At 38.8% G+C, this 70,971-nt stretch overlaps 5 protein-coding genes across 5 annotated transcripts; 2 read left to right on the forward strand and 3 right to left on the reverse strand.

The window, feature by feature from the left end:
* Positions 1-4,359: 4,359 nt before the first annotated feature.
* SLC17A4 (solute carrier family 17 member 4) lies at positions 4,360-26,858 on the reverse strand. The gene is made up of 11 exons (XM_007128635.2): positions 26,768-26,858; positions 20,003-20,208; positions 16,930-17,163; positions 16,760-16,847; positions 16,232-16,318; positions 14,172-14,290; positions 13,899-14,060; positions 7,025-7,157; positions 6,790-6,937; positions 5,863-5,953; positions 4,360-4,512 (listed from the first exon to the last, which is right to left on the reverse strand). The coding sequence occupies exons 1-11, from the start codon at positions 26,856-26,858 to the stop codon at positions 4,360-4,362; spliced, it is 1,512 nt and encodes a 503-aa protein (XP_007128697.2).
* A 29,065-nt stretch (positions 26,859-55,923) lies between these two features.
* On the reverse strand, positions 55,924-56,652 carry LOC102988799 (histone H2A type 1-A-like). Its single transcript, XM_028479532.1, has 2 exons — positions 56,595-56,652; positions 55,924-56,363 (listed from the first exon to the last, which is right to left on the reverse strand). The coding sequence occupies exons 1-2, from the start codon at positions 56,650-56,652 to the stop codon at positions 55,924-55,926; spliced, it is 498 nt and encodes a 165-aa protein (XP_028335333.1).
* Positions 56,651-57,034, forward strand: LOC102984294 (histone H2B type 1-A-like). Its single transcript, XM_007128627.2, has one exon. It carries the CDS (start codon positions 56,651-56,653, stop codon positions 57,032-57,034), a length of 384 nt encoding a protein of 127 aa, XP_007128689.2.
* An 8,847-nt stretch (positions 57,035-65,881) lies between these two features.
* On the reverse strand, positions 65,882-66,265 carry LOC102989093 (histone H2B type 1-A). The gene has a single exon (XM_024122119.1). It carries the CDS (start codon positions 66,263-66,265, stop codon positions 65,882-65,884), a length of 384 nt encoding a protein of 127 aa, XP_023977887.1.
* Positions 66,266-66,579: 314 nt separating this feature from the next.
* Positions 66,580-66,972, forward strand: LOC102984570 (histone H2A type 1-A). The gene has a single exon (XM_007128628.1). It carries the CDS (start codon positions 66,580-66,582, stop codon positions 66,970-66,972), a length of 393 nt encoding a protein of 130 aa, XP_007128690.1.
* The last annotated feature ends 3,999 nt before the right edge of the window (positions 66,973-70,971 follow it).

Genomic DNA, 70,971 nt, shown 5'->3' on the forward strand with positions numbered 1-70,971 from the left:
CATGTCTTGTAGACAGCATATATATGGGTCTTGTTTTTGTTTCCATTCAGCCAGTCTATGTCTTTTGTTTGGAGCATTTAATCCATTTGCATTTAAGGTAATTATTGATATGTATGTTCCTATGACCATTTTCTTAATTGTTTTGGGTTTATTATTATAGGTCTTTTTCTTCTCTTGTGTTTCCTGCCTAGAGAAGTTCCTTTAGCAGAGTCCCTTTTCTCTTCTTCTTCCGGGACCCCTATAATTCGAATGTTTGTGTGTTTAATGTTGTCCCAGAGGTCTTGGTCTGGTGGGTTTTTACTTTGCTCCTTCATTCATATTTTGCTGTGCATTTCTCTGTCTTCTCATTTTGTTTAACTTATTGTCTTTGGGGTCTCCTTTTCATAGGCTGCAGGTTCGTACTTTCCATTGTTTTTGGTGTCTGCCCCCAGTGGGTAAGGTTGGTTCAGTGGGTTGTGTAGGTTTCCTGGTGGAGCAGACTGGTGCCTGTGTTCTGGTGGATGAGGCTGTATCTTGTCTTTCTGGTGGGCAGGACCACAACCGGTTGTGTGTTTTGGGGTGTCTGTGAACTTATTATGATTTTAGGCAGCCTCTCTGCTAATGGGTTGGGTTTTATTCCTGTCTTGCTAGTTGTTTGGCATGGGGTGTCCAGCACTGGAAGTTGCTGGTCGTTGAGTGGAGCTGGGTCTTAGCATTGAGATGGAGATCTCTGGGAGAGCTCTCGCTGATTGATATTACATGGGGTCAGGAGGTCTCTGGTGGTCCAGTGTTCTGAACTCGGCTCTCCCACTTCAGAGGCTCAGACCTGATACCCAGCCGGAGCACCAAGACCCTGTCAGACACACAGCATACCTCCTCACTGAGCCCAGGAATGGCGGTGGTCCAGTGTTCTGAACGCGGCTCTCCCACTTCAGAGGCTCAGACCTGATACCCAGCCGGAGCACCAAGACCCTGTCAGACACACAGCATACCTCCTCACTGAGCCCAGGAATGGCTGATCTCTGCTAGGTGACCTGATGTGAGTTGTCCTGATGCCTCTCTTACCCAAACTCAGAGGCAGAGCACCACTTGGATGAGCATGGGAAGGAAAGTCATGCAGACCAAGCCCTGACCTTTGCTGCAGCCTTCATAACAAGGCCTGGGGCCTGGGCACTGCTGGTTCAGAAGTGGCTCAAAGTTACAGCTGGTTTCTAGAAAGGGAACAAAAACACCGCCTCCCTAATGATTAATGATGGTGAGCATCTTTTCATTGCATATTGGTCGTTTTTATATCTTCTTCAAAAAAATGTTTATTCAAGTTTTGCCCATTTTTTAATTGGGTTGTTTGTCTTTTTGTTGTTGAGTTTATATATTCTATATATAAGACCCTTATCAGATATGTGACTTGCACACAGTTTCTCCCATTCGGAGGTTGTCTTTTCACTTTCTTGATAGTGTTCTTTGCCACACAAAAGTTTTTAATATTTATGAAGTCTGCTTTATCAATTTTTTCTTTTGTTGCTTATGCTTTTGGTGTTATATCTAAGAAACCATTGCCAAGTCTGAGGTTGTGAAGAATTTACCCCTATGTTCTCTTCAAAGAATTTTATTGTTTTAGCTCTTACATTTAGATCTTTGATCTATTTTTATCTATTTTAATTTTTGTAAATGGTGTGAACTAAAGGTCCAGATTCATTCTTTAGAATGTAGTTATCCAGTTATCCCAGGACAATTTGTTAAAAACACTATTCTTTCCGCATTGAATGGTCTTGGCATGTTTGTCAAAAATCAGTTGACCATAGACACTTCGGTTTATTTCTGGACTCTTAATTCAATTCCACTGGTCTATATATTTATCCTTATGCTAGTACAACTCTGTCTTGATTACTGTTGCTTTGTAGAGAGCTTTGAAGTGTGAGTCCTCCAACTTGGCTCTTCTTTTTCAAGAATGTCTTGGCAATTCTGGGTCCCTTGCAATTCTGTATTAATTTTGGAATCAGCTTGTCAATTTCCACAGAGATATTGCTGGGATTCTGATAGAAATTGCATTAAACCTACGGCTCAATTTCAGGAGTTTTGCCGTTTTAACAGTATTGAAGTCTTCCACTCCATGAACATCGATTCTTTTCATTCATTTAAATCCTCTCTCATTTCTTTCAACAATGTTTTATACTTTTCAGAGTATAAGTCTTACATTTCTATTGTTAATTTTATTCCTAAATTTATTCTTTTTTATGCTACTTTAAATGAAATTAATTTTTGGATTGTCCATTGCAAGTGTATAGAAATATGACTGATTTATGTATATCAATCTTTTATCCTGAAACCTTGCTGAACTCATTTATTAGTTCAAATAGTTTTTTAGTGGTTCTTTACAATTTCTATATAGAAGATTATGCCATCTGTGAATATAGTTTTATTTCTTCTCTTCCAGCCTACGTGCCTTTTATTTCTTTTTCTTGCCTAGATGTACTGCCTAGAACCTCTACTAGGATGTTGAATAGAAATGGCAAGAGTGGACATCCTTGTCTTGTTCTTGATCTTATAGGAAAAACACACATTTAAAATTTTTTTCAAAGCCTTTCTCTAACTCCACTCTCCTGAGGCTTTTACTTTTATGTAATCCTAAATTGTTTTAGAACCATATGACTTTTTAAAAATCACATCCTGAGCAATATCTGTGAGGTACCTTAACACCTCATGTTGGAATTTCATGTCTGTTATATATGGCCACCTACAGCAAGTCTTCAATGTAACATCATCTTACACCCTGTTACAGAATTAGTCACTGCAAATTTGGCCAAATACAGGCCATCCTAGAAAAGAGGAAACAGAGAAATCTTTATTTCTTCCCATGGACTATGTGCACTTAAAGCAGTGACATTTTGGTGAGAGATGTCAACTTTTTTCTCAGTCTTGGGTGAAATACCTGTGTTGCATAGCATTTTCCCTCCTGTGGATAAAACGCATCATGGTTGCTTACGTTAAAGGAATGTTTATATTCAGCTAACACGTAGAAACACATGTGGGGGTACTTACTGGTAGTTATTAGGCAACGTAAGTAACTGTTTCTACAGGGAAACCAGAAAACGTCTGTTTGTATGAATGGCATGTTTTAGTGTGCCTTCCTCATTATTGCCCCAGATCGGCTCCTGTACTGATACCCAAATTAAGCACCTTGGCCACTTCCCCTTTTTGGGTTTTGGAGAACATTACGTTAGATGAGTTGATCTGGACACCTGCTAACCAGGTGAAGCTGGGTTTCAGTCCAGTTTTCCAGATAGCACTGTCCCAATTGCCACAGGTTTTGGTAGCTTTTTCTTTGAAAGGACTGAGAATGCTTCTGAGCAGAACCAGAGTGTGTGGTTGGTGGAGGATCACAAAAAGAAGTTTCATTTTCATTTTCTTAGTAACAAATATTTAAAAAGAATGGGAATTTGGTCAAGTACAAAAAGTGTGCCTTGTGAATGCTGTGGATAAAATGTATTCCAATTAGGGAGAACAACAATATCAAACTACCTGAGTCCCAAACCCCAGGAGTGTGCATTGTTTTTATTTTCAGGATACAGCATAGGTATAGAGCAAATGGTGGATGGTTTCATACCACGTGCTTGGACCTAGCGAGATATTGGAATTGTTCAGACCTTTTACTCAGAGACTTTTGAGAGTAAGAAGAAGTAAGGAGGATTAAATTGCACCATTTTTATGTCAAGAGATGAAAAGTGTAACAAATGCCTAGGATAAACGAATTGGGACAGAGAAAACAACTTGAAAAAATATACTAAGCCAGACTTTTCCTTCGAACTGTTGTAAAGCTTTCTTATATGCACTGGGTATCAGGACTCAGTGACATTTATGTGTGCTTTTTTCTTTCTCTACAAAACTTAGTGTAAAACAGAGCACTAGGAGAGCCTGGGACTGAACTCTTTATTGAGGGGGAGAGGGACCAGCACACAAGCTGGGACTGAGGGGCAGTCACCAGCCCAAGGAAGAAGATGGCATGGAGATTCCTAGGAGGCCAGTCCAGGCCCCCACCCCCTGCCACCATGCACACCCTGTGGGCATCTCTTTTGTCCATGTATTGTGTAACAAGTAACACATCTGAATTTTAAATTTGGGTTTATTTGTCTTCTGCTCTGCATTAGTTGCCTTATAAATGGTTGTTAAATAAACTGAAAACAAGCACAAGAAGATAAAATTTTATTCTAAGACTTTATGAAAGAGCCTTTCCATAATTTGCAACTCTCCTCCATGTCCTAGGTGTATGGGCCAGTGGAAAATCTGAGATTTCTGTACTTTAAGGACAGCCCATTTTGGGGTAGAACTGTAAGTCGAGGGAATGTCCATGAGGGCAAACAGTGAACAACTAAGCACCAGCATCTAATTCGTCACGGTTTGCTCAGAAGCGGGTGCACATCTACCTTTAGCCCAGTCCTGCACCTCTGCTTGGCCGAAGATGAGGTAGAAAAACAGGCCTGCTATGTTCACAGCAGCTGAAAGCAAGAAGACATTCCTCCAACCGAACTCTGAGTCCTGGAGGCAGAAACTACAAGTTATTAACAGTCTCCTAGTTCTTGTCCCTCCTAGCTCAGAAAGGCATTGGCACCATGTTCTACTGCCCTCATCCCCAACTCTGCCCCGCATTATATGTTCCTGGTTGTTCTTAGAATATGCAGGTACATTTCCGGTGTCCTGGCCTTTCCCTCTGCTGGAATATTCCTCCCCTCAAGTAGTCATTTGTCTCGCCCATGTACTTGCTTCCCATAAATGTTACTTTTTCAATGAGACTTCCTCGGCCACCCTACTTAAAACTGAAATCCCACCCCCTCTTATGTGCCCTATTTTCCTCTCCTGCCCTACTCTTTTCTTAGCGCTTACCACCAATCACTATACCATGTTTTCGTTTAGTTTGTTAGTTTTCTATCGGTTTCTTTCCTACCGACTTCACAAGGGCAGGGACTTCTGTTTTGTTTTATTCACTTAAACAGTGCATGGCACATGCTAATGTTCATTGCATATATGTTGAATGAATGAAGAGATAAATGAGTGAGTGAGTGAGTAATAAGGGAAACAAGAGCAGTTTGATAATTTCTGTTTTAAACAGTGTGTTAGTCAGTGGCTGGAAGAGAACTGAAGCTTCAAAAAAAAAGGACTTGGTGTCAAAAAGAATACCCTTTCTTTGTTATTCTCCATTCATTTTCCTGGCTTACTGATGGAAACCACAGGAAACTTAAAGAATGATAGTCGTGTGAATGTCATATGTATGTTTCTTCATATAAAGTCTGTATCAGTCCGATTCTTATGAAATTATCATCAGATGAATTTGTTTATTCTGACAACTTTAAATGCATCTCCCAGGATGGAAAGGCTGTATGAATGTAAGAACACTATGTAAGCAATACTGGGCAGAGGAATTTCTATACTAACCACTGATGAGCATACATATAATGTACAGGTTGCTCCTTTGCTCTGTCATTCACTCATCCACTCAGCATCTCGTTCATTTGTTCTATCAATATTTTGGGGATTCCTACATATGGTGACCAACTCTTTCCAGATTGCCTGGAACTTTCAAGGTTTTAGTGTTGAAAGTCCCACATCCCAGGAAACCCCTCAGCCTCAGCCAATCAGAATGGTTGACCATTCTATACTTCACAAGAAAGGTCATGATTATTGCTAGAAAATGTGATGATTAGCATGAGAAACTCATTCTAAGAACTCATATAGCATAAACTTATACAATGGAGCATTCTCCTTCACTCCATACCCTGAACATGTGGTAATTATTCTGAATGAGCTGAGCCTAGGGTCAGAATGAGAGGCTGGATGATCGTTTGAGGAGACTCTTGTGAATATCATAATCATCAGAACATTTGACCTTACCTGACTGATGAAAAATCCGGCAACTGTGGGAGAGATGGCTCCCGCTATGTAAGAAAAGATTTGTGATAGTCCCCTGAGTAAGGCACTGTACCTGTGAGAGAGAAGGTGTGAGAAAACAATATTCCTCTGTAAGCAAAGGGTTAATCTCAGCTGATCTGTTGCAACTCCATGATTATCTCTGGGGATTGCTGGAGTTGTGCTGACCCTTAGTCAAACCTGAATGAAATGTACTGACTAGTGATGAGTATAATCCAGTGCTAGGATCTGGGATTTCCAAGGGGTAACCTGCACTAACTTGTCAACATTCATTATACAAAATGTACAGATTGATGGTTGGCAGCTGGTTTATATGTCTCTTGTCTTCTGCTATGGAGCCTGATCTCTCAGCCTTGCTTTTAGGTATAAAAGACCTCCCATTGGATGAGACATTGGCTTCCCTGAGACCAAGGTATCTCACATGTAATTTGGTGGTTCATTACCTGAAGATGAAGTGTGTCCTATTGACTATGAACAGTCCATGGATGGTCCCTGGGAGCTATATTTGGAAGTCTCAGTCATCTGATATTTACCTATATCAGAGGTGAATGTTTCTCCTGCTATCCTGTATCCTCTACGTTTATTAAAGCCTTATATGAGCATGTCCTCTGAAGTTTACGAGTCCTTTCAGTGATCCAGCCCTGTGTAACTGCTGCATTCCCCAACAGAAAGAAATTGGTGTGAGTCTCCCACAGTTGAACTGTGAGTGTGGCCACTGACTTCTCCTGTTCTCATCTGGAAAAACTAAGTTCACAGAGGTTGGCTAGCTTTGGGTCCCTTCCAGGAATTATTTGGATGTACGACTGGTGCTGAAATTTCCTGTGACCCATTGCATGTGTCACATTTTACCCATGTGTCAGAGCAGGTTTAGGGATGATCACAGGTCCCTACCGAGGAGCAATATCCATGAAGTTGACAAGGGCTCCTGATTGGCTGAGGCTTTTGGTGGCAAAAGACAGTATCAAGAAGGCCACGGTGGCGCTGAAGCTGGATCTGACCCAGAAAAGGGACACAAAGAACGCAGATGGGAGGAGAACCCCTGGGGCAGGAGAACAAACACAGAGTGAATAGGAAGCTGCCCTGAACATCCCACATCCACCCCCTCCATGTCTACCTTGGTTCTTACCTATGGCAGTGAAGAGTTTCCTGATGGTATTGAGTCTGAGGATTTTTCTGGAGAGAAGAAAATCTGCCAGTAGACCTCCAGGGACAATGCAGATACAGGCAGAAACAAATGGCAGGGCTGACAGCATCCCACTCTGAGAACCAGAGATGAGGTGAGGTGCATGCCTCACTACACCCACCATGACACAGATTGATCCCTGGGTGGATTGTCTACATCTATAGCTTTTCTTTTATATACACATCACATTTAATATGAATTTCTGGAAGAGCCAATATAATTGTAGTGCCTGAGGAAAAATATGCATACAGTTCAATTTGAAAAAAAAATGGACCAATGCTGTCTTCATATATAAGGATCATGTAGAAATAGATATTAAAAAGAACAAAAGCCAGTAGAAAAATAGTCAAAGGATATGAATGGACCATTTACAGAAAAAGAAAAATAAGTGATTTCTAAGCATATTAAAAGGTATCCACCCTCATAATAGTAAAACTACTGTGAGATACCATTTTATCAAACTGGCAAAAGTGCAACAGTTTTTTGACATGATCTATGGTGATGCCAGGGGGAATCAGGCACTTCCAAATATTATCAATGCCCAATGGAGGGCAATTTGACAATAAATATAAAAGTTTGTAGAAGAGATAGATGAAGATAGTGGAGTAAGAGGACGTGGACCTCACCTCCCCCCATGAAACATCAAAAATACATCTACATGTGAAGCAATTCTCACTGAAAACAAACTGGAGACTGGCAGAAAGACTCTTATACAACGAAGTCTGTAAGAAAGTTTCGCATGTAATTGGGTAGGAAGGGAGAGAAGTGATCAGATCGGGACTTACACCACTGGGAGGGTACACAGAAGAGGAGGGGGAATTACATAGGCTCAGAGATCCTCCCTGGGGAGTGAGTGGTGAGAATCACTGAGTACTACACCCTAGGGTCTGGCACCAGGAGGACAAGTCCCCTTAGCTGATTCGAAAAACTGTGGGATTGACAGCAGGACTATAAAAAACCAAGACTCCACTCATGAAGAGCATGCACACACTGGCTTACTCCCCCAAAAAAGGCAGAGGAAGCAGATTGAAACTGATAGGGACTCTGGCTGGTTTCGAACCACTGCCTAACACACACCCCAGCCTGAGCAGAGCACCTGCTCCAGCCCCTCTTGCTCCCAGTGCAGCTCCACACTGGAGAGAGGGATGCCATGACTGAAAGGAGTATGCAGTTGTGAGGGAAAGAGGCAGCTCAGACTTAGCACAGCATCTGGACATTGCTGGTGCCTATGAAGGCAGAAGATCAGGAGCTGTCCAGGACTCCGACTAGTGCCGGCACTACCACAGTCTGCACTCCAACCCATACCAAGCACCCACTCCAGCTCCTCTTTCTCCAGCACTGTTCCCCTCTGGGTGAGTGTGCCTGTGCTGGGAGGGGGGAGAACACACACTTAGAGGGAATGGAGCCAGATCAGACCAACCCTCAGGTCTTCTGACCCAGCAACGTGGAACCCACCCCCACCCTGATAGTGTGGTGTTGGCCACCAAACCGAGGAGAAGCCCTGGCTCACAACTGGCTCTTGCTCCAGCCCTTCTACCTCCAGCCCTACCTCCTACCCTGGTGATAGCTGCCAGCACACCATGGGGGACGAGTGACTTATGCTCAACGTCAAATATAGCTGTGCCACCAAAGACACTGGGCACATACAGACTGCACAGGGATGCTTCCACACAAGGACACCCCTTCAAGTCCAGGATAGCTAAATGTTTCACCTAATTTCATAGAGACAGAGAAAGTTAAGCAAAATGAAAAGATAGAGAAATTTAATTCAAAGGAAAGAACAAGAGAAAACCCCTGAAAAAACAAGTAATGAAACAGAAATAAGGTACAAGATAAGAGTTCAAAGTATTAGTAATAAGAATGCTAACTAAATTAAAGAGTAGATGAACACAGTGATAATTTTAATAAGGAAATAGAAAACATAAAAATGAGCCAGCCAGAACCAAAGAATACAATAACTGAAATGAAAAACACAGTAAAAGGAATTAACAGCTGACTAGGTGATACAAAAGAATGCATATGTGATCTGGAAGATAGAATAATGGAAATCGCCCGATCAGAGCTGCTAAAAGAGAAACAGAAGAGTTTAAGAGATCTCTAGGATAACATTAAGCAAACCATGATTTGCACTATAGGAGTCCCAGAAGGAGAAGAGAGAGAGAGAAAGAGAGAGACAGGTCAAAAATGTATTTGATAAAATTATGGCTGAAAACTTCCCAAACCTGCAGAAAGAAACAGATATCCAGATACAGGAAGCACAGAGGGTCCCAAACAAGATGAACCTAAACAGACCTACACCAAGACATATAATAAAAATGGCAAAAGTTAAAGAGAGGATTCTAAAGGCAGCAAGAGAAAAACAAAGAGTTAATTACAAGGGAACCCCCATAAGGCCATCACCTGATTTCTCTACAGAAACACTACTGGTCAGAAGGTAGTGGCAAAATATATTCAAATCTTGAAAGGAAAAATCTGCAACCTAGAATACTCTACCCAGAAAGATTATCATTTAGAATAGAAGGAGAAAGAATTTCTTAGACAAGTAAAAACTAAAAGAATACTAAACCTATCCTAAAATAAATATTGAAAGTTCTTCTCTAAATAGAAAAGAAGCAAGAAGATACAGGAAAGAGGATATCACAATTGGAAAGTAAATCACTTAAGTGAGTATACAGATCAAAAAGAAACAAATTTATTTGTGAAAGCGATAATAAACACAAGGAACAGCAAAAGGATAAACATGAAGATGTAAAACAGGACATCAAAATCATGAAATGTTGGGAAGCAAACAAGATGAACCTAAACAGACCTACACCAAGACATATCATAATTAAAATGGAAAAATTAAAGATAAAAAGAGAATTCTAAAGGCAGCAAGAGAAAAACAGTCATATACAAGGGAACCCCCATAAGACTATCAGCTGATTTTTCTGCAGAAACTTTGCAGGCCAGAGGTAGTGGCATGATATATTTAAAGTGCCAAAAAGGAAAAACCTGCAACTAGGATACTCTACCCAGCAAGATGATCATTTAGAATTGAAGGAGAGATAAAGAACTTCTCAGAGAAGCAAAAACTAAAAGAGTTAATCAATACCAAAACTACCCAAAAAGTAATGTTAAAGGGTCATCTCTAAGTGGAAAAGAAAAGGCTACAACAAGAAGTAAGAATCTACAGGAAAGCAAAAATCCCACTAGTAAAAGAAAATAGACAGTAAAGACTGTGGCTCAACCACTTAAATAGGCTAGCATGAAGATTAAAAGACAAAAAATTGTAAAATCTACTATAAATACAATTAACAGTGAAGGGATAAACATAAAGATGTAAAATATGACATCAAAACACAAAACATGGAGGAGGGGAGTAAAAAATGTAGATCTTTTAGAATGTGTTTGAACTTAAATGACTACCAGTTTAAAACAAGTAGATATAGGTAAATATACATGAACCTCATAGTCACCACAAATTAGAAACCTACAATAGATACAAAAAAACAAGAGAAAGGAACACAAGGATACCACTTTAAAAATCATCAAACCACAAGGGAATAAACTATAAGAAAAATAAAGGAACAGAAAAGAACTATAAAAACAATCAGAAAACAAGAAACAAAATGGCAATAAGTACATACTTACCAATAATCACTTAAAATGTCAATGGACTAAATGCTCTAATCAAAAGACATAAGGTGGCTAATTGGATTAAAAAACAAGACCCATCTGTATGCTGCCCACAAAGACTCACTTCAGACCTAAAAACACATAAAGATTGAAAGTGAGGGATGGAAAAAGATATTTCATGCAAATGGAAATGACAAAAAATGGGGGTAGCAATACTCATATCAGACAAAATAGACTTTAAAACAAAGTTTATAACAAAAGACAAAGAAAGGCATTATATAATGATAAAGGAATCAATACAAGAAGATATAACACTTTCTAACATATATGGACCTAATATAGGAGCACCTAAATATATAAAGCAAATATTAACAGACATAAAGGGAGAAATTGACAATGATACAATAATAGTAGGAGACTTTAATACCTCACTTACATCAATGGACAGATAGACAGAAAATCAATAAGGAAACAGTGGTCTTAAATGACACAACAGACCAGTTGGACTTATAGGACATTCCATCCAAAACCAGCAGAATACACATTCTTTTCAAGTGCACATGGAATGTTCTCCAGAATGGATCACATGCCAGGTTACAAAAGAAGTTTCAACAAACTTAAGAGGATAGCAATTATATCTGGCATTTGTTCCAACCACAATGGTATGAAACTAGAAATCAATTACAGGAAGAAAAATGGGAAAAACACAAACATGTGGAAACTAAAGAACATGCTACTTAAAAAAAAAAAAAAGAGTCAATGAAGACATCAAAGAGGACATAAGAAATACCTTGAGACAAATGAAAATGGAAACACAGTACTCCAAAATCTATGGGATATAGCAAAAGCAGTTAGTTTATGGCAGTGTAGACCTTCCTCAAGAAACAAGAAAAATCTCAAAATCTAGTATTTGAAAGAGAACAAAAAAAGCCCAAAGTCAGCAGAAGGAAGGAAATAATAAAAATCAGAGAGGAAATAAATAAAACATAGACCAAAAATAAATAAATAGCTATAGAAAAGATCAGTGAAACCAAGACTTGGTTTTCTGAAACAGTAAACAAACTTGATAAACCTTTAGCCAAGATCATCAAGAAGAAAAGAGAGAGGACTCAAATAAACAAAATAAGAAATAAAAGAGGAAAAATACCACCCAATACCACAGAGATACAAAAAAAATCATAAGAGAATACTATGAACAGTTATATCCCAACAATTTGGACAACCTAGAAGAAATAGATAATTTCTAGAAACATACATGACTGAACCAAAAATAGACAATCTGAACAGACCAATCACTGGTAGTGAAATTGAATTCATAATTTTAAAAATAACTCCCAGTAACAAAAGTCCAGGACCAAATGGCTTCACAGGGGAGTTCTACCAAACATTAAAGAAGAGCTCATACCTATCTTTCTCAAACTATTCCAAAAAATGGGAGAGGGGGGAATACTCCCAAATTCATTCTATGAGACCAGTACCCTATACCAAAATCAGACAAAGACACTACAAAAAAGAAAATTATAGGCGAATATCTCTGACGAATATAGAAACAAATATCTTCAACAAAATATTAGCAAACCAAATTCAACAATATATAAAAAGGATCATACACCCATGATAAAGTGATTTATTCCAGGAAGGCAAGGATGGTTCAATGTTCACAAATCAATCAATGTGAGACATCATATTAACAAAAGGAAGGATGAAAATCACATAATCATCTCAATAGATGCAGAAAAAAGCATGTGACAAAACTTAATATCCATTCATGATAAAAACTTCCATCAAAATTGGAACATAAAATAATAAAGGCTGAGAAAACAGAGGAGATTGGGGACAGGAATGAAAGTAAGATTTTTCACTCTTTTACCTTTTTATATATTTTTTAAAATGTTGATCCCTGTTTTTATCAATTCAACTCCTAAATTAAATTGCCATTAAAGAAAATGCAAGGAAAGGAGGCCATTCTTTGTTGTATGTAACCCAAACAGTGAAAAGAATCTTACTGTCAACTGGTCTGAGATGTTTATTTTACAGATGAGTAAACCAAGGCCATCAAGGTAATGTGAGTTACTGAGAAAAATACCCTGAGAGCAATGGGAGTCCAGCTCTCTTGGCTTCTCAAGCTGGGGAAACTCTACTGTCTTTTCTAAACTTGTCCTAATCATTCCCTCATCCTCCTCTTCCTCAGCCTTGGCCTTTGAGGATAAAGAGCCTACCCCGCTTCACGCCAGGGACCAATCACTTCCAACAGCCAGCCTCAGGATGTCTAGATCTCAGCACTGGCATCCTGCTTGTCTGGCCCTCCTGTCCCTGATTCCCTGGCCTGGGATTCTGCTTTGATTGCCCGCTGCTGCCCACCCCACTCCTTTGGGAAGACCCATAGCTACTCTATCCTTGGGCTTTCTGATATCAGTACTTCCAGCCTGCTTGCATGCATGCTCCCTAGACTCTGACCTCTGCTAAGAAGGTCAGTTCTCTGTTGACCACTCAGCGTGTTTTCACCAGATGAGCCCAGTCAACATGAGAGAACTGCTTTTTGAATACAAAGGACAAGAATAAAACACTAATTCAATGACCTAGTGAACTGTCACTAATAAGCTAGGAGAGGATATACTCTTCACCAATTTTGAGACATTCATCTGGCAGGAATTGACAGGCTCCTCTCAGCCAATCAGAGCATCTGTTCATTTTTTGAAAAGTCAGAGAGATGTACACATATGTGCACTTTTCTTTATATATGTTATACTTGAAAAAAATGTTTTTCTAAAAAGACATTGTCCACAAGTTTTTGGTATAAGTCCTATTTAGGACTTTATGTCCTATTAATGTCTTATTTTCAGCATATGTTGTTTATGCTTCTCTGTCACAACTTTCTCGAAGGCAGACTTTGTTTCATCAATACTTTATTATTTATGCTGCCAGCAGATGTCTTGTTTGCAAATGTTGATTGGACTGAACATAAAATTTCTGCATAAGTTCCTGAAAAAATGTGATATTCTATGAATGACAAGTTGACCTAGAGCCATACCACTCTGCCCCCAATAAGCAGTAGGACACATTGAGTTGAATCAGAATTCAAGTGAATCAGGTTGTGTTTCCTACATAAAGATCCTTGGACTAAGCCCATGACCATAGGAGAAAGAAAGGATTATATATGAAGCAACAGAAGAGCAGAATGAGTTTTCTCCGTACTTACATCTCTGATGTTAGCTTGAAGTACAGAGCTGATGTATGTTGGTAGGTATGACCTGATGACAAAATAATGCCAGTAGTCACTGAAATAAAAGACGAGAATGCTCCAAAGCGGTAGGGATTTGATCATAGCCTTAATGGGAAGAGACCAGCCTGGTGGAGAATCCTGGAAGAAAGTACATATAAATATCCCCTCCATCTAAAGACCAGAACTTTGCTCTACTGAACTCTTCACCACTGAGACATAGGGAAATGGCAGAAGAATTCCCCTGTACACCTCTTGAGCCAGTGAACAGATGATGTATTCCTTCTCACTAGTGCTGATAAACGGATGATTCACGGGGTCATCATAAATGAGAGCAAACCAGAGAAAAGAACAGATGCAGCCAATACCACCTAAAAAAAAAAACGAGGATCTGCTTAGCACAGGATTGGAGTTCTATCAGTGTGATTCTGCCCTGAGATGATTCCTGTGGTTAACAGAATGGCCCCCATACTCCACTCCTTCCTGCATCTATCCCTTGCATAGTCCTATCATAGGTGGAGGGTATTTCCTCACCACTTGACTTTGGTCTTGGCCGTGTAACTTGCTTTTACCAATGACATGGGGCAGTTCAGAGCCTAGGCTTTAAGAAGCACTGCATTTTTTCACTTGTCCTCTTGAGTCTTATCAATTGGTATAGGAACAACATGCTCCAGCTCACCCATTGTCCAAGACAGATGAGAGACACAGAGAGCAGAGCTGCCTAGCTGTCCCACAAAACTAAGAGACTAAACATTTGTTGTTTAAAATCACTGAGTTTGGGGAGGTTTTGAAATGCACCAATAATAAGGCTGTACGTTGTTGTTAAAAGTTATTAGTGTGTTTGCCCCAGTGCTCGAAAATGCCCTCACTGTTGAAGTACCAGTCAGCATCCCTCCTGCTAGTCATGCTTCTGCAAAGTTTATGTCTTCATTAAAACTTTTCTTATCTATCTCTAACATTTAAGAGTTAGCAGCAGTACATATGTGCAGCTGATTGCCCAGATAATTTCTGGATATGGAATGAAATTCATCCTCAGCAAAGAAATTTCTCTGATATACACATTATTACAGTGTTGGACAACTCAACATTATTAGTATTGAGTGGAAATATGATTCATCTTAAAATTCCCTTTTTAGAATCTTAAAGTCTTGAGTTCTCTTCACTTGTTAGCTTGTTGTTTATACGGTCTTTCACGAATATAGAACAGCCACCATACACCAGGCATTTTGCTAGATTTTGAGAATATAAGAATACAAAGACATAATTTTGTCATCAAGGAGCTTAAAAGCAAGTGGGGAGTGAGAGGTATGAAAATTAGCACTGTTGCACGTTGAGGATGGAGGATATTAACACTGATTGAACAAATATTTAGTGAGTTCTTATTTTATACACATTGCTTACATTTTCTCAAAACCAGGAGCACAGTAAGCCTCTCTCATTCCTTGAAAATTTTTTAACCTGCCCTTTTGAAGTTTCCATGACAGATCCTTTGAAGGGTGATATGCTATAGTAATCAATCTTCATACACATTTTTTTTTCTGGTAGGTGTATTGGTCTGATGCTATAAGAATCCTGGATCTTAATAGTATTATCCTCTAATGAAAACACCAGTGGGATTTACTGGTCCCACTGGAATCAGGCGGTTTGCAGATGGGATTCCAGAGAATGTTTCAAAAATCAAACAAACACAAACATTAGCTGAAAGCATCTGGGAAGATCCCACCCAGGGCTGGGTAAAGGCAAAATTGCGAAGCAGTAGAATATTGTCTCTGAAACACTCTGATCTTTGGAAACTTCCACAGCATCTCTCTGTCTATTATGTCCAATCCTAAACCTCACATGATCTGCTCTGTCCTGCAGCCTTTACTGGTTGATTCTCTACTCCAATCAGTATTTTACCTATGATTAGGTCACGTTCCCACAATTTTCTGGTTGTAGTAATAATAGGAGAATTTAAAAGAATGTATTAAATAAATAGCATAACTAAAAATATAATCCTACCAAGATTACATTTTCAGCATCTTATGAAAGGAATCCCTCTGAGATCCTTTGTGGGTTCAATTTAGAAGCAGGACGGAATGTTACAATGCCGTTAAAGTCATCAGGTTATTCTAGCTATACACTCAGGATATTGAAACTTAAATATCATTTTCAAGATTCACAACATGATTAGCTCTGAACATTATCAACTTTAGTTATATATTTATATCTACTAGGATTTGGTTAACCGTAAATGACTTGCATCATGGAAATCATGCCCAGCAATCTCTGTCATAAAACAAGATTCTGAGATTTGAAAAGCACAAACTCACCAAAGATATAGAAGACGTAAGGCCATCCTATGGTCTGGCAGAGGTAACCACCAACCAGGAGGATGATGAAGGAGCCCAGCACTGACCCTAAGCAGAAGATGTGAGGATATTCTGGGTGAGAAGGTCAGGCTTGGGACTCTCTGTGCTTCCTGCAGATTGACTTGATCACAAAGCTAAGTTGCAACCCAGGCTACCTAGGTTCAGATTCTGCTCCTACACTCAGTAGCTGTGTGATTTTGGACAAGTTATTAGTCTATTTGTGTCTCAAATTCCCTTATGTGTGAAATGGAAGTAATTATATATAACTGAGTTGGAAGATTGTTCTGTGACTAAAAGGAAATTAAAAGCATTTGCAAGAATGTTTGGTGTCCAGTAAACCTTTGGTTATGATCAAGAAAGATAGTATAGGGTAGTGCTTTAGAGCAAGGAGACAGAGTAGTTAGGATGTAAGGTTTGGCTTCTGTTGATAGGCCATGGCAGAGTATTCTTGGACAGTGCACATAAGGTGACAATTAAGTTATCAGTTACCTGATACAGCAATGGTGATGAGCTGACTCCTTTCCGTTGGTGGAGCCCATCTGGCCCAGATTGAATACTGACTTGTTAATAACATAACCTGAAAAAAAAAGTTGATTCTTGGCTATCTGAGGTCATTTAGGAACCTATATTCTACTCGTACTTAGAAAACATCTTGGTACCTGGACAATGCCTTGGATGATCTGTAGGACAATGAGCAAAGTCACACCAGTATCAGCTGCTAGTGGAGTGAAGAGGGTCAGGACTGAGGTAATAAACATGCCAGCACCAGCCAAGTACTTGGTTCCAAATATTTCAGCCAGATAGCCACTGGGGATTGGAGCCAAGAATGAGCCATAGTTGAGTGAGCTAAGGATGATTCCCTGGATTTCAGGACTCCAGTCATACATAGCAGCCTAGATGACAAAGAGAAACTCACTGTTTATCTTTGGCTAGGGAGTTGACAATTTTTATCATGAGGACTTGAGATACAAGAAAATAATTGGCAGTTCTCTTTCCTTTTACTTCTCTCCAGTTCCTCCAATCTATCAATTTTATCAAGAAAACCTAAATATATGCCCAATATACTCTTTCCCCTTTCACAGTTTCCCCAGCTACACAATTAACTGACCAATTAAAATAGAGCCTGTAAAGAAAGAAAACCTATAAAGAAGAAAACATCATAGGCAAGGTAATAAAAAAATGTGAAGGAAGGAAGAGAAAGTAGACATAAACCTGTGAAACTTATTTTGTGGTGATTTTCATCATTGTAGGGGAAGAATTTACCTGCACTAAATGGTAAAAATCTGCTTCCTTCATTCTAATTTTAGTCCCCAGTCACACTTATAGACACTAAGTCAGGATAAAATCTCCGATACATGTTATGTTCTTGTGTAATATAGTTCCTTGAACATAGTAGATGCTCAATACACTAAGTCCCCTACATACGTACCTTCAAGTTGCAAACTTTCAAAGATGCGAAGGTGCATTTGCATGTCCAGTCACGTAAGTTAGTTCACGTGTCTGGTGTACATTGTCACGTGCGTTTATCCTCTACAGTTGGTTGTGCTTTTGTGTACTTTACCGTATAGAGTACAGTAGTACAGTATCTCTACTTCAAGCCCAGGATGTTTGGAAGCAAGTGTAAAAGCAGTGGTGATGTAGCTGGTACTGCTAAGAGGCATCAAGAGATGATGATGGAAACACAAGTGAAAATAATTAACAGAATGGAACAAGGCGAAAAGAAGGTAGGCATCACTCGTTCTTATGACATGAATCATTCAACCATCAGCACGATTCTAAAGAACAAGGACAAGATCGTGGAACATGTGAAGTCTGCTGTGCTGATGATGTCAACAATAATATCGAAGAACCATAGAAAAATGATGGAGGAGATGCAGAAACTGCTCACTGTGTGGATGCAAGATCAGCATCAGCATCGAGTCCCATTCAGCTTAATGCTGAGTCAAGAGAAAGCTAAAAGCCTTTATGAATACTTGAAGAAGAAACACGATGAAGAATCAGAGGGCTCATCTTTTAATGCCAGCCATGGCTGGGTTCATTGGTTCAAGGCTAGAGCCAACATTCACAACGTAAAAGTAAGTGGCAAGGCAGCAAATGCAGATACATTAACTGCCCAGGAATTTCCTGAAATGCTTCGAGAAATTATTGATGAAGGTGTGTATTTACCCGAAGAGGTTTTTAATGTGGATGAGACAGGACTGTACTGGAAGAGGTTGCCAGACCAAAGTTACATCAGCAAGGAGGAAAAATTGATGCAGGCTATAAAGCAGCAAAGGGTAGGTTAACTCTGTTGTTTGGTGGCAATGCTTCTGGCTATATGAAGCTGAAGCCTCTCTTAGTTTATCATTCAGAGAACCCGAGAGCCCTTAAAAACATAGCCAAGGGCTCTCTTCCTGTTGTGTGGAAGAATAACCCCAATGCCTGGGTTACACAGGCTATTTTCCAGGACTGGTTTTTCCACCACTTTACCCCAGAGGTAGAGAAATATTGCTTGGAGAAGGATGTCCCATTCAACATTCTTTTGCTGCTCGACAATGCCCCATGCCAACCTCATTCATGGACGACTTTCATCCCAACGTCAAAGTAGTGCATCTGCCGCTGAATACTATGTCGCGCATCCATCCAACCTATGAACCAGGAAGTTATAGCAACTTTCAAGAAATATTATTTACATCACACTTTTCGTCAGTTAGTAAAGATGAGTGATGAATCAGGAACAACCTTACAACAATTTTGGAAGGACTATAACATCTACAAGGCCATAAAAAACATTGACTTTGCTTGGAGTGAGGTTATGGCCGTCACCATGAATGGGGTTTGGAAGAACCTTTGCTTGCAGTTTGTTCACAATTTTCGTGGATTTGAGAAGGTGGACGAGAGTCCAAAGAGGTCTTCAGCAACTTAGTGACCCTCAGCGAGAAAACGGAGCTAGATCTGCAAGAGGATGACTTCATTGAATCCTTGCTGTGCAACACAAGGAGCTTACTAATGAAGACCTGGGGGAATTGGAGACCCAGAGAAAGAACAAAGAGAGACAAGAGGAAGAAGAAGTAACTGTAGAACCCAAGGGATTCAAGATGCAGGAAATGGCAAGGGGGTTTCTTTGTTTGAGGAGGCACTGTTCGTTTTTGAGGCACAGGACACAAACATAGAACGGTACACGAAGGTTGCAGCAGCCATTCAGAACGCAATCCGGTGCTACCATGTCATCTATGATGAGAAAAAAAGATCTACTATCCAGACATCCTGGATCATTTTTTCAAGAGAGTAGAATTGAATCCAGCAAGGAGCCAGAACCTGTGCCATCAACATCAGGCATGAGTGAAATTGCAGCTTGCCCTCCATCTCCTGTTGCTGATGATCCTTCAGCTCTACCATCTCCCACCTCGTCCCCCTCCTCCAGTCAGTAACTCTTCTTGCCTGTGCACTCGATGCCAGCCCCTGGATGCCAGCTGTTGGACTGTACTACTGTACTTTTCAAGGTATTGTACTGTAAGATTAAAAATGTTTTATTTTTTGTTTGTTATGTATTATTTGTGCAAAAAGTATTATAAACCTATTACAGTACAGTTCCATAGAGCCAATTGTGTTAGTTGGGTACCTAGGCTTTGTTGGACTTAAGAATGAGCTCTCGGAACAGAACTCGCTAGTATGTAGGGGACTTACTGTACATAACTCTTTACGTCCAAACATTTGAGCCAAAGAAAGGATCCAGAGTCTCATTAGACTTACCACTGCCTTAAATTCGTTCAGAGTTTCATTCCACTTGTCCTGGAAGTCAGTGAGCGGCCTCTCTGTGGAGGCACTGGGTGGGCTGCGTGGAGCTGTGTTGTTCACCATAGCTGGCAAGGCAATGCTCATGTTCATTTGTTGGGTGGAAATCGAAAAATTACAGAGATGCACAATAAGGGCCAGCCCATGTCGGACAGAACAAAAGCCTAAGAAAAGAGGGTACAGAAGGTCTTACATTCAGGGTGCTTTCTCCCACTCTTCCTAAGTCTGGAAGTGGGAGAAGATTGCAGTCTGTCTGTGAAGCAAAAATAGAGAGCAGATGTGACTTTGTAGGTGTCTGGGAGTACGGGGGGTGGATAATTCCCTCAGAAGCATTACTTAAGCAGAGACTTAAAGAATGTACAGAACTGGCCAGAGCAAGCATTAAGAAAGGGTTTTCCAGGCAGGGTCCTGGGATGAGCTGATGAGAGCAGGAATGGAAAGAAGTGAATTTAGAGAAAGAATTAGCTGGAAAGCTGTGATTGATTGGATATGGACAGTAAGAAAGAGAAGTTGTTCAAGTCTTTTTCTCTATCCCAAGGTGGAATTTTATAATTATCTTCAGTTAAATCACACACAGTTTTTTAAAGTACTTTTTGTTGGTTCCATAACTGTGTCCTTTTCCCTATCTTTTTCATCTTGTTTTTCCCCCTTAGGTTTAGACAAGAAAACTAAACACATACACACGTTATGTGCAAATAATGGAAAAAATAGGTGATTCTTTTTGCCGTTTGTAACACGTACTCTATTCTCCTGGGTAATTTTATTCACTGGCAGTTTCTAAACAATGGTATATAGGAATGGAGAGAGTGGGCACTCCTGCCATAACTGAACCTACTGGGAATACTTGTCACATTACACCATTAGGTATGTTGCTGGTGTTGGTGGCTCTTGTACTTTTATGGCATTAAACTATCCCATTTTGATTTTTTATTTTTATGGGAATATAATGAGTTTGATCAAATGTATTTTAATCATAGAACCAGACTCCTGGATCTGCTCTCTTTACAGCTGTGTGTTCTTGGGCAAGTGACTTAACTCTCTGTGGCCTCAGTATTTCACCTATAAAATGGGGTTAATAATAGAGCCTCAAGGTGCTGTGATGAAATTTGAATAAGTTTTTGTAAGTTCATCATAGTTATTAATAATATTTGACTAGCCTTATATTCTTGGAATGGTCTCTTCTTAATAGGCTGTTTTAATGAAAATACATGCTTTATTTTGCTAATATTTTAGTTAGAATTTTACATTAGCATTTTTAATTGAGCTTAATTTGTAGTTTGTGAATGAGTGTGTATGTGTATGTGATTTTTTGCCATGCTAGCTTTGTAAAGAAAGGAAGTTTTAAGCTTTCCATTTCAGTCTGTGATCTGAAGTATTTTAGGTACATAGTCATTTTCTTTTTTCTTAATACATGTTTGTTTTAGAACAGTTTTAGACTTACAGAATTACTGAGTTCCTGTATACCTCACACCCAGTTTCCCCTATTATTAACATTTTATATTAGTATGCACATTTGTCACAATTAATGAACCTACATTAATGTATTATTATTAGCTAAAGCCGATTCTTCATTCAGACTTCTTACTTTTCACCTAATATATTTTTTTCTGTTCCAGAATACCATGCAGGATACCATAGTATGTTTAATCATCACATCTTCTTGGGATCCTTTTGACTGTGACAGTTTCTCAGCCTTTCCTTGTTTTTGATGACTTTGACAATTCTGAAGAGTATCAGTCACATATTTTGTAGTGTATCCTTCGACCGGGATTTGTCTGATGTTTTTCTCATGATGAGACTGAGATAATGTGTTTTTGAGAGTTTGACCATAGGGGTAAACTGCCATTCTCATCACATCATATCAAGAATACGTGCTATCAACGTGATCTATCACTGCTGATATTAACCTTGATCACCTGGCTTGAGATAGTATTTGCTAGGTTTCTTAACTGTGAAGTTACTCTTTTTTTTCACCCTTTTCATGCTGTGCTCTGAAAGAAGTCACATGCACAGTCCACACTTAAGGAGTGAGGAGCTATATTTCACCTTCTTAAGTGGGTATCTACATAAATTATTTGGATTTCTCCTGCATAGGAAACATAAGCATTTTCTGCTCCTTAAAAATCTCATAGAATTTTTCTAGTGAATCTACCAGAACACAATTCATTTGTTTTGTTAAAAGGGATAACTTTTGGATAACTTTATCACGTTATTACACAGTTTTTTTGACATGTACAATTTTTCTGAATTTAAACTTACAGTTTCATAGAAAATCATGTACTGTATCTATTTCCCCATAATTAGTACCTTATACATTTTAAATGCTTCTGTCTCCCTTTTCCGCATGATTGCTTGTATTTAATCTCTTTGATCAATCTGAATAGTGAAATGTTTGTTTTATTGCTATGAATGGAATCTTCTTTACCAAGGAATAAGCTCTTATATATTTTTTCCATTTCAATTCCCTTCATGATTTGATTTTACATTTTTTCTACATTTGAGTTGTCTACTTTGTTTTTACACATACTTTTCCTGAAGTTGTAAACTCAGCAAACTGATGCTTAATTAAGTTGCTTTTATTTTTGTACAATCTTTGTTTTCTTCCCTTCTTCACACCCATTATCTTTTGATCCACTGCCTTACTACCCCTCTGCTTTTTCCATGACTGAGTCAAGCCTCAGCTCTGCGTTGCTGGTTTGATTTTGTGTAGTGATAATTTCTTTCCTTGCTACTACTAATTCTGTTTTAATTTTGAAGTGACATTTTTTCCTCTTTAGTTTTCTTTCTCATCTTCTTTCATCTTTTCCTATTGATTTACTTCATACATGTAAGCTTTTTAAATTATTATTATTATTGAGAACTTGGAGAAATTGGAAATGAAAATATTCTTCAATTTCCCCAGATAGGGCTTCCCTGGTGGCGCCGTGGTTGGGAGTCCGCCTGCCGATGCAGGGGACGAGGGTTCGTGCCCCGGTCCAGGAGGATCCCACATGCCGCGGAGCTGCTGGGCCCGTGAGCCATGGCCGCTGAGCCTGCGCGTCCGGAGCCTGTGTTCCGCAGAGGGAGAGGCTACAGCAGTGAGAGGCCTGCGTACCGCAAAAAAAAAAAAAAAAAAAAAAAAATTTCCCTAGATAAAATAAGCACAGCACTATAATATAATGGTTAATAATCAGGCCACTTTGGTTTGAATCAGATAGCACCTGTTTGTGCCTGGATGACTTAAATGAGTTACTCAGTCCCTCTGTGCTTGAGTTCTTGCTCCTGTAAAGTGGAGATGATGCTGGTAGTACCTCCCTTGAAGGACTGTTGTGAGGATTCAATGAATTAATCCATACAAAGTGCTTAGAACAGTGCCTGATAGGCATGCCCTCATTATGCAATGATCTCTCTTTTATTTAACGTATTTGATTCCTTTTTTTTGTGCTGAAGTATTTACATAGGTCCCTTGTGGTTCCTACCCACACCCCCAGTCTTGGACTGTAAAAGCCAATCATGTGTGACCTTGTTCCCATGTGTTGTCACCCTTGCAGTGGGCCACATTGGCTTGTTGGAGTCCTGTTGTCATGTGCTGGTAATAGGGTGTATGTGTGTGGGCAAGAGGCAGCCGGCGGGAGGATGGCATCTTGGAACTCTTTCACCAATACAAGGGAAACTAGCTATTCTTCCACTTTAATTCTGCAATGACATCCCCCAAATTTCCAAGTTAATTTCTGCAATCATGCCTGTTTTCCTCTGCTCTGTTGCACTGGCACCAAGATGCTAAGCAGCAGATGTTTAGAAAGACTGGTGAGCTGTCGGGAGGAAAACATCAGGATGTGGGCACAGAGAAGCTTCACCCACCATATCCTAGCACTGAAGACCTCACCTTGCCTGTGGTCCACCAACCTCAAGACACTGCCTCTCTAAGCTGGGGAGCATCAGCTGGGGCTTCCCTGTATCCTCCCCTTTCTTCCTATAACATTGGGTCATGCTCCAAGGATGAGAGTTTTGTCTGCTCTTGGCATCCTCTCAATTCATCCAAATTGTATTAAATCTATCAACAAGCCTTAGAGTTTGTAGTGTGTAGTAGGAAAAATTCCCGAGTTTTAACATTTCTCAAACTGTTGTGCTGTTTTATTGGTTTCTGTGACTTTCAGAAAGGAATATTATTGCAGATTCATCTTTAGGTGACATTCCTAACATAGGCCAGGGTGTATTTACCCCCCTGCAGGCTTTTGATAGGGAGCAAGGAAGCGGTACCCAATATTGTTTATTAATTCTCACTGCCATCTCTACTCTTCTCAGTTCTTCACAGTAACAGACAAATACTTGGAAACTACAATCCTCAAACTACATGCAAACAGGGTTCCAATAATGAAGGCATTCAGGCAGGGTTTGGAAGGCTGAACACAGTGAGAAGCCACTGTGCCACAGAGGACGCTACAGGCAGGAGTTTGAGGACCAGTGATGATAGATGTGGGGGTTTTGCCTGGGCCTTGTATGAATCCTCCTGAACATTGCCTACTACATGCTACACAGGCTCGCTAGTGGTTTCCCATCCAACCTATACTTCAGGATTTCCTGAAAGTGACTAACTTGACTTTTGCTTCTCCAGCCTCCCAAAGACTGTGGACTATTTCCATCCCCTATATTAAACCTCTTTGTTTCTGGAATTATAAAGTGGCTTCCATTTATTTGATTGAACCCAGGCAGAAGCTCAAGGGCCCCTGGGAGAAAAGGGATAGGAAGGTCAAGATGATATCTGTCATTGAACCCAGGCAGAAGCTCAGGGGCTTCTGGGAGAAAAGGGGTAAGAAGGTCAAGATGATATCTGCCCCTACCCTGCCCCATGAACCCTTAACTGAGCCTGATAGAGAGAAATCACTGACCTTCTGGCAGAAGCTGAAGGTCCAGCTTTTTTCACCCAGGGTCTCTAGGGGTACAGGAGCATAAGCAACTCTTTTCTGTGGCCATGTAGCCAGATGTGACATATAATGAGGGAGGGGGCATTTCCCCACGTGCCATGGAACACCTGGATTTGATTCTGTGAGTGTCTTAGAATCACAGTCATGCTCAGTAAAGATATCAGTGGTTTTTGGGGGTCCGGTACTGGGAGAAACCCCAGCAGGGTCCTAAGGGTGTGATACAGAGGACCCAGCAATGCCCAGTGAGTATGGGCTAGAACGAGAGATGAGAGGAAAATTGATGTTGGACACCAACTGACGAAGCAGCCAGCAGGGTTTATTCATAAGCACTTATGAGAAATACTTGGACACTCAACAAAATAACCAGGTGGGACTTTAAGAGATAGTTGAGGGTCTACCTTATCAGGTAGGATGAGATTTAGCCAAAAAAGGATTAGTATTATTAGCATAATGCCATTTGTGATAACAGGCTGGGGTCGAGGGGTGGTCACCAGGGGACTAAGCAGCATGGTTGGGTGGATGCCCTAGAAGACTGTGGAAGAAACTAGAAAGACCACATTGAGTCCCACTTTTAGACAAATTATGACGGAGAGTTCCAATGACTGCCGAAAAGTGGGCTGAGGAGGGAAAACTGTGTGAGAGGTGATAATGATAGCTAAGTTTATGTAGTGCTTACTACGTGCCCGGCATTGTTCTAAATGGTTCACATACTATAACTAATTTAATCCTCATGGAAATCCTATGAGATAAATACTATTGTTAGTGTCTCATTTTTACAAATTAGGAAACTGAGACACAGAAAGCTTAAGTAACTTGCCTAAAGTCACACAGCTCATAAATTGTGAAATCGGGATTGCAAACACAGGCAGTCTGGCATCTTAATCCATACTCTTACCCAATATGCTATATTGTGCCATGGAAAATGTTTATATGTAAGTTCTCTGTATTACTGATTTTTAGAGAGAAAGAGTTAAGTTAGGATAGGAGAATTTGGCCAATGGTATATAGTGCAATAGGCTCCTAAATATTTAGAAATGGATGGAATCTTAGATATACAAACCATTCCATTTTACGGATGAGGAGGCTGAGGCAATGGAACAGTATTCATTCCATGCCAAATGGTAGTTTATTGTAGGGTGGGTATTAGATTGCACGTCTCCTGATTTCTTTGATAGATAAGATTAGGAGAATCCTCTTTTCTTTAAGGCATGTTCATTTCCCAGGAGACATACTGGCTAAAATGTTGAGTCTTACAAAGCATTCCATCTTGGTTAATGTTTTACTTTTTAAAGGCATTATCTTATGAAAAGCCTATATCTTAAGAGAATTAATGAAGAAAATAGTTATTAAGTCATCAAGGGTTTAGAGTAAAATAAGGTGTTCAACAGTTTCCCTTCTGACATATTATTGAAAAACACTAAGTTGTAACATAACTGAGAGGAAGGAGGAAACGTGACTTCTGTGGTATGGTGTAAAGAAAAAGCCTATTCTCCTTGAGGTAGCTCTGGATCTAATATGAGCCGAAAGATCAAATGGGGATGGATGCTCCCTGGACTTAGAATCAGAAAAGCCAAGATTGGTTTCCATATTTTCTACTTAGCATCTGTTCTGAATTTTTTCTTTATCTCTAACTAATGTCTTGATACCTACCTGTCCTATATACCTTCAAGGTTTCTCGCAAGAAATGAAGTAATTCTCAGTAAAAAGGCTTTACAGCTATATAAAATTCTTGACAACTGATGGTAGCAAGAAGATGCTGTGCATCGCCAAAAGGTGATATAGATCCTGGTTTTATCCACACCCCAGTACATGATTTTACCTTTCTTGAAGGTTTGAACTTGAGCTGTGTTTAAAGTACCATCGTTGACAATACCTCCCACTGTGGCTTCAGCTTCTACCGTAGTAAACATTTTGGTTCTCTTCTCCCAGACACTGGTGTTTACCTACTGAAATAAGAGAATGCAAAAGCAAATACAGAAAGAGGTGTCCTATATCATACATGGCATGGCCCCAGGTCTTCTAAGAATTAGGAGGAAATATTTGGTGGAAAAAGTGCTAGATTAGGGTTCAGGAGACCTGATTTGCTGTCCAGATTCTATCACTATCCAAATGTGTGGCCTTGGGAATGTCACATCTCTGCTTCTCTAAAATGAGGAATCTGGGCTTCCCTGGTGGCGCAGTGGTTGAGAGCCCGCCTGCCGATGCAGGGGACGCGGGTTCGTGCCCCGGTCTGGGAAGATCCCACATGCTGCGGAGCGGCTGGTCCCGTGAGCCATGGCCGCTGAGCCTGTGCGTCCGGAGCCTGTGCTCCGCAATGGGAGAGGCCACAACAGTGAGAGGCCCGCGTACCGCAAAAAAAAAATAAATAAATAAATAAATAAAAAATAAAATGAGGAATCTGGTCTGGATTGCCTCAACAGATTGCAATATTCTTTCCAGTTCTGTGTTCCCATGTCTCTCAACTGATATCCGTATCAACTGGATGTTAAAACCTGACAATCTTCTTTGAAATTTCATCTGGAAGATTCCAATGGATTAAATTACCTGAAAAATTAGATCTACTAAATACAATCTAGGTATACTAGATAAAACCTAGCAAACATCTTTTTAAATACATAGGTCCAGGGACTTCCCTGGTGGCCCACTGGTTAAGACTTCCCCTTCCAGTGCAGGGGGGGCAGGTTAGATCCCTGGTCAGGGAGCTAAGATCCCACATGCCTTGCAGCCAAAAAACCAAAACATACAGAAGCAATATTGTAACAAATTCAACAAAGACTTTTAAAAATGGTCCACATCAAAATAAATAATAAATACGTAGATCCAAAGATAGTAAGAGATATCCCCATGGATGTAATGAAAAGTTAGAGGTATGAGCTTACTCTTCAGAGATCTTGGGCCTGGGGATGAGGCATCAATTTCAGTGATGCAGGGGCTTGAGATCCAGGTCCCTATTGGGATGAAGGATAAAGCCTTAGACTCATGCCAGGAAGGCAGTTATAATAGAGATCTTAAGATAGAGCCAGAAGCCTCAAGTAGGTTCAAAACTGAGTTGGAGGCTCTGCCCTTTGCAACAAGTGAGACAGTGACAACACTCATCTACATTGTCCTGAGACTCTTCTGAAAATTACAAAAATTCATAACTATGTTACGGGGAGTTAGGGGTTAGATTTCACACTGTCTTCACTATCTGGGAACTCTTCCTCTGCTGAAAAATTGAAGTAAGAATTGGGCCTAGCCTGATTTGCTCAACAGAGATCACACAGAACTACTGAAAATGAAGCTCCTCTTAATATGACCTCAAGATCCAAAATTATAAACACTCAAAGAAGTGATCATCCAAAGCAAGTCCTTAGACTCAACACACAGCAGGATTAAACTGCTGAGAACTTCAAAAAAAGATAGAATGCACTGATAAAAACATTATATAAGCACGCTTAAAATCATTGAAGAAATAAAAGATAGACTCTAAAACATAAGAAGATACCAAAAAGAACAGGCAGATTTAAGAAAGATACTGCTTGAAACACAAAAGGCAGATTTAGGCATTGAAATTGGAAACTAGGTGACTAGACATAGCTAATGAAAGAATTAATGAAGTAGAAGATAGAGCTAAGTAAATTATATCAAATAAGGCTGAGTGAGATAATGAGGTATGATAGCAAAGTTAAGAGATCTGGAAAATGCAGTGAAAAGGTCCAACATATGTTGAATAAGACTTCTAGGAGGAGAAAATAAAGAGAATTGAGGACAGGCAATACTTTTAAAAGTAATGAATAGGACTCCTTCAGAATAGATGAAACACAAGATTTCTCAGATTCAAGAATCACAAAGAGTGTCAAGCCAAAGAAATGAAATGAAATTTATACCTAGACATATCATAAGGCTGCAGTATATGTATACTGCTTTTTGTATACTGCAGGATACAAAAAGCACAGTCCTTATTTATAATAATAGATGCCATTAAAAACCATTGACAAAAGGGGAGAAATCCATTTCAGTATGATATCAGACAGGGGAGAGGTGTTTTTTAAACTTCTTCAAAATAATTTTAAAAAGACAAAATATAGGAAAATGGGTAAAGACCAGGTAACTATCAGAAGAACAGATAAATACAGATGAAGAATGAACAGTGGGAAATGCAGTCTACCTTACTATAAAGGAAGGCCATGGATATCAAAAGGACAATATCATACTATCTCTTACCCATCAACCTTCATAAATATTTAAAACTTTTATCACCAAGTTTAGGCAGAAGTGTGAGTAATAAGCTGTTATTTACAATGGTCAAACTGCATTCCTTCTACCTGATATTGCTGCTTCACGGTGTCTGCACAGCCACACAGAGTATGTCCCAAGACACTCCTTGTAGCAGCAATATTTGTAAAAGTAAAAAATCAGGAACAACTAATGATCATTAATATTTAAATAGTTAAGTAAAGTACATGTAAATTTTAGAATACTATACAGCAGTCAAAAAGAATTAATTGGATCTATATTAAAAAGCATAAAAAGGGCTTCCCTGGTGGCGCAGTGGTTGAGAGTCCGCCTGCTGATGCAGGGGACACGGGTTCGTGCCCCGGTCTGGAAGGATCCCACATGTTGTGGAGCAGCTGGGCCCGTGAGCCATGGCTGCTGAGCCTGCGCGTCCGGAGCCTGTGCTCTGCAGTGGGAGAGGCCACAGCAGTGAGAGGCCCGTGTACCACACACACACAAAAAAAAGCATATAAAGATTTAACAGACATTAGGTGGAAAAAATACATTGTAGAATAGTAAGTATAAGATAATAAGTAAAACATACATATACATAATATTCCATTATGTAATTTATGTGTTATAAATGATTAGAAAATTTACAATGCTGAGAGAGTGACAGCTCTCATCTACATTGTCCGGAGCTCTGGTTTTAAAATTAAGATGCATGAATCCGGTAACACTGGTCATCTGTATATAAGGGAATGCAGAGGACCACTCCCTTGGGGAGGGATGGCCACGGGGGGATTTAATTCTATCTATGGTCTTTAAATGTGTTACAGCAATGATGTATTTGTGAATTATTACTGTGATTAAAAAACACATTTACAATTGCAACAACAGAAAGCTGTCACCAAAACTGGGGTCACAATGTGTGGAATCTTTCATCCTGACACCTTCAGAAATTGTGTGCATCTGTGTACGTGTGCGGTAACGTGTCTAAGTGTAAATGGATGTTCAAATAGCACTCTTCTGACTCCAATTTGATTGAACATATCCTATTCTGAAAGGAAAACAATACATGTTGCCTTCATTCCAAAACGATGGGAAAGACTGGAGAAGGAGGAGGCTGCTGAGCCCACTTCAAGGGCACAAACTGACTGAGATGAAGAAGCTGAGAGGGTTTCTTTAGAGGTAGCTGCTGGTACGCTGTCTCTTATTCACCCTGCCTTCATGAAAGAGGGGAAGTGGGTGCCACCCCTCACCTCAAGTCAAACGATAGCTGTTGCCTGCAAAGGGGTCACCCAGAGACTGACTTATGTCCCCTGGAGGTTGTGTGTGTGCATGCCGGTGTGTATGTGAGAGAGAGAGAAGGGGACTGATGAGTGACACAGGCCTCAGAATTTAAGGCCATGGGGCTGTGACTCTTGGCCTGAGGCTGCAGAGCAGAGAAGGGCCCACAGCACACCGAGAGGTCATGAGACCTCCCACAGCAGCAGGTGCAAAGATGCCTGGACAGAGACCTGCAGGTTCGTTCTGAACCAGGTACGGATGATTCAGGAGAGGTCCAGTTTACAGCCTTTTAAAATCCTGCCCAAGAGAACTGTCTTGAGGGGCCACATACCCCAAAAAAGGTGGGGTGGACTGCAGGATGCCCAACAGGTGAGGGAGGAACAGTAAGGGCTGAGCAGTGGACACACATCACCTGTGACATGGGGGAGACTGATGGGTGTCCCCAGTGGGGAACTCTTCAAAAGATCAGCACTGAACATCCACCCAAGCCCAGAGAGCCCCAATGCCAGATCACAAGAGTCCCAGTCAAAACCCACACTTCCTGCCTCTTATCCACCAAGCCATATCTCCCTAACTGCCAGCCCTAGAAGGATCAGACGCCTCAGCTAGCAAGAGGGGCGAGGGGAGGAGCTGATGGAGAAGGGAATAAGAAGCCAAACCATATCATCCACCACACCCCTCCCCAATCAGACCCAAGCTGGAGATGGGGAGAAGCTCTACTTTTAGATAAAATTTGGAGTTTTATGCTTTTCATCAGACTGCAGCTATTAATTATAACATGAGATTATTTGGAGGCTGAAAATAACCAATGGACTTTTCACTCTCTGAAAGTGATCAGAAAAGTTATGGGGCTGAGCAGATATAAAGGGAAGTGAGGGCAGGGCGGGAGTTGCTGGTAAAATAAAATTTCTAATTTCTCTCTATGGAGTATTACTTTTATTAACATAAAAGCAAGTATATATCTGATTCTTTGATGATTTGTTTTTAAGTATAAGTGCAAACATTGCATAATGTCTGTACATGTCACAACTACAGTTGGTAGTGGTTAACTAACAGAACAGTTGTCTAATAACATCATTCAAAAGCACAGATGTTGGAGACCAAGGAGCCCTCCAGTCCACAATGAAATTCAGAGACAAACTGAAAGTTGAATTGAAATCCAAATCATTGTTCATTGGCAAAATAGAGTGGCTCTGCTAACTGAGAAGAAACCTGTCACAAGAAGGGACTGAATATCCCGCTGTATAAGTAATTTTCTTATCATGTCTGTCTACACCTTAGGGCAATTAGTTTAATTGACAGGGTTATTAGCAGTCACAGAACTGAAGACATAGCTTTCAGAGTAACATTTTCCCACAAGGGTTACACCTATATGGACTCTTCTAGTGTACCAGTGCCTAAGAGTTCACTGACCACTTGTTCCTTCATTGATTCAGTAAATATTTGTTGAGCCAATAAGTGGAATGTTCTGCTACCTTAGCCCTTTCTCTTGCATTTGTGACTGAAGGACTCCGTTCTCATTAAATTTCCTCTCTCTATATACGTATTATTACAGAAGCACTTGCTAGTTTTTCTGGCAACCGGCAATAATGCCAGCATACTGTCCACACCAGCATCCCTTACCCTATATCAGCTTTGTCCCAACTTCTACTGCCTTGTTAACTCCAGCAAAGTCTCCAGGAGGGGCACAAAATGAAACAAAGAGGAATGACATTTGCTATGAAGAAAATGAGAGTAGCGGTGACAGTGACTTAGTAACTAGCATCTGGAGAAGAGGGCAACTACTTTGCCAAATCTAACTACTTTGCCTGGTTGTGTGAGAAAGTTACATGTGAGCTGAAATTGGAATGATGAGAAAGAGGCAGCTCTGAGCAAGAGCATTCCGGGCAAAGGAACCAGCAAGTTTGTCCAATGTAGCCAGTGCAGAGTGAGTAAGGAGGTTAATGCTGGGAGATGAGATAAAAGTGGTGGTCAGGGCCACACCATGAAGGGTCCTATGGGGTGGATAAGGGGACTGGATTTCCCTTGGCTGCTGTGGGGTGCATGGTCTACAAGGCACAAGACTAGGAACCAAGAAACTGGAGAAGAGGCTGTCGTAGTCACCTATTCAAGGGTTGTTGGTGTCTGGGCTAGGCTGTTGTGGTACAAAAGACAAGATTGGGAATCTGTTTTGGAGCCACACCCAGGAAGAATTGCTGATAAGGTGGATAGTGGGATGAGAAAAGAGGTGGGGGTGATTTTTGGAGACTTCTAGATTTATGGCTTGAGCAAATGAGTGAATGGTAGTGTGCTCAATGGAGGTGGGGAAATGAGTGAGAGGGGAGCAGGTTTCCAGAAGAAAAACAAGAGTTTCATTTTGGACATGTTGGGTTTGAGATGCCTGTTAGACCCAGAAGGGAAGATTGCCAAGTAGGCATTGTGTCTATGAGTTGGTAGCTTGGGACAGGGGGCCCAGGTAGAAATATAAATTTGAAAGTCATCAGCCTTATTTATTTAGAGACCAGGTAAATGAGGAAGAACCAGCAAAGAAATTGGGCCATTCATTCTTATATCAATTACCTGGCAGTTTCTCTGGCCAAGATTGTTCCTGTGTCTACTACCTTTGCATTAAGTATACCCTGCTCTTCCGCCATTGATTAGTTCACTGTAGAATGAGACTTTTCTTTAAGGTACCATGCAGAGTTATTAATAACTCAAATGTTATCTCTTTCTGGTCTCAGCACTGAGCATTTCTTCCATATAAGAACAGTTCATGGCTCTTATTCATAGCCCCAGAATAAAAGTTCTCTGCCCCAAACTCTTCACTCACTACCTACTTCCCAAAACCATGTGGGATTTCATTTTGTTTTACTCTTCCCCCTACGTAAATTAATTGGAAAGGTCTAGTCTGTTTTGATTATTTGATGTTTTAGCCCCAATGAAAATCTCCCTTTGCCAGAATATACACTTACTGTCTCACCATAGATGTGATCAATGTCTTTTTTTAAAATTAATGTGTCCCACAAAAACAAGCCCAGTTTAGGAATCTTAAGCTGGCCATCTAGACTAATGCCAATAAATGGGTGATATTAACCCTAAAAAGCATAATTTAAAATTGTTAGTTTATCTCCAGGTCTCTGTAGCCATTCTTTTGGATAATTTTGCTCCCAGAGTTTTGTTCCCTGGAGTTCTGGGGCTCTGGTTTCTCTTAGGAAGAGGTGACATCTTCTCTCACTTTTCAGAATTATCTCAGAAGAGAAGAGGTCTCTTCCCCACTCCAACAATCTCTACCCCAAAACAGCAAATTAAGCTCCTCTCTATGGGAAAACCCATACCCACCATCTCAAAAGAAGAATATTAAAAGTGCAAAAGATTGAAGGCTAACCTGAGGGAGGTGCAGTGCAGGGTCCTCATTCCATTCAAATAAATATCTCTAAACGTCTCCAAATTTCCTAGTCTTCAGGAGGTAAATGATTACCCCAAACCTTTAGCATCTATGTTACCAAAGGGGAGAATTTTATTGGCTTAATGGTTTAATTTTTAACTTCACTTTCATTGTCTCACTGACAAGTAGGTCGAGCTCATTAAATCTTCTTCATGCTTCAAGCCCAGATGAGGACAATGCCATCTTCCCTGATCTCCCATTTGGAATTGATGCCCCCTTCTTGTAGGAATCTGACAGCCCATGCTCCTTGTTTAAGCACTGCTACCTTATGGGGTCCCTCAGCGTTATTATGTTCTTCATGAGGATAGGGTATGTCTTGTCCCTTTTTGGTCCTCTCCCCATTATCCTCCTATATAATAGAACTGGGCTCTCCACAGAGTGGAGACTTAATATATTTTGGTTAACTTGAATGATTTTTGTGGTTTTCTGATTATACCTATTTGCACAAAGGCCATTGAGTTTTCTGTGAAAATTGACACCATGTGATTCTGCTCCCTTTTGTAGCAAAATATTTCATAAGACTCAGGCATGCTTGTCTGTTTCCTCACCTCCAATTCTCTCTCTCTCTTTAAATTGAACTATAGTTGACTTACAATATTGTATTAGTTTCAGGTGTACAACATAGTAATTCGATATTTTTCTAGGTAATACTCCATATATAGTTATATTCTCTCTTGAGCCCACCAGCAACAAGACAGCCCTTGGCAAAGCCATCACTGACCTCCATACTGGCAAATCTAGTGGTCACTTCTCAGGCCTTATCTGTCGATACTTAACAGCTTTCATCACTCACTCCTTCCTGTTTCCCTTGATTGCCACATGCGATTCAGGTCTGATTTTTCTCATGCCTTATTGGTTGCTCTTTCTGAATCCTTTTTGCTGAATCACCATCTTTTCCTTAACCTCTAATGTTGGTGTACCCAGAACTCTGTTCTTGAACTTCTTCCCTATCTAAACTCACTCCCAAGGTGATCCCATGCAGTCTCCTTTCCTTACATGCCCTCCCTCTGAGATCCAAACTTTCTTCAGCTGCCTTCACCTGTTGTTGAGGTTGGATTTCCACCAAGTGACACAAAACCACAGCAGCTCCTCTGCCATCCAGTGACCTACACATGTGCCCTCTCCCAGAAGGTCTGGATCTCAGTCCTTGGTGCTCCCCTTTGGCCCTATGGGTAGTAACTGCCCCTTATCTCTGCTAGTCCTCTACTATTTAGAGTTATTTTTACTGCTTATTATGCAGTCCCGAGTCCTTACTCCAATTTCCTGAATTCATTCTTTATATTCAAGTTTCCCTCTTCAGATAACTGTTGGTTTCACTCTCCTGATTGGATCTAGTGGTATAACCGTTGACTTATTTTTTGTGTATTTACTAAATATTAAACCATTGGGATCATAGTATGTCCTTGTGTGCTATTTATTTAATGTTCTCACAGAGTTGACTTCTAATGTTTAACATAGGAAATAGGTCACTCTGAACAATTTTAGCATGTTGTTTTCATTAGGTTTCATCATACTGTTATATTTTCTACATAAATAGAAAAGAAGTGTATTTTTGCATAATTTTTCTGGGGTTCAATTTTCTCTATATATTTCCCAGAATTTCTTTCCCTCTTTTTGGGAAAAAGAAACCTGCAGCTGACACACACACACACACACGCACACGCACATGCACACACATGCAGAGGGAGGGTGTATGTGCTTAATTCAAGGAAAAATTGACTCTCATAAGTTTGATTATTCCTAGCTATCAAATTATGTCATTACTTCTAATCTTATGTTAATCCTCTTAGAAAGCTTTAGACTTTTCTTCACAACATCACAGCACATTTTTGTTGTTTGTCCCAAATCTCTGTACCTTTTGATCATATGTGATAATTAGTAGGTGTATGGATTACATTGTTTTACCTCATAGCCTCATAGTTAAAAAGGAGCTTTTTTTTATTACAGTAATGTACAGTAGAGTAATGTATTTGGATTTCTATTTTCATTTCTTTCTTTAGATGTTTCTCTATACTCAATGCAATAAATCAACTCCTTGGAAAATTCCTTGACTAATATTCCTGAATATATCACAAAGTATCATCAAATAATGATGGTGGTACAAAGATTTCTTGTTACATTCCTGACTCTCTGGGGAACGGTACTGATATTTCACTATCAAACATGATATTGGGCTTTAGGTTGAGATACACTTGGTCCATATGTTAAGAATCCTATTAGTCTTGTTTTACTAAACACTTTTTTTAATGTAAAATAAGTATTAATTATGCCCTTTTCGCAAATTTTGAATTTAACAGACTTTTTTTGGGATTTTAGGGGGTTTTGTTTTTAGCACTGTCAGGGAGGAGGAAGTTTTCCCCTACCCCTCTCAAGTTCTTTTGGCTGGTCTAATAATTAAATTGACACAAGAGAGATTAACAGGAGAGAAAAACACCAATTTAATTCATACTCATTGGGGTTCTCATAGAAATGGGAACCCCAGATGCTCAAAGCAGGCTGTTTATATATCATTTTTAGACAAAGAAACAATTATTTGTGAAGATTTAACAAAACAAAGGGGCTTGTGCTTGGGGTAGCTGACTAACGAAGAATAACAAAGTTTGTTTATACAGCTTTCTTAGCCTTGAATTCCCTAACTCTGGTGGTATAGTCTACCCTCCTGGTACAGGGAGGGTATCTTTACATGAAAGATTTATTTTCCACTCTCAGGGGGAAAGTAGAGGATCAGAGTGGGTTTTTTAATCATTATTTTTTTCCCACTGGCTGTTTCTCAACTAACTTTAATTCAAAATAATCCATATGCTGTCTTCCATAGTGGTTGTACCAAATTACATTCCCGCCAGCAGTGCAATAAGGTCCCTTTTCTCCACATCATTTGTAATTTGTGGTCTTTCTGATGACAACCATTCTGACAGGTGTGAGGTGATATCTCATTGTGGTTTTGATTTGTATTTCCCTGATGGTTAGTTATGTTGAGCATCTTTTCATGAAAAAAAGAAAGAGACTCACAGATATAGAGAACAAACTAGGGGTTACCAGTGGGGAGAGGGAAAGTGGGGGAGGAGCTTTAGGGGATTAAGAGGTACAAACTAATATGTATAAAATAAATAAGCTACAAGGATATTTGTACAGCACAGGGAATATAGCCAATATTCTATAATAACTTTAAATGGAGTATAATGTATAAATATACTGAATCACTATGTTGTATACCTGAAACTAATGTTGTAAATCAACTATACCTCAATTTAAAAAAATAATCAATATGCCATTGAGGCATATTTTGGTGCAGCCTGCCCTGGGCCCCAACAGCACAAATATTACATTTAATTTGAAAACAAAAACTAAAACCAGCTATAAAAATTTTTCAGAAAATTGGGCAAATTTGAAAATAGACTAGGTAATAGGGAATTATTGTTAATTTTCCTAGATATGAGAATGATACTGATACTCTCTTAGGAGAGGCATACTGAAATTGAAGTTGCCATAATGTGTCAACGTGGGTGTTCATCATACTATTCTTTTAAATTTATATTTGAAAAATATAACAATAAATAGTTGAGAAAATTAATAAAATAACATAAAAAGTGAATGACAGGGTTGGGAAGGAGATATTATTGAAAATAACATATTCAGGCTACATGTAATTTTTGTGGTCTACTCCTATTTAAAATTTCTGTGTAAATTTTGTATGTTATATATACACAATTTTGTTTACTGGAAAAAAATAGACTAACTGCTACCAAGTCAATATTAAAATGACTGGTGTTAAAAAATATAGGACCCCTTTACTGAATAATGGGCTTCAGGAACTTGTATTGGAAGACAATGAAGTAAAGAAATGATTTTTTTATGTCCAACTTAAGACGATAAAATGACTTGTAAAGGGAAGAAGAGTATTCTGAGCAACTATAGCACTGGTGTGAAAAAAATGAGCAAATACTTTTAGGAACAATTTGTTAAAGCAAAGCAAACACAAAATCTATAAATACATTTATATAAAATATTAGATCTAAGAGAAGAATTGAGAAGACTTTGTGCCTGCTGGGGTTTTTTGAGGAGGGATAATAATATCTCAATCGCACACCTACTTCACAGCTCTCTCATCACTTCCCTCTCAAATGAGGTTATGTCAGAGACATCAATAAATTATGTTTATTTTAAGTAAAAAGGATATCAAGTTTTTAATAAAATGGGTGCTTTCAAAAAAGCAAAAAAGACAATTTCATTATCAGTTATGTGGCATGTGTTCCATAAATCTGACTTTACTCTCACTTTAGTTTTAGAATTTAGTGTGATAAATCATGATCACGCTGCAGTTACCTGTGATTTCACTACAGCTCTTAGTGAAGGGCTTTGCTGTAGGGCTTTGCTTTTTCCATAGTTAGGCTTCTTTTCAAATCATGGATCTTTTATTTTTGCCCTCTCAGTGGAATAAGTACATTTTATGTACATAAATTTTAAACCATTTCAGTATAAATTATCCCTCAAACTTGAAAATTGATGACCAATATATCAAAATTACAAGACCAAGTTGTTACACTCTAATATTTACCCAAAGCAAAATGTTTGTATAATTCACTTGTCTGCTGTCTCAAGAGCCATGAGCCAGAGCAAAATTAATTTTTATGGAGAAGAAAAATGAATAAAATGCAGATGAGGACCAGCTCTGGGTTCTCAATACTGTTGGTGAATTGGAAAAAAGGGGTTTAACACAATTTTTGGAATCTTTTTGTCTTGGTATTATAGATGCTCTAATGTTAATATATGCTAAGTTTCTTGGAAGAATATTCCTAACTAGATGTATGAAGAATTTACACAGCCTTGGAGGTGTGGTGTTATCTGCTGACATCCTGTGGGCATACACTCCCATCAGACAGTTGAGCTGAAAGCTGAAAGTTTACATGCCTCCTTCCGCCGCTTCTAATCCCATCGGCATTTAAGCCTAGCTCCTTACATCATTGAAATATAAGCCCTAAAATAAGATTTACCCACTCATCCACTATGATCTGTGTATTTATTCTCCTTTCTGAAGAACTATGCTGCTGTCACAATGCATAAGCAATTGTACTTTACTCCAATACCCTAGAATAGCTCCATGAATGCCTTAACCAAGACTCAAATGGTAATATTGCTGCCAGATCCTGCTGGGCCCAGCTGCTCTGCCTACCCGGAGGAGGTGCTAAGATAGATCCACTTCCATTCCTGCATCCTCTCTGAAGCCACAGGCATCAAGGGTTCCTCTGTTGGGGATATTCTTGGTGAATAGCTTTGGGAGGCCCCTGTCATTCAAATCAAAGATTCTTTTTAGGTTACTATGAATTTGTAAAAGAAAAGTTGTGATAAAGTATCTCTTTTTATTGGCAGTCTATTGCTGGGAATCAATCAATTGCTCCCTTGATTCTCTTTCCTACTTTGTGACTAAAAGAAAATGAGTTATCTATTATAACCTAATCTCCACAGTGACATATTCTAACTTCTGCTGTATTGTATTTTCTGGGTCCCATAGACTAGCCCTCGTACAATGTGGGAAGGGGCTGCTCAAGGGTGCCAATACCAGGAGGTAGGGGTAATGGAGTGCCATCTTAGAAACTGGCTACCACACTAGGTCTGCAATGAAGTCATCCAAAAGTATGAAATTGGCTTAGAGTTGACCATGGTTAAATTCCGTGCCTACTCTCTTTGTCTAATATTTCACAAAAAGACATATGGTGGTGATAGGGACTTTTGGGGCCAGGTTCCTGACTCTAATGACAGTAAAACTATTATTGCACTACTGGACATATGATGCTGGGTTTTCTTTGGAGATGTATCAGATTCAACAACTTCTAGAATTTATGCCATTATCTTCAGTTTACCAAAAGTTTTTAACTGTACAGTAACTATAGAGAGTATTTTCAAATGCATTTTTAGTAACCATTGTTATGAGTATAAAGCTTTATCAGTATTGACTTGCTAATTTGGTGAATCACCTTTATGGATGTGCCAGTACTGAACCATCCTTGGATTCTGGGGAGGAACTCTATGAGGCAGTCATCAAGGACTCCAGCTGCAGATAAGCTAATTAAAGATCATCAGAAACCAAAGTATTTTCAGAGCAATTAAGTTTCCATAATAATAGCTGTAATTAACTATGTTTTTCTTGTTTATATGCTCGTGGCTCAATCACATAGTTCATTGGATAATACATGATATATTTTTTTTTGTTGAGTTTATTATTTGCAGATGTGGTAAACATTCAAGCTCACCAGGTAGATGACATTTAATTCTACTTATTATTAAGGTTGCAAAATCTTCTCATGAGTGATCCTCTCTGTCGTTAAGTCAAACATGCGGATTTATTTCCAAGCGTGTCTTCTAATACTTCTGAAACGGTCTTATGCAACAGGACCGTTTCTAGAAAGCCTCTGAGGATTTGTTTATTGGATGGAGTATAGGAGAGGCAATTTTTCAAATAGAGGAGGAGCTCTAGAGAGACAAACTAATGCCTCCATAGTGCCCATTTGTTTTGGCCTTTAGTACTTTCCCAGATTTTCTGGAAGAGGCCAGATCATCTGTTTCTGTTATTTTGATGACTGTTATTCTATAAGTCTGAGACAGAAGGATCAGGAGACTGAGAACAAGCCTCCAACTTTGGAATGGGAATAATAAGCACCCATTTTCTTTAGTATAGGAAAAAGGAGTTTTTCCCATGATCTGGCCTCCCTCCCCTCAGGAAACATGCCGGGGTTTGAGGCTACAGAACAAGTGAGTGTTAAAAGTATTCCTTTGCCTCTTATTGCCGTCTGTACATTTGTTTCATTTCGGGGCCTCTCTCAATGTCTGGAGTGAGGGTTATAGACAGTGATGTGCTGGTAAATATTAAACTGGCTCTAACAGAAAAACAAATGCACACACAAAACATACACACACACACACACACACATGCATAAATATACATGTTAATAAAACTCTTGATACCGCTCAAGGGTTAAGGTAAAAAAACTCTGTTAAATATTTTCATACAGTTTTAGAAATAGATTTTAGCTAAAACCTCCTTGATTTTCAGATTAGACCAGTAATTTCAAAGGAATTGCTATTTCTTACAAAATCTACTTACCGTTTTTATAATTTTATTGCCCACAATAGTGTCATAAAATCAGACTGCAAATAACTGCTTGATTACTATCCATTTCATCACAGAAGTCACTCACACCACTGACCAATGAATATAGTCCTGACATAAATGTTGATTCTTTTTTTTTAAATTTCACCAAGTAAGAAAAAACTATGTCAGAGCATTGCTCAGATGTCATTGACATGAGGGACTCCTTTGCTGAATCAGATAATAGTTTCCGAATACTAGAAAAATATTTCCTTAATATTTGGGGTTATTCACAGTGTAACAGCTGCAGATACACCACACTTTTAAGTTTAATGCATATTTTCTCCAAGATGTTTTTAAATCTAGATAATCACCAAAATTAAATTTAGATAATCACCAAACTTAAATTTAGATAATCACCAAAACAATAAGTTAAGTCCTGCCTTTATAGCATTTGTTGATTTCCATGGCGTAAAAAAATCCTACCAGGCTGATTTCCAGCTACCAGAACTTCTCTGAAATCAGAACTGGGAAGAGAGCACAATAGCAAGCCATTAAATGGCATGTCTATCATTTAGATAGAATTAAAGAGAATAACCTCAAGGGCATAGGTAATAGTAAACACTGGCAAAAATTAGAAAGTGATGTATATTTTTACCTGTTCTAAATTTATTTAATTGTAGTTTTATACGATTTAATTTTTAGTAATTGTCTTATTTAACACCAGCTTGCAAAATTCCCCCAAATTTAATGGTTGACCCTTGCAAGCAGGTTTGCTCTCACTGGAGCCTAATCCTTCACAACACTGGCTCCGTGAGTGACAATTTGTAGGGATTAAGGACAGAGTTCAATGCTTAAGAGAATCCCAACTATCTGGCTGAAGCAAACTCATTAGATGTGTTTCTTCAAACTTCCCTACATCCCCATTACAATCCATCCGCATTGGTGCCAACAGTCTCTCAGTAACTCTCACATCTGACCATTTCACTCTCATACTCAGAAGCTTTGAACATCTACCCTTTTGATTAGCGATTCCAGTCTCTTAAGCATCCCACACAAACGTTTGTGTCAACCATCCCCAAGCTGCCATCCAGTCAATTCTTTCCACTCTGTGCCTGTGTTGTCTAGTCATACTGGACTCTTTATTACTCAAAGAGGCATTCTCGCCACACCTCGGGGCCTTTGATGATGCTCTTCTATATCCCTCAGTCGGTCTTGCCATTTCCTCTGCATGGCATTTAGTAATTCCCTCATCCAGGTCTGGCTCACATAACCTTCTCCTTGGAAAACTTTTCTTTACCTTCCTCTCCCGAATGAACCAGACTTTCAATCCAGTAGCTCTCGTACACTTTTGTACATATTATCTGCTATACGATAGGTTTTACTTCTTAAGCACTTACGATTTTTCTAAAATTATCTGGTTCATTTATTTGTTCATTTCCACATCCATAAGTTCTTTGAAACATTGTCTGATTTGCCACCAATTCCCAGGGGCCAAGAGCAGTTATCATTGGCATGTGCATGCTCTGTAACCCTTGTTTAATGAGTGGGTGGAAGACATTTTAAGTCCTTAAGTATACTGGCACTCCAAGGTTCAACCATCTAGCTTCACAAGGTATTTTTCCTTAAAAACTGCTTGCTTAGATTTTATATTATTCTGTTTAGGACTTTTGCATCTACTTGAGTAATTGAGATTAGCTTTGAGTTTTCCTGTGCTATCTTTGTCTAATTCTGGTTTCAGAGTAATGTTAGCTCATAGAACCCCACAGAAGTTCCTTCATTTTTCTGTTAGTTTACAAAACCTGGGATTTCAATTTTTAATTTATTTTCTTCTTATTATTTTCTTTTTAATTTCTGACAGAAATAGAAGGCATCCCAATAAGAATATATCATCAGAGAATTGTGTTCAGAAATCACTGGAAATAATCCATTCTTTGTGTATTCATGTTACCAATATGATATACAGTCACCTTCATTCATGTCAGTCTGTTTTCAGAAGTTGCTTATTTTCCTTTTGATGTAATTTTATTTCTTGAACCTCAAAATTTCTGTCCTTTACCCAAAAGTAGCACTCAATATGCATTTTTTCTGCATTTCTTTCTTCACTTCACAGTATATCATGGCGCTCTTTCCCTACCAGCACATGAAGATGATTCTCATTCATTTTCATGGCTTCCCAGGTGCTCCAGTGTGAGTCTGTCCTGGAGATTATTCAACCCTTCCCCTATGGATGGACATTAACATTATTTCCATTTTATAATATATCACAAATAATTCTGCCTGAGCAACTTCGTACATTTTTGTTAATTCATATATGTAGAATCATATTTTTCAGGTAGATTCTTAGAAGTGGAATTCCTGAGTCCAAGGTTAAGGCATATGTTACTTTGTTAGATATTACTAAACCTTCCCACCATATGTATTATATCATTCTACACTCCCACCAGCAATGTACATGTATGCCCATTTCTCCTTAGCATTGTCAGCTGGGTGGGCTGTAGGATTTTTGACTATCTGTTAGGCAAGAATTGATATCCCAGTGTAGTTTTAACTTGCCCTTTATTTTGATTATAAATGAATATCTTTTCATGTATTTAAGGGTCATTTGCGTTTTTCTCCACTGTGAACTTTCTTTTCATCTTGTTAAATAGCACTACATTGAATTTGACATCTTTAGGATGTTATATCATCCTGTCCACAAGTATAAGATGCTTTCTTGTTTATTTAAATCTCCTTTTGATTCTTTTAGGAATATTTAAAGTTTTTCTTATATAGGATTTACATTTCTTATTAAGTTTACTCCTAGATATTTCACATATTTTGCTTCTTTTGAAAATTTGGTCTTTTCCTTTTTTATAACTTCTAACTGGTTATAGTTTATAATTAATGCTATTGACTTTTGTCTTAGTTTCATATCCTGCCACTTTACTGAATTATCTTGCTTTTCACTGGTTCGCTTGGGTTATCTTCAAGAAAGTTCTGTTAGCCTGTTGCCTACAGTTAGAGTGTGCCCTTTACTAATCTGATTCTTGGGCTCCCATTTGCTCCCTTTCCAGTGCTCCTTATGAGAGCATTTATACAACACTTTCTATGCGTTGGTCAGTGTTTGAAGCACTTTACATACGTTTATACTTTTAATACTCACAACAAATCTACAAAATACTGTCATTATCCTTATTTCACAGAGAGGTTAAGTAACTTGCTTGTAAGGAATGGAGTCAGGATACCAGCCCTTGACCCTGGCTATAGGGTCTGTCCTCTTACCCTCCACCTATTACAAAATAAAATCGTTTCCTTTAAATTTTCCTTCTTTTAGTTCAACCACCTTGGAATTCTTAGATTGGAGACAAAAGCAAGAGGAGTTTCTTTTTTTCTTCGTTTTCTTTTTCTAATACCCAGTTCTCTTTAAGAATGTCAGGCATCCCTTCAGACTCCACTTGACTACTTTCCACTACAACCATTTACTTTAAAGCTTTTGAGTGGGTTTAATGCCATCAGGCTCCTCTCTCTCTCACTCTAATTTTCACTTCCCTTTCAATGAAAGATAAGTATTAAGAGCAAAGACATCAGTATTGTTGCTACAGAAAAAGAAAGGGCAGAAATAAAGGCAGACCACTTATTTGTTCAATATGCTAGTAAATGTGGAATTCTCATTGTGTTCAGTTAGTTTTGGCTTGGATTTGTCACACAATCTCTTGTTAGTGACAGAAGTCAAATTGAAACAGCATTTTAAAAAGAGACAGACAAAAGTGGAGGGTTGTGGTTTGTGCTAAGTAGACTGAGACACCTCACATTATAAGAGCCTTTGGAACAAGCACACCTGCTGAGACTGGATATAAATGTATCTCTCCATTCCTCACCCCAAACTTCCAAACTCATTTTTGTTGTTCCCCTTCACTTCACCTTTCTTCTCAATCTTTTCCAAGAGGCCAGAGACACTTCCTCAGCCCCTCCAGTCTCATTCACACCCTCATAAAAGAAAGAAAAATTATGTTCAAGCCGCTGAAAATCTCAGAAAGCTCTTTCACTGGCTCAGCTCAGGCCACTTCCCTACTTTTGGGCCAATCACTGTGGCCCAGGAGAGCAGTTCTATTGTCAATAAGCCTGTGTAATTATTCCAGCATTTTTCAAACTGTAGTGTCCTACCCTGCCTTGAAATCAATTTAGTGAGCACCCAGAGCATGGTTTTTAAGAAAGGTAAAAGGTTAGAACAGGATTAAAAATCTAATGACAATCTAAATTTCGAGAAAAACTAACTTTCACAGAGTAGTTACAAACAGAATTTACAAGGAAGGTGTCAAGATAACATTTTTAACTGGACTGTTTTATTGAAAGATTATGTATTGTTCTTTGGAATCTAGCCACAGCTCTTTCTCAGAAACTATGTGCTTAGCCTTTTGTTTTTGGTTTGTTGTTTGTTTCCGTTCTCCAGAAATGCATATTACTTACTGGGCTTTGCTAACTTGAGACTTTACTGGCACTTGCCTCTGTGGTGGTGGCCCTTGGTTTCCTTTAATATCGGACTGAACGCCTGCCCTGGGAGATGGTTGTGCAGAGTCAGGCAGGATGATGCCTGACTTGTAGCTGCCATGTTGTTTGCCAGCCCTTGCATCGACCATCGCTCCTAGCAGACTCGCTCCTTGCCAGCCAGGGAGAAGAAACGATAAACTTTTGCCTACCTGCTCCCCACCTTCAAAAGAGAGAAAGCTTAAAAACAAGAGTTAACGCATGATTGAGGGAAATACCCGCAGGCTATTTTAGCTACTTGACTAAGGTATAAGGTGTGGTTAGTGTTCTGATTGGCTGATGTCAGGGAAGCATTTATTCAATCAGAGAGTTGAATTGGCAGTCCTACTTTTACTTTTATTCTACTGTAATCATCCTCCAATCAGACCTGGTTGTTTCAAAACTTCATTTGAATACACGGACTTTAAAAGAATCCCTCCCCACGGCATCCATGTAAATCGTCAGTCTTTCTTAGAGAGCAAGTTGCGTTACAATAACTGATTTTCTGAGGGGTTTTTGTGAGTCTCTAAGAAAGGCGATTGAAAAGCGAGGACTGCAGATGTTGACATTACAACAGGAGTTGTGTTTGTTTGGTGAGTTCCTAAAGCAAGTTTGCTTCAAAATTCAGCGGTGGTAGTGGGGTCAAGTTTTCTGGGAAACACCGGAAGTTATAGAATTTGGTGCCTCTAGTACTGCCCAGAGAACTGCAAGGCTATTGGGCTGTTTTACTAGAACCCAAAGGGTTTATTCAGAGCCATTTCAAGTTCTTTCGTCAAAGGAGTGTTTCCTGTTTACTGACCATCTAGGACATCAGCAAGAAGTGAGTAATAATTTATAATTTATCTTTATAATTTCGTTATTTTGGAATGTTATATGAATGAGATCATACAGTATGTGACCTTTTGAGATTGACTTTATTTTCACAAAACATAATTCCCCAGAGATCCATCCAAGTTGTTGCATGTGTCAGTAGCTTGTTCCTTTTTATTGTTGAATAGTATTCCATGGTATGGATAAACAACAGCATATTTAACATTCACCTATTAAAGGACATATTAGTGTTTTTCCAAGCTTTGACCACTACAAAATAAACAAATCAAAAACAAATAAACAAAACCCTGGTATAAACATTCACCCGCAGGTTTTTGTGTCAATGTAAATTTTCATTTCTCTGGGATGGATGCTCAGTAGTGGGAGTGCTGGATCACACAGTAAGCATATGTTTAGTTTTTTAAGAAACTACCAAAATATTTTCCTCCACCTTCATGCCAGCATTTCATTTTTGTCACTATTTTTAATTTTAGTTGCCTAATAGGTATATATTAACATCTCATCATAGTCTTAATCTCATTTCTCTAATGGTTATTAATGTTAAACAGCTTTTCATGTGCTTTGCTTGCCATCTGTATGTCTTCTGTGAAATGTTTCTGTGACTTTTGCCCATTTTTTAATGGGATAATTTGGGTTTGGGGTTTTGTTGTTGTTGTTTTTAACTATTGAGCTTGGAAAGCTCTTTATATACTCTAAAAATAAGTCTTTTGTCATATATGTAGTTTGCATATATCTCTTTTATGTCTATAGTTTGTCTTTTTATCCTTTCCACAGGGACTTTCACAAAACAAAAGTTTTTACTTTTGATGAGATTTACCAACTTTTTCTTTTCTGGATCTTTTGGGTTTCATTTTTGCCTAGCTCTAGATCCCAATTTTTTTTTGCGGTACACAGGCCTCTCACTGTTGTGACCTCCCCCGTTGCGGAGCACAGGCTCCGGATGCACAGACTCAGTGGCCATGGCTCACGGGCCCAGCCGCTCCACGGCATGTGGGATCCTCCTGGACCGGGGCACGAACCTGTGTCCCCTGCATCGGCAGGCGGACTCCCAACCACTGCGCCACCAAGGAAGCCCCCCCAAATATTTTTATATCTTTTTTTCTAAAAGGTTCATAGATTTATATTTTACATTTAAGTTTACCATCCATTTTGAGTTACTTTTTGTAAGTGGTTTGAGGCTTAAGTGGAAGTTCTTATTTTTGCCCATTTCTCCATCATCATTTGTTGAAAAAACTATTCTTCTTCATTGTATTTCTCTTCATCATGGTCAAAAATCGGTTGGCCATACTTGTGTGGGACAATTTGTGGGTTCTCTGTTCTGGTCCACTGATACATTTATCTATCCCTTTCCTGTTACTATACAGCCTTGATTACTGTAATACATAATAAACCTTGAAATTGGGGAGAGTGATTCTTCCCACTTTATTCTTCTTTTTCAAAATTATTTTAGACATTGTAGTTGTTTTACCTGGCAGCTATTAGTTTTAGGAGGTTTTTTGTTTGTATTGTTTTGTTTTGTTTGTAGATTCCTTGTTTTCTTCTACACAGACCATCATGTCATCTTTGAACAGAAGGAATTTTGTTTCCTTCTTTCGGATCCATATGCCTTTAGTTTCTTTTTCTTGCCTGTTTGTGCAATGGAGGACTTCAATGTGAAGTTGAATTTAATGGTGAGGATGGATATCTTTGCCTTGTTCCTGACCTTATGGGGAGGCATTGAGTCTCTTCATTAGTTATGGTGTTCCCTGTAGGATATCTGTAGATGCCCTTCATTAGACACAGAAAGTTCTCTTCTACTAGTCTGTTGAGAGTTTTTAATCAGATAATGTTGATGAATTTTGTCAAATGTTTTTTCTGCATTCACGATGTGATCATGTTATTTTTCTTTATACCGTTAATATGGTGGGTTACACTGATCGATTTTGAATATTGAACCAGTCTTACATTCTTTGATCTACATTGCTGGACTTGATTTGCTAATATTGTATCAATGTTCATAAGGAATATTGGTCTAGTTTTTGTACTGTTTTTGTCTGATTTTAGTATTAGGGTAATTTTGGACTCATAAAATGAGTTGGGAAGTATTTTATCTTCTTTTATATTCTAGAATAGATTGTGTGAAATCAGTGTTATTTCTTCGTTAAACATTCGGTAGACTTCTCCAGTGAAACCATCTGGATCTAGCAGTTTCATTTCCTGAAGGGTTTTAATTACTATTTCAATTTCTTTAAGATATGAGAATATTTCATTTCTATAATTTATCTTAGATAAATTCTCCTGGTTTCTATTCCCTTATTATTTTAATAGTCTGTTATTTTATCCCCTGTTTTGAGATTGGTAGTTTTTGTCTTTTATTATCAGTCATGATACAGCTTTTTCAATTGTATTGGTCTTTTTAAAAGACTTTTTGTTTCAATGATTTTTCTGTTGTTTTTCTGTTTTAATCTCATTGAGTTCTCCTCTTGTTTTTATTTTCTTTATGCTTAATTGAACTTACTTTGCTTTTCTTTTTCCATGTCTTAACATTGAAACTTAGATTAATGATTTGACAACTTTTACCTTCTCTGATATAAACATTTAGTGCTAAATTTCCCTCTAAACATGGCTTTCACTGCATTCTACAAATTTTTTAAATTAAACTTTTAAATTTTGAGATCACGGTAGATTCACATGCAGTTGTAAGAAATAATGCAGAGAGATACCATGCACCCTTTACTCAGTTTCCCCCAAAGGTAACATCTTGCAAAACTTAGTACAATATCACAACCAGGATATTGCTATTAATTTAATCAGGATATAGAATATTGCCATCACCGCAAGGATCCCTCATGTTGCCTTTTTATAGCCACAGATACTTCTCTGCTACCACCTCCTCAACTCTTGGGCCACTAATATATTCTCTGTTTCTTATGTCATTTCAGGAATGTACTATAAATTGAATTTATAGTAGGTAATCTTTTGGAGTTGGCTTTTTTTTTAATAGACTTTATTTTTTAAAGCAGTTTTAGGTTTAAAGCAGAAAAATTGTGCAGAAAGTACAGTGACTTCTCATATACCTCCTCTTCTTCTACATTAGTGTGGTACATTTGTTACAATTAATGAACCACTATTGATATGTTATTATTAATTAAAGTCTATAGTTTGTGTTAGGATTCACTCTTTGTGTTGTAAAGTTCTGTGGGTTTTGACAAATGCATAATGTTGTGTATCTACCTTATAGTATCATACAGAGTGGTTTCCCTGCCCTAAAAATCCTGTGTGCTCCACCTGTTCATCCCTGCCCCCTCCCACCACCAAACCCTGGCAGCTGCTGGCCTTTTTACTATCTCTATCGTTTTACCTTTTCCATGATATGATTAGTTGGACTCATACAGTATGTAGTCTTTTCAGACTGGCTTCTTTCACTTAGCAGTATGCATTTAAGATTCCTCCATGCTTTTCCATGGCTTGATAGTTCATTTCTTTTTATCACTGAATAATACTCCATTGTACGGGTGTAACATAGTTTATTTATCCATTCACCTGTTGAACAACATCTTGGTTGTTTCCAGTTTTTGGCAATTGTGCATAAAGCTGCTATAAACATTTTGTGTGTATGTGTGTGAATGTACATTTAAACTCATTTGGATAAATACCTAGGAGCACTATTACTGGATCAAATAGCCAATGTTTACTATTGTAAGAAACTGTGTCTTCCAAAGTGGCCATACCATTTTGTGTTACAAACAGCAATGAATGGGTGTTCCTGTTGCTTCATCTCCTACTTAGCATTTGGTATTGTCAGTGTTTTGGATTTTGGTCATTCTAATAGGTGTGAGATAATAGTGGTATCTCATTGTAGTTTTAATTTGCAGTTCCCTAATAACATATGGTATTGAATACCTTTTCATGTGCTTATTTGCTGTCTGTGTACCCTTTTTGGTGAAATGTCCCTTCATGGTTTTTGCCCATTTTCTAATTGGATTCTTTAACATTTTCTAACTGTTGAACTTTGGAAGTTCTTTATATATTCTAGATACTAGCCCTTTATTAAATATGTATTTTGCAACTATTTTCTTTGAACCTGTATCTTGTCTTTTCGTCCTCTTAACAGAGTGTATTTCTTATGGTCAACGTAACAGATTTTCACAAGCTGGGTAGTTTAAAACAACAGAAATTTGTTCTCATGTAATATTGTCAGGACGAAGTCCAAAACCAGGTGCTGGCAGAATTAGTTCTTTCTGGATGCTCTGAGAGATAATTTGTCCCATGCTTCCCTTCTAGTTTCTGGTGGCTTCCAGGAATCTTTTGTGTTGCTTGATCTGTAGCTGCATCTCTTCAATCTCTGCCTTCATCTTCCATGCAGTCTTCTCTTCTGCGTCTTCTCTTCTGTGTGTCTTCTCTTCTGTCTCTTATAAGAATACTTGTTATTGGATTTAGGCCCTACTGGGGCCCTTGAGATGATCTGAGATCCTGGATAACCCAGAATGAACACAGATATCAACTAGAATCCAAGCAGAACCTGAAAGGTTGGAATTAAGGAGAATCAGAAGAAAGGTATCAGGAATGAAATGACTTATATCACACAGGATTTATTTTTTATATTTCTTTATGGTAACAAGAGGAGAGACTATTCATTTGGGAAAACCTAAATTTTGCTGCCAGATTTTTTTTTCACATCTTTATTGGATATAATTGCTTTACAATGGTGTGTTAGTTTCTGCTTTACAACAAAGTGAATCAGTTATACATATACATATGTTCCCATATCTCCTCCCTCTGGCATCTCCCTCCCTCCCACCCTCCCTATCCCACCCCTCTAGGTGGTCACAAACCACCCAGCTGATCTCCCTGTGCCATGCGGCTGCTGCCAGATTTTTTTAAGGGGGAAACTGTGATCTAATATCACTATTATATTTCAGTGAATGCAGCAAGCAAGCTTAGCTCTTATTTCCAGCATCATGTTATTTGGGTGCCATTAGTATATGATGGTCATATATTATTGGTTGATTAACACACTGATGAGTTTAGTTGGACCAAGTAAGAAAGTAAAGTTCAAGATGGAAAAGACAAGAAGGTGTCACTTTTATTTCCACTGGGTAGAAAGGGCTTGGAGGCAAACTTAGTTAAATGTGATCCAGGTCTGATAAAATTTCAAGATTTTAGATGACTCATTGGGTAAGAGAAGGAACCATGAGTGACAGACTGACGTTATCTCACTGCCCTCATATGGATTCTGGCAGTAGAGGTAAGGATTGAAAAGATGACTCCGTGGAATGGATCACCACCCAGAAAGGATGACCCCGTCAGAATGTTCTGATGATCCACAAATACTCTCAAAGGGCCAGCCATACTCCTTTTTTGGTGTTAAATTTGTCTTTTAATTGCCTTATATCATTAGAAGAAGGAGGAAAATTCCATCCCTTAACTAAATTTCATCCTTCTCCTCTGCCTCTCTCTCCCTTATTCTGTATTTATCTCTCAGTGGTACACCATGATTAAAAACAAGGCCATTTTCATTTCAGTACTAAAAAAAGTACTGAGATGAAGGGCCCAGATTAATGACCAAACACATTTCATTGACAGTGGTGCTGGACAGAGGGTTTTCATTGTGCCAGATTGAAAGCTGTCCCTTGAATTTGCCAGACAAATGTGCTTGCAAGTGAAACACGTAGTTGAAATATATTAAGGAAAAATAGGGGAGACATTAAAAGTAACCTGAATAACCCTGAGAACAGAAAGAAAAGCTACTGGGACTAAGTCCTTAGAGAGCGGAATCTCAGCAGCCACACAATTTCTTTTTTCTGATGTTGCCTTCATTTTCTTAATTTGTTCTAAGAACAAGAGATTAGCCACTGACAGCTCTAGATTAATTTTCTAAAGTCTTCAGATTGCACTGCACCTGTACAAATGCATCCCTTCAATTTCCAGGTCTGAGAATCCCAGGAAAGATTGGGTGGCATTCCCACTCTTTGAACGAATATTTTGGCCCAAAGAGTGCAGTTTCTTTATTGGCTAAGCCTGTGTGCCTCATGAGCTGCTTGGATCAGCCATTCCTATCATTTCAGCGTTCCAAACAGCAAATCATGAACTAGTTGTGAAATAGGATACTCAAGAGAACAGTTGAACAAAACGGAATAATTAAGAACAGTAATCTCAGAATCCTTCCACAGTGGCATATTGTTTATGAAAACTTTTAAGTTATTTGTATGCATGTGTATTTCTGAGTGTGATTTTGCTCATATAGTAAAACGGATTTCTTAATGTGTTGTAGTAAAAAAAAGAAAAAGAAAAACTCACTGTCCTGCATTAAATATAAATTTGTGTATTTGAATTCTGTCAGTGCTGCTGATGCTTATGTAACTCATTACTCACAGCAGCAAGGCAGTTTCCCCTGTTTTGTGTAATAGACTGCATTAGAGCATGATTGCTCACTTAACCCCTGGGCTCCTCATTTACCCATTTAGATAGTAATCAGATGTACTTATTTCCCCTTCTGGGCTTCAACAGCAAGCCTCATTTATCCTTGTTTCTCCTGATTTCATTTATCTTTAACCCCCCTTCTTCTCCCCAATTTTTCCATAGTCTGATTCCAGTGGAATATTACAATTCTTTTACTAAGTGTTTGCTATGGCTTTCTGAAATTATAAATGAAAAACTGCTATCAATCACCAAAAAGTCCGATTTTATTTTACTTATTAAAATGGCTTCTCAGTTTGCATGAACTGAGAATAAAAGATTAACACCAGCAATTAAAATTTTTTTTTTATTTTTTGTCCTATTTTGGAGTGTAGTTGATTAATAAATGTTATGTTAGTTTTCCGTGTACAGCATAGTGATTGAGTTATATGTGTATCTATTCTTTTTCAAGTTCTTTTCCCATTTAGGTTATTACAGAATATTGAGCAGAGTTCCCTGTGACATACAGTATGTCCGTTGATGGACATTTAGGTTGATTCCATGTCTTGGCTATTGTAAGTAGAGCTTCAGTGAACACTGGGGTGCATGTATCTTTTTGAATTATGATTTCCTCCAGATATATGCCCAGGACTGGGATTGCTGGATCATACGGTAGCTTTTTAGTTTTTTAAGGAACCTCCATACTGTTCTCCATAGTAGCTGTATCAATTTACATTCCCACCAACAGTGTAGAATGTACTGTTGGTGGGAATGTAAACCAACCTTTTCTCCACACCCTCTCCAGCACTGATTATTTCTAGACTTTCTGATGATGGCCATTCTGACTGATGTAAGGTGATATCTCATTGTAGTTTTGATTTGCATTTCTCTAATAATTAGCGATGTTGAACATCTTTTCATGTACCTCTTGGCCATCTGTATATCTTCTTTGGAGAAATATCTATTTAGGTCTTCTGCCCATTTTTTGATTGGGTTGTTTGGTTTTTTGATATTGAGCAGCGTGAGCTGTTTGTAAATTTTGGAGATTAATCCCTTGTCGGTCGTATTGTTTGCAAATATTTTCTCCCATTCTGTGGGTTGTCTTTTTGTTTTGTTTATGGTTTCCTTTGCTGTGCAAAAACTTTTGAGTTTAATTAGGTCCCATTTATTTATTTTTGTTTTTATTTCCATTACTCTAGGAGATGGATCAAAAAAGATATTGCTGCGATTTATGTCAAACAGTGTTCTGCCTATGTTTTCCTCTAAGTTTTTTAGTATCTGGTCCTACATTTAAGGCCTTTAATCCATTTTGAGTTTATTCTTGTGTATGGTGTTAAAGAATGTTCTAATTTCAACACCAGCATTTTGAAGTAGCTATAATTAATATTACTTTGAATATAAATGACTCATTGAAATGCTATTTTTTTTGAAACTTGGTCACAGCTCCTTTTCTGAAAGATGGCTCTGAAGAGAACTGTGGATTTCCAATATAATTATTTCCCAGTTAATTGTGAAGCATTACCCTGCAGGTGTTACTTGCACCTACTTTTATTTTCCTTCTGTTACAGCAGAATCCTTTTAATATTTCTAAATGATTTGTCTAACATAGTCCAGAATAGTATTAAAATATAATGATAAGAAAAAGTCTGCTAACAGTAACTATTATTCTAAGAAACAAAAACTATCCAACTAAACATACTAGCAAATGTTAAGCATCTTCTGAGTTTAACAAGACTATTTTTCCCTTTGGCTTTATAAAGTGAATTGTTTGCTTTCACTCAACATTGAAACAACCTCACATTCTTAGATCCCCATTTGTCATTGTTTGGTAATTTTTTAATGGGCTGCCATAGTTAGTTCACATTTAATGATTTATAGGTTATTTAAAACATATTGCACTGCACTTAGTAGCATACTTTTTTCATTAGATTTTATATTTCTTCAAAAATATACTTCTTTTCATAATCTGGAACCGCTTCCTTAGCCATAGATTTCTCTTTTCCTTAAGTATCTAAGAGGATGGTAGCTCATCGATGACTTTTTTCCCCATTTATCTTAGTCCTCACTGCCTTCTAGGTTCAATTTAAGCAATTTATACTTTTCAGAAACTCTTACATTTTATCAGTATTTTTAAATGTGTTAACATAGTTTTTTTTAAACTATGTTTTTGTAATTTTAGAACACTTCAATTCTATATATAGGTTTGGGTATGCATTTATAGACAAGAGTAGTGTTCAAATTTTAACTTGGCAACTGTTTAAGGAATTTTTAAATTATAAATATGTAGATTTTTGTTTTGTGTTGTGTTTGGAAATTTTTGATGCTTTCATTTTCGTACAAGAATTTTGTATTTGGCTGCTTTCTTTTTTGTCAGTTGTCTCTGTGGGTGTTTACTCATAGGCAGTGCTAAAGGATCAACAAAATACTTTGCTTCATTTTCAGTGGTTAAATCTGTTGAATTCAGTGCCTATTCCTGAATAATTGGTGGTAGAAGGCTGCCTTGTCACATTACTTACCCACTCTAATATTGATAGTATTTTATCATAAAAATGATATGTCTTGAGATTTATCCTACACACTATCAACCTGTTTGCTGTTTTTCACGTAATTAACTGTCAAGTATGTCTTTTATCTTTTGGCTTAACATGTCATGCTTAGAGATTTCAGGATATGGAACCATCCTAGAACTCTTGGAAATCCCTTGCTAGAAAGCACTTGAGAACAAGAAGCCGTGATGCATGCTGATTTGCTAGCTGCTTGGCTGACATTCTGTAGACCTGCTCTCCAAGCATGAGTTAAGCCAAAAGCTGCAACTTCACAAGTCTTTCTTTGTTTCTAACCCATTCATTTGGTCTAACTTTACCCTCACTAAAGATTATGCGTCTTAATTCTTTTTCTTGGGAATTGTGTTCATTGTCAGAACAATCCTAAATTTGCTCCTTTCCCCAAGGAAAATGGCATCTCCTCCAACCCCACCGCCATCCTGCCAGGAGCCCGCTAGGATGTTCGCTCTATCTACTCTAAAATGTAAAAACAAATTACACCCAAGTTCGCGAGTTTTGTTGTAAAAATTTTTATGAAGTTACACCGTTTCAGAGGTGTCAGTCAGCGGAGATAGATACTTTTCAGAGTCCAGAGTTCTCTTAGCGTTAGGAGTTGTGGTGAGTTCTTTTTTGGTGCCAGTCACTGCTCTGTCGTCTCTTTGTAAACCTAAGCTGTTTCTCAGTAATTGTGAGTGGCTTTGGTTTCAGTTTGGGGCTTTTCTCCTTTAGGCGTTCAGGTTACTCGCTTGGCTTTGCAACTTGTGAGGTGTTAACTTGCACTGGACCTTGTGGTGGTGGCTCTCGGTCTTCTTGGGCAGCAGCACCGCCTGGATGTTGGGTAGGACGCCGCCTTGAACAATGGTCACACCGCCCAGCAGCTTGTTGAGCTCTTCATCATTATAGATAGCCAGTTGCACGTGACGCGGGATGATGCACATCTTCTTCTCACGGGCCGCACTGCCCGCCAGCTCCAGGACCTCGGCCGTCAGGCACTCCAGCACCGTGGCCAAGTAAGCCAGCTCACCGGCCCCAATCCACTCTACGTAATTGCCCTTGCGGAGAAGGTGGTGGACTCGGCCCACAGGGAACTGCAGGCCGGCTCGGGACCAACGAGATTTGACCTTCGTACATGCCTTGACACCCTGCTTGCCATGTCCAGACGTTACTGTAAAAATACTAATCTGTTATAATGGAAACAAGTATCGTTAGGGCACGTATGTGGTCTATTTATAGTCTCACAGTGGGTTGTGATTTACTATTTGATTGGCTGATACACTTATATCCAATCAGAGAACCATACTGGAATCACCTCATTTACATACACGCCACTACCCACTATCCAATCAGATGTGAGCTGCCCAATACGTCATCTGAGCTCCGCGCATATAAATACTACGCTTCAGAGCAATAGCAACTGCCACTATTTTGCTGTCTAAGAGTTGTAGGTTAACCATGCCAGAGGAGAATGGTAAAGGCAGTGTTAGTTCTAAGAAAGGTTTCAAAAAAGCCGTGACTAAAACTCAGAAAAAGGAGGAGAAAAAGCGCGAGAGATGTTGCAAAGAGAGCAATTCACTCTATATCTGTAAGGTATTAAAACAAGTTCATCCGGATACTGGTATTTCTTCGAAGGCTATGAGCACTATAAATTTTTCTGTTACTGGTATATTTGAGCGTTTCGCGGCGGAGGCGTCCCGCCTGGTGCATTACAACAAGCGTTCGACCATCACATCTGGGGAGATCCAGACAGCAGTGCGCTTGCTGCTTCCTGGGGAATTGGTCAAGCGCGCAGTGTCCGAGGGCGCCAAGGCTGTCACTAAGTACAGTGGTTCCAAATAAAGAGATTCAGCCACCAGACTACTTTTGTAACCCAACGGCTCTTTTAAGAGCCACTTAACTTTCTAGAGAGTTGTAGGCTTTTTACTTGGCTGCTCAGTGTATGTGGGTAGGCTTACTCTTAGAGTGAGCTATATCTGTTATACTAGTAACTGTCAGATTCACTTTGCTGCCTTTAGTGTGGTTAAGAAATACGTAGATAGCTCGTTCGTCTCACATAACTATTAACCAGAATGATTTCAGGTGAGATCCCGGATCTCTTAAGCATATCAAAGAATAGAGTTCTCTGAGTTGAAGAGAGCTCCTTTAAGTCTGTCTTCAGAGAGGGTGGGCCGAGCGCCATGAGAAACGTGGCTTGCTCTTCTCTGGGGTATGTCCTGATTTAAGTACTTTCTATCAAGAGCCTGAAAGGGAACTGAAGCTGTGGAAAGACAAAGAACATAGGCAAGTTCAGCATGGGAGTGTTAAGGCTGTTTTGCTTCCGCTCTACATTTTCGTAGTGTGTGAAAATTCTTCCTATGGATCAGGTTAGATGCCCTACAGCTGCTGAGATTTCGAGTCCAATAGTTCCTTGGTCTGGTGATGTCATCTGTACATTATTGGGGTGTCTAAACTAGGCTGTTTGTTAAAAAAAGCTTGATATTGGAGTGTGGAGGTGTTGCCATATCAACTAATCCATATTGGAGTCAAACAATCTGGCTAACCACAACCGACTTGCAAACAGAAGTAACACTGACTGAATTTTTGGGGGGCGTTACTTTTCTTCCAAGTTATAATAGGATCACTTGCATTTTGTTTTATGAGAGGATCATTAAATTGGTGTTTGTGTACTATATTACTGGACTCCAATACTAACATGTTCCAAATTGGGTCATAGGGTGTTTATCAAGTCAGGGGACTTTGGGTGCAAGATCTACTTTGTCACGATCGTCTGGACTCTTAGCAGACAAGCATTAAAAAGTGACAAGACACAAATTAACATTAAAAAAGATCAAATTATTACTACTTCCCACAAGCCAGTGGTTTAGGTGGACTCAATTTGTTAATTTATAGTTTTCATTCTTCCCTTTTAAAAACAAGATTTCGTGCTCATGTGTGTCTACCTTACAGTTAAAAAATACTTTAGTATCATTTGGTAGAATATGTGTACTAAAACTCCACAGGAAAAAAAAAAAAGTGCCCTACATTTCTGCACAGAAACAGCCCCTACAAGAACCTCTGAATATCTTAACTGGGAATCATCCAAGGAGTTAACAGATGGGGCATCTGTGCCACATTGTCTGGGAGGGGAGGCATCATCTCCAAGCAGGGGTCCCAGCTGCCCAAATCTTTGTCAACTCTTGAGTTGAAAAGCATCCAGTTTTTCCACGCTGGTTTTTGCCTTAGCAGCATGTGTTTAGATTCACCCATTTTATGTGAATTAAGAGCTTGTCCCTTTTAATAGCTGACTAGTATTCCATGGTATGGATAAACCACAGTTTGTCTATCCATTCATCTAATGAAGGGATCTTAGTTGCTTCCACTTTTTAGCTGTTATGAATGAAGTTGTTATATAACTATTCACATGCAGGTTTTTGTGTGGACATAAGTTTTCAAATCAGTTGGGTAAGTATTACCAGGAGCACAGTTGCTGGATGGTAGGCTCAAGAGTATGTTTAGCTTTATAAGAAACTGTCAAACTGTCTTCCAAAGTGGCTGTGCCATTTTGCATTACTACCAACAATGAATGAGTGTTCCTGTTGCTCCATATCCTCCTCAGCATTTGGTAATGTACAATATTTTGGATGTTATCCATTCTAATCGATGTTTAATATCTCATTGTTTTAATTTGCATTTTCCTAATAAATGATATTGAGGATCTTTTGGTATGCTAATTTACCATCTGTAAATTTTTTTGGTGAAGTGTCTGTCCAGTTCTTTTGCCCATTCTTTAATTGGGTTATTTTCTTATTTAGTTACAAGCATTCTTTTTTCTATTTTCTTGGACACAGTCCTGTTTCAGATAAACGATTTGAAAATATTTTCTCCTGGTCCGTGGTCTACTTTTACAGTATCCTAGCAGAAGTTTTTAATTTCACAAATGTCTGGTAGAAATATAATGCAAGCCACAAATACTGATCACATATGTCACGTTAAACGTTCCAGTACCCACATAACATTAAAAAAAAGTGAAATTAATTTTAATCAAATATTTTTAGTCCAGTTTATCTAAAATGTCAATGTGTAATAAGGGTTAAATTATAATAATTTACATTTTTAAAAATTAGGACTTTGAAATTCAATGTGTATTTTATACTTACAGCATATCTCATGCAACATTTCAAGTGCTCAGTAACCACATCTGGCTAGCGGCCACCATATTGGACACTGTAGCACTAAACTCTCTAGGCAACCTAAGTCATACCCTTGCTCTAAATACCTACAGCAGATGATTCACGAAATATATCTGCAGTCCAGGGCTCTCCATGAACTGCACACCAGTAACTGCTTACTTAATATCACCACCCTGATGGTGCTCATCCATCTCAAAAAATTTCTCTCCACAAGGGTTTCCAATGTATCCTGACAGACCTGTTTTCAAATTCCAATGCTCCCTATATCCATGGGGCCACCCCAATCACATGGTTGTCCAAGCCAGAAATGTATTTTTTCCTTGATAGTACCTCTGTTCAACCTCCATTTCAATCTTTTGACAACATATGGAGATTTTATTTCCTAAGTATTTTATTATTATCTGACTTCTTTTGTCTTCACCACTGCCACCATTTTTGTCCAAGCCCCCATCATCTCTCACCTGGGTTACTGTCTCTAACTAGACTCACTGCTCCTAGTGTTTTCTTTCTAAAATCCACTCTCCACACAACTGGCAAAGTAATCTTAGATAAGAAAAATATTGTCACTAACCATTAACTGAAAGTCAGTATTTCTTTCAGTTTTGAATATAGCAAATAGACCAGTCGCATTAGCTATACCTGTGACTTTATTGCCAATGAAAACCATAGCTATAGTCCTAGCACTTAACCATGGTTACAGATATATCAAAATATTGTTTATGCTCACCCCAACCTCAGAATATTATAATTTTGATCTTGCTATTTGAAGCACAAATAAAGAAGCACGAATATTACTGTATCAAACAATATTTTTAAAACTGTTTCAACCTGGCATTGTTTTATTATTAAAATTCATATTTTACTTTATGTATTTAGAAATTTATTTTAAGAAGATGTATATAGGATCAACTAGACTTTCAAAGAAATCCATAATACAATAAAAGCTAAGAACCCCTGTTTAAGGATTCCAGCAAATACCTTACATATAAAATAGACTAGAGACAGATGATATAAAAATCAGATGGCAGAATTCCACTAATAATCCAGTTGGGAGCAGATAACTGAATCTTCCTTAGCTGTTAGACTGATTCCTTCATCAAGGATGCCAATTCTACAGCCACAGGATACTGGGGTTACTAAGGTATCCCACTCAATTCATGCATGTGTGTCTGCTGGAAACACACATCTTGATTATTATTGTTTTTATCACTGAAACAATTTCTCACATGACTTCTGCTAACCATCAGCCCTCTAGTGTGATTGGAGATGAAGAGCTAAAGAACTTGTAGTGGGTGAAAAGAACTTGTAGTGGGTCAAATGATGACTAACCTCTTCTGGAGAGTGAATTCCTCATTAGAAAAGTCCATTTATTAGTTTCCTAGGGCTGCTGCAACAAGTTACCAAAAACTGGTTGGCGTAAAACAGAAATATATTCTTGCACTGTTTTGGAGGCCAAGAAGTCCAAAATCACAGTGTCAGTAGGGTTGATTCCTTGTGGAGGCGCTGAGGGAGAATCTATTCTATGCCTCTTACCTGGCTTCTGGTGGCAGTTGGCAATGTTCGGTGTTCCTTGGTTTGCAGCTGCATCACTCCAATCTCTGCCTGCCTCAGTTTTCATATGGTCCTCTACTTTGCATCTCTGATGCCCCTCTCCCTTCTCTTATAAGCATACCCTAAATCCAGGATGATCTCATTTCAAGATTCTTAACTACACCCTATTTCCAAACAAGTGTCACATTCATAGGTGCCAGGGGTTAAGACTTGGACATGTCCTTTTTCAGGACCCTCAACCTACTACACTTCACAGATCCTAAGGTTTAGCTTGACATTGACTCACACAAAATTTACATCACACTATCTGGATAGAAGTATTTTAGAGTAAATTACAGACAATACAAAGCTTTCCTTAGGCAACTTATTATCTCTCTCATTCATTATCAGCTGAAATGACCTTGTGTGTTTATATCTGCCTCACTATACTAGAAAGGAAACAATGAGAGTAAGGACCTCCTCTCTTACACACACAAACACACTCTTTCTCTCTCTATCAGTGAATGTTTGAAGAGTGAAGAAAAGGGAAACAATTTTTTAAAACCTTTTTGGAAAACAAAATAAGGAAAAATAACAAAATGCAGTCACTTGTCTATGACCAGCCCTGCACTGAAGAGGTAGCAATGTCCACCTGCCCGAACGATGCAGTAAGGGCTTGATGTGGTCTAGCTCCCTCTGGCCCTGCTACTTGGGAGGGTTTCCCTTGCCCTGTAGACCTCAGGGACCCATCTGAGATGAGAATAGAAAGTCTCTTTTTTGAGGGCTACACCAGCCCTCTTTCTCCTTTTCTGAATTCAGAGGCACTGTGGTGGCTTTTGGGTAATTACAGCTTATGGGTTTCTAAACAGGCCTAGTGGCTCTGCCCTTTTTCCAGCCCTCTTCTTACTGGCATCCATTATGTTCTCTGTTCTGTGGCACAACAAAACCACAGCCTAGAATCAGGGAAAGACAGCAAATATCTCCCCTGCTTCCATGGCAAATCTCAATGGGTAACCATTGCAATGATTTTAGGGTGAAGTTAACAGCCAGATGTAGCTTAGGGAGGGTAGCACATAAAGGATCTGCTTTCCCCAGTTCCCAAACCAGACCTTATCATATTTAAAGCAGAGACCTTACTTTGCTGTGGCCCTTTTCTCAGAAAATTCTGTCTTGCCAGTCCTTTATGACTTAGGGATTGAGATGTGGGTAGACAAACAACACCTTTCTTAAACACTTTAACCTAAAAAAATAATAATAAAATAAAATAAAACCTGTGTTTTCTCTGCTTTCACGTGAATTGTCTTGGACTAAAGCTTTACTCTTATTTCTCTGACATTGTTAAAGTCTTTGAAGGTTGCAAACCCATCCCAACGTCCTGTGTTTGTCCCACCAAGTTCCGTAAAGCTGGGTCCTTGGTCTGCATTTGGTCTGCATCTCTGATGGAAGGAGAATTTGACCAGCTGCTTTGCTGGTCGATAACAGTGATTTACAGGTTCCTAATAGGAAGTGAAGGAATCTGCTTTTCCTAGCATCTCTCTCACATTAATGAAAATTCAGAATATATACAGAACTTGTGGGAATAAAGTGAAGCATGGCTCAAAGGAAAAATGATAGATTTAAATGCTGCTTACAATAATAAATTAGAAAGTGTAAATGCAGGCAGTCCTTCAGGTAGTGTGAAATCTTAAAAGTGACTATGCAAAGCAGTCTTAATAATCAATGGGAAAAATCATGATTGTTCCATGATCTTTAAAATTTTTTATCAAAACATTAAAAACTCACTATCTATCATAAATATAAACGGAAGTAAAAAACTAACATTAAGGACATTGTAATTTTAAATATTAAAACAATGAGAATTAGTGTCATTTCTTTTTTAAAAACTTACCAAAAGTAGTTGAATGGTGCTTGATTTTTTTCTTATCATGTAACTTATGATACAGAGTGAGTGTCCTTCCTGTGCTTTGGTGAATTGTCATGTTTCTTTCTAAGTTTGGATTAGCTTCCAACATTTTATCCTTTGCATTTTTAATGCCATGAAATATCTCTGAGAATTCATTTAATATGAAGTATTTTGCCAGTGTCACTTTCTTTGGAACTTCTTCCTTTTCATCACAACCATTTTCTACATTTATATCAGTTGGCCTTCACTAAGTTCCTCTGGTTTGCATAGCTAGTCTCTTCATAGCAACAGTGTCAACATTTCCCCGGTCAACTATTACTTCAATAACTCCACTTACCTTCAATTCAAATTCTGCTTCCAGGGTTATTACTTTTTCTTGTCTTGCTGTACTTTCATCTTGCTGGCCAAATCCCTCTTGACTATTGATTTTTGTCATGTGTGTTTATCACTGGAAGACAAAGAGGCAACTAAACTACATGCTTTCTCTTTTTGAATAAACTGAATAACATGTGCAGTAACCATGCCAACAAATTTTGGCCAACAAATTTTAAAATAAGTGACACGATTAGGTCACTGATCACAGTGTGTATGTGTTATTTGTGCAGTGACTTGTGAACTAAAAGAGCCAGCAGTGAAGTTTGTAGTTTATGCAATGACTCACCATGCAATGATATTTGAACTGTGTTTTGGGGCAAGTGGTGTTATTTAACTAAACTGTGGTAACTGAAATTCATTTATATCAAAATTGCACAATGTAAAGACTGTTGCTATTCAGTTAGCATCCCACTAAAGAATCTAGGAAAAACAAAAATAAAGTGAACTACTGGAAGCAGAAAGGCTAAATAATGGAAAAGGGGAAAAAATAATTAGGAAAAAGTAAAACTAAATGCAAGAGTAAAGAAATAGCAAATAAATAAACACACTTAAAAAATAAAAGATTAACCAATAACCATTGTGGTTTGTGAAAAATAAGAAGACACAAGTACAAAATTTAGAATAATAAAGGAGCTGTAGTTACAAAGACAGTGGAGGTTAAAATCATTAGAGACCAATCTGCTGATCTCTAAGAGAATATCTTTAAATAATTTTCTTGAAAAATATAATTTACCAAAACTTATTACAAATTATTAGCAACTCTAAATAGAAAAATTTCATTAAAGAAAAATAAAGATAATTGTCAAAGAACTGTCATCTGAAAAAGGGCACAAAGTACAAATTGTTTTAAAAAGGAAATTTACCAAAGTTTTAAAGAAAAGGGAATTCCAGTGCTGTTCAAACAGTTCCAGAGTATTAAAAGGATATCTATCCTCCATATTATTTTTACGAATTGAATAAAAATTTGTACCAGAACCTGAACATCATCGCACACACAAAAAAGGGAAAATAGAGATCAATTTAATTGATAATATTGAAGTATAAATTGTAAATGATCCATTGGCAACCAGAGTTCAACAGAACATTAAATGAGTAACATATGATGCCCAAGCAGGGGGTTGTATAAAAAAATGCAAAGATGACTATTAGGAAGTTTATTAAAATAACTCATCATAATATATATAAAGAGGGAAGGCCTATGCTCATTCTTCAGAGATGCTCAAAAGGCATTTTATAAATTTCAACATGCATTCTTAACAGTTCTCAATAAAGCAGACATAGAATTCTTCCTCATTGTATGATATATCTAATGAGGAATAGTACAGATCTTCAGCAACGTGAGGGATAAAACAAGAATGGCCACCCTGTTTAACATTGATATGAAGGTATGAGGCACTGAAATCAAGTGAAAAATTAGAAGTGAACAAATTGAAAGGAAGCAGTGAAATGTTTACTATTTTCAGACATCATTGCAAACATGTAAAACCCAACAGAATTATATCAGAAAGCCAATGCAAAAATTAGTCAATTCAGTAAGATAGGATATTTAAAAAGCACAAAAATCAGTACTTTCGTATAAAACAAGATGCTGGAAGATATGACTTGGGAAATACACTATTTACGGAAATGAAAACAAAATATCTAGAGCTAAATGTAATAAATATGCCACACATATTAAGTAAACTGGTCTACATCAATCACATTGTCCCAATTTCCCTTCAGATGAACGACTCATGCAGCATCTGGGACTAGGCTCAGTTCTAGAAAAGGGACTTGGGAGGAAATCCTCTGGGGAGGCTTTCATTTGCTCTCAATTGGAAACCCAGGGAGATAGACTGTCTTCCTGCCACTACTTTGACCTGTGTGAAGACTTGGAACTGTGACCAGCGTGAGGGTGTAAAGCCAGGGTCGGAGAATAGCAGTAAGACTGCAGGGCCTTGGAGCCTGGGCTCTGATCCATGATCGTTACCAGTGATGTTTCTTTAATGCTTGTCTGCTGAGTGGAGTCCAGGTGGTTCAGTAATACAGAACCTCAACACATTTTTAAATGATTCATCATACAAAACACCCACGAATGATCACACGGTAATTTATAGGAAAAATCAAAAAAAGAGTTCGTTACTGTTTTCTAGTTAATTGTGGTTAACCAGATTGCTGGCTTCCAGTATGAAACAGCAATATTCCCACATCCCAGGTCAATATGCTCTGGACAACGTAGGTCACCAGAACAAAAAGACCCCAAGTTGAGGACCTCAAACCACTTGAGCTTTCAAACAACTTCGCTGGCCTACAGGACCCATATTTCTCAGACACAGAAGTAGAAAAAAACAGAATAATGTCCGTTACAAAACCTCTCTACACCTTCAGGCCTTTTATAGAACCTTCAGTCACTTATAGAGGCAAATGCATCTTTTTTACTTTCCAGCTTCTTCACTCTAAACACTCTCTACATGTATTAACCGTAAGCTTTCCTGTAAAAATCACTTTGAAAAATTTGCTTCACCGCAGTTGACTTCTGAAAGACCGTTGGAGCCTCATGAGAGTTTCTACACCGTAGGAAGTCCATCACTAAGTTACAGACACCAACTGAATACTAAGGTTTACAACGTAAGTATCTTAACGTTGAGTCCACAGCTCTCCTTCAGAATCGTGGGTGGCTCTGAAAAGAGCCTTTGGGTTAACTGGAGCAGTGCTTATACTTTTACAAGTTTACTTTGAGCTGGTGTACTTCGTAACAGCCTTAGTGCCCTCAGACACAGCGTGCTTAGCCAACTCTCCTGGCAGCAACAGGCGCACAGCCGTTTGAATCTCCCTGGACGTGATAGTCGATCGCTTATTGTAGTGGGCCAAGCTAGACGCCTCACTTGCAACACGCTCGAAGATATCAGCCACGAAGGAATTCATGATACTCATGGCTTTCGATGAGATACCGGTATCTGGGTGCACTTGCTTCAACACTTTGTAGATATACATGGAATAACTTTCTTTTCTGCATCTCTTGCGCTTTTTTTCTTTTTTCTTCTGCGCCTTCGTTACAGCTTTCTTAAATCCTTTCGTAGAAACAGCTGTACTTTTAACAGACAACTCTGGCATAGTTAGCGTTAACAGCTCTAGCGTTACAGCTCCAAAGGCTCCCGTCAACACCTAAAAAGCGAAGACACCTCCTGACCGGAAAGGGTGGTATTTATAGGGGCAGCGCTCAAGTGACGTGTGGAGAGGCCAGTATCTGATTGGATATTTGGGACTGTCCTGTATGTAAATGAGGTGATTCCGGTGAGCCTTTCTGATTGGATAGAAGGCCATCAGCCAATCAGAAAGCAAAGCACACTCTACCGTGAGACTATAAATAAGCCCAGTCATAAACGATACGGTTTACCGCACTGGGGTTGTCGCTGCCGTTTCGAGATATGTGTGTGCTAGGGAAGCAAGGTGGTAAAGCTCAAGGTAAATCGGAGTCTCGCTTCTGTGGAGCAGGCTTGCAGTTTCCGCTGGGTCAGATACCCTGTCTGATCCGTAAGGGTAACTATGCTGAGTGCATTGGGGCTGCTTCGCCTGTGTATCTGGCAGCGGTGTTAGAGTTCCGAACGACTCAGATCTTGGAGTTGGCGGGCAATGTCTCTCGCGACGACAAGGAGACGCGCGTTATCCCGTGCTACTTGCAGTTGGCAGTCCGTAATAATGAGGAGCTCAATCTGCTGGGCGGTGTGAGTATCGCTCAGGGTGGCGTCTTGCCGATCATCCACGCCGTGCCGCTGCCCAGGAAGACCGAGAGCCACCATCACAAAGTGCAGAGCAAGTAATCCAAGTGGAGGTTACCGGTGAGCAGTCTAAACGTCTGGTGAAGGAACAGAGACCAAAGGCTCTTTTCAGAGCCACTTAAATTATCATTGAGGGCTGTGCCTGGGCTGTCTGTGTCTGATTGTGACGTGAAAGGCTGCCAAAAAGATCCATCAACCGTAACTACCATGTTCATTGTAACACGTGAGGTTCTTTGCAGCTTTTTTGTTACTGAAGGGCAACTTCATGGGCCTTCAAGATGCCTACCGGGTGAGAGAAAGAGAAAGAGCAAAGCTTCAGCATTTAATACCTTTTTTAAGGCTCAGTTTGATAAGTATTCGCCATGCCTATGGTTTAACACGTGCTTAGAAAATGTTTCTTAACATGTAATATCCATCAAAAACCTAATAGAAAAATAGAAATAAAGTATAATAAAGGTAATGCACTCGAATCATCCCGAAACCACCCCTTCCCCCCACCATCCATGGAAAAATTGTCTTCTTTGAAGCCAGTCCCTGGTGCCAAAAAGGTTGGGGACCGCTGCTGTAGAGGATAGTCAAGAGTCTGTTGTCATGAGCCAAGTAGGTTGACTCACCAGTGATGTGCTCAAAGGTCACACACGAGTTCAGTATTCACATGGCTTCCATAGAGATGCCAGGGTTAGGGCAAATCACAGCCCTGTTTGTGACATCTCTGGTGCTTCTTGCCTTTCTTTTCATCTTGAGGATAGCTTCTGGGAGCCTTTCTTAGACATGACAGTAAACTTAGAGAAAGACTGGGAGATAGGATACACAGCCATTATCTACCTTGAGAAAAGAAGGATGGCAGGCTGTGAAGCCACGGAGCTTATTTATATACTGTGTATTCAAATGAGGTATTGAATAAACAGTTTCTGATTGGAATAAAAACGAGGCAAATGAATGCAAATAAGGTATTTCAGGTCAACTCTGATTGGATAGTACTACTGGCATCAACTGCTCAGAAAGCAGAAGGCTATCATGTGGGGTCTTCCTCAAGAGCATTTGAACCCAGGGGTCCCTACAGCTGCTCAGTTTTGTAGATTTCAGCCTCAGCTTGTTTTGAGAGAGACCAACTTCCTTAACCCAAGTTTAAATTTCCAAAGAAATGGATCTGGCTCAGTGTGAATCGTATGTCCACTCACTGTCCATCAATAGTAGTCAGAAGAGAATGATCCTGAAAACAATGCATCGGAATTGACACATTAATGTTAGGATTATTTGTTCTCAGATTTCCTGATGCTGAATAGTATTTTCTTATACTTGACTGTTTTAAAAACCCTGTCCTGTGGTCAAACGTGGTTCTTATCTACTACCTGAGCAAGTGAAGGTGACTCACTGCTATTCAAGTTATTAGCCTGATTGAATTTCCATTTTTTTAATAGTGAGGTGAGGCATCATTTCATGTTTGGTGGTATCTTTTTGACGTTTTTCTTCCTCTTGGTTTTAAAGACTACCATAATGTAAGTACTTTTTGTCAAATGGTGTTAAGTTGCCTTCTGTACTTTTCAGAATCAACCTATGCGTTCTCTTTTTTCATATGCATTAATTAATCCTTTTCCCATTATAATGAAATCCTATTTGAGTTATATTAAAGTAAAAGCTTGTATAGAATAAAATATTTGTAAACAACGTGAATATGTGTTTAGGGTGACATGTGCCTTGACTTTTTCAAACCTTTTGTGTATCTCTTATAAAACTTTATAATTTTCCTTATAGAGCTTTTACACATATTTCATGGAGTTTATATCCAGGTGCCCTTCTTTTTATTTTATTTTAGGGGCATTTTGTTGTTGTTGTTCTTATTGTTAGCTTATACCTTTATTTCTTAAAATAATTTTTCACCTGCTGAAAGGAAACAGAGCACCTTGAAAGACAGGCTGATTTCAGGCCTGTGGCAGGAAATTAAGAGGAGTCTGGGACATCTTGCTGTACTGGAAAGCAAGGAAGCTATCAAGAACTAATGGGTCAGGTCAGGAAGACACAAGAACCAGCAGGGGTAAGATACTGGTAAAGGAATGAAAGGAAAGAAAGGAAAAAGGGAGAGAGGGAACAAATATGGCAAAATCTTGATCATTGTTTAATCTGGGTGACGTGTATGTGGGATTCATTTTAATATTCTTTCTTGTATTTGAATTTTTTCATTATAAAATAAACATTTACATATTTAGGACTTCTTTAATGCAAAGCAACACATATGTATTATGTGTTGTTTATGTGTTAAGTAACACAGATGGGTAAAATAAAAAGCATTGATAATTCTATCACTCAGATAATTAATGAACTACTACTAATACTTTGTTGTGATGCTTTCTTGATATTCTTCACTACATATGCAAATTTTCTAAAACGAATTTCGTTTTCAATTTCTCATATCATCTATGGCCTAAAAGCACCACTTTGATTATACTTTTGCCCTGCTTTCTAATCCATTAGGACTTTCCACAATTAGCAAGTACAGTCTGGGCTCCTTGACCTTAAAGGTCTTCCAACGTTCTTTCCAGAATTCTTTTTACTGCCTTGTCTCCATAAAGCCCCCTATGCTCTAGCCAATCTGGATCTCCTACATTTGAATTCGTATTGGTTTCTGTATAAATGTCACAATTTATCATCTGAACGAGCACTCAAGACCTTTAAAATAATATATTTGGGGATTTCAAAGTTTAAGACTCCTGATACAACTAGCAACTTGTCCCAGCACAGAGCCTAATTTCTGTCAAAAGGCCAAGCTGTTACATAAGCATTGAGCCGAGATTCATGAAAAGAAATCAAGAGAATGCATCTCAGCCTGTAAGGGATGGCTTGAAAACTAAAAAAAAAGTGAGAATCTGCCTCCACAAGTCACAGTGCTTCTGCAATATTTGTTTCTGCTGGTGGTGTTAGAAGAAGAAATAACATGTCTGTTTTGCTGAATACAGGGAGTGTGAGGTCCCCCAAAGGTCCTAGTCATCACACTCTTCAGAATTGGGAATTTTGGTCCCAGGAATAAGCTTGTCCCTTGTTCAGCTATGCTGCATTCACTGCACTTCTGCAACTTTGAGAGGTTGTAGTGTTGGTCCAAAAAAATGTAACTCCAATGTTGTTTCTAAACTTAAACAGTCTTGTATGTCAATTTTTTTTTAATATCTGTATTGGAGTATAATTGCTTTACAATGGTGTTAAGTTTCTGCTTTATAACAAAGGGAATCAGCCATACATATACATATATCCCCATATCTCCTCCCTTTTGCGTCTCCCTCCCACCCTCCCTAACCCACCCCTCTAGGTGGTCACAAAGCACCGAGCTGATCTCCCTGTGCTATGCGGATTCTTCCCACTAGCTATCTATTTTACATCTGGTAGTATATATAAGTCCATGCCACTCTCTCATTTCGTCCCAGCTTACCGTTCCCCACCCCCCGTGTCCTCAAGTCCATTCTCCTTTTTTTTTAAAGATAGGAGTTTATTAATTAATTTATTTATTTTTGCTGTGTTGGGTCTTCGTTTCTGTGTGAGGGCTTTCTCTAGTTGTGGCAAGCGGGGGCCACTCTTCATCGCGGCGCACGGGCCTCTCCTTGTTACAGAGCACAGGCTCCAGACGCACAGGCTCAGTAGTTGTGGCTCACGGGCCTAGTTGCTCTGTGGCATGTGGGATCCTCACAGACCAGGGCTCGAACCCGTGTCCCCTGCATCAGCAGGCGGACTCTCAACCACTGCGCCACCAGGGAAGCCCTACGTCTGCGTCTTTATACCTGCCCTGCCCCTAGGTACTTCATAACCTTTTTTTTTTTTTAATTCCACATATATGTGTTAGCATACGGTATTTGTTTTTCTCTTTCTGACTTACTTCACTCTGTATGACAAGACTCTAGGTCCATCCACCTCACTACAAATAACTCAATTTCATTTCTTTTTATGGCTGAGTAATATCCCATTTTATATATGCGCCAAATCTTCTTTATCCATTCATCTGTCGATGGACACTTAGGTTGCTTCCATGTCCTGGCTATTGTAAATAGAGCTGCA

This window comes from Physeter macrocephalus, chromosome 18 (assembly GCF_002837175.3).
Source record: "Physeter macrocephalus isolate SW-GA chromosome 18, ASM283717v5, whole genome shotgun sequence".
Lineage (NCBI taxonomy): Eukaryota > Metazoa > Chordata > Mammalia > Artiodactyla > Physeteridae > Physeter > Physeter macrocephalus.

Bases quoted from the DNA above. Each gene is read 5' to 3' on its own strand.
- LOC102989093 (XM_024122119.1), bottom strand. From the start codon at position 66,265: ATGCCAGAGTTGTCTGTTAAAAGTACAGCTGTTTCTACGAAAGGATTT.
- LOC102984570 (XM_007128628.1), top strand. From the start codon at position 66,580: ATGTGTGTGCTAGGGAAGCAAGGTGGTAAAGCTCAAGGTAAATCGGAG.
- LOC102984294 (XM_007128627.2), top strand. From the start codon at position 56,651: ATGCCAGAGGAGAATGGTAAAGGCAGTGTTAGTTCTAAGAAAGGTTTC.
- SLC17A4 (XM_007128635.2), bottom strand. From the start codon at position 26,858: ATGTTTACTACGGTAGAAGCTGAAGCCACAGTGGGAGGTATTGTCAAC. The intron at 16,848-16,929 runs GTACCAAGATGT...TTTTTTTTTCAG, and splicing joins TCATCCAAGGCATTGTCCAG to GTTATGTTATTAACAAGTCA. The intron at 14,061-14,171 runs GTGTACAGGGGA...ACTTTCTTCCAG, and splicing joins TCTGTTCACTGGCTCAAGAG to GATTCTCCACCAGGCTGGTC.
- LOC102988799 (XM_028479532.1), bottom strand. From the start codon at position 56,652: ATGGTTAACCTACAACTCTTAGACAGCAAAATAGTGGCAGTTGCTATT. The intron at 56,364-56,594 runs GTAGTATTTATA...GTATTTTTACAG, and splicing joins AGTTGCTATTGCTCTGAAGC to TAACGTCTGGACATGGCAAG.